Here is a 68,905-nt window from a genome sequence, read left to right as displayed (position 1 = left end):
CGAAAGAGTGTGATAGGTCATAAAAGGTGATAGGTCATAGAGTGTGATAGCCAAATGCCTTAGCAGTACGGGCTCCGCCCCCGGATTTAAAAATTCGTCGAAAGTATATCGAATGACCTCTCTAATGAAAGAGCATGAACTTTTAAGAGCTCCCATATAATTTTTATAATTTACCGATATACGGTTTTTAAGATAAAATATTTTGAATGAATTAAAGGAATAAAATGATTTATGGACGTGAGTAATAAAAATGAATGGTTGAGATTTGAGGAGATAGATGAAAATGAGTGGCTTAGATGTAATGTGGTTTAGATGTACTGTACATCATGCATTAACATATGTACATTGTTGAAAGTTGAAAACCTCTTATTTGCTTTATAATATAGTATAGAATTATAGATGTAGATATAAATAATAAAGCTCAATGAAATTAATTTACAACATATACCCTTAATTCCTAAAATAACTATATCACCTCATTTACATTAATAACTTACAATACTCGCCTCTGAGACCACCACCAATCGCCACCGCCGTCATTACCATCACCTTTCCACCATCACTATCTGTCGTCGTCACTGTATTGCGTGGGTCTTATTCTATTTGTTAATGAGAGTCCTTATGACTTTCGATATAAACTACTCATATGTATTAAATATTATATTTTGTAAAAATTCAAAGAGTTAGTTGTTAATATATAAAATATGAGAGATGATATTCGTACCACGGTTTTTGATGGATTTACCACTACAACATATAACTTTTACAGTTGACTGTACAAACCAGTAATGTACAGTTGTGATAAATTTATCAAATAAAGTGGTACGAATATTACTTCTCATGAAATATTAATGCAAAATTTCCAAAGATGAATATAAAATGTATGGGGATACCATAAAAACACACACACAAAAGAAACATGAGGAGATATGAGCCAGAGTATCACCACTTGTGTAAACTGGCCCCCGCAACACCAGCAAGAAAAGACTCGCATCTCCTATCCTATATATATATCCACTCTCGCACAGACAAATACACAAAATATATAAAAATAAAAAATTATCATCCATCATCATCTACCACATGGCTACAACAACACACCTTGTATACTACTTTTCCTCTATTAATCCAAAACTCCGCCCTCCTCCTCTTCCTCCTAGACATACTTGCCGTCTATATTCATCTTTCCTCACCCCCAGATATCCAATTTGTTATCAACCTTCTGTTGTTGATGATGTTCCAAATCATCATCAACTTCGTCGTCTTTTTTCACCCTGTGCTTTCGCCGGCGATGTTTCCGGTCATCTGCTCCAGGACGCCGGTGCCACGTTTCTTATCGTTGCCGGAGCCTATGCTCTTGTTTCTGGTTTTGATTATCTCACTCAGCAACAAATCATCCAACAGGTAATTAATTGGTTTTTTCCATACATATTTACATTATATATATTACGAGTATTATATTATTAATATATATATATATATATATACACACACTTTTTTATGTATGTATCACTGTATATATTTGGATTTTTACACTTTTTCTACGCCCCTTTAAAAAATAACATGTGAACATTTATAAAGCGTAAAATTACTTTTCGTACTACTCGTATTAAAATATGGAGTAAAAAATGTTGGCATTTTCAAGTTCATACTTGTGTATGTATTTAAAAGTGTATAGACAATTCTAAATATCCAATTTCTACATGCTTAATTACTCGTATAACTTTATAAGTTTGGATATTGATTTGTAAGTACGTAAATAATACAGTAATAATGACTTCTTTTTCTTTTTTCTTGTAAAAAAAAAATTGTTTACAGTATATGACTTGTATACATTTACAAATGTAAACAAATTGACAAAATTGTACACTCTAAATTATATTCTCTGGTATATATACACTGACAGTCACGGGAATAGTATGCGTAGTGTGTCCTGTCGGTCAGATTTTTACTTCTCAACATAACATAGATGACATCGCCTTGGGTATTTTCGTCTTTACATTTTGTCAGTTGTCACCCCTTTTTTTTTAGTGCTCGTACTTTTTTTGTTAGTTGTCACCTACTATCTCAATTAGCCTATTTCAATAGGGTGTTCCCGTCTATTTTTAGCCGTACACAACCAACCAAATGTGTTTGGTGAGATAGGACTAAAACTAGGTGGTGTAAAGATCACTACCCTAATCTACGAATATGTTTTACTTTCACACGAGAGTAAGTAACCGTGCGTTGCGGCGGTGAGATGGTGTGGGTGATAGGTCATAAAGTGTAAATGACTTAACCGGACGGGCTCCGCCTTGAATTTAAAAATTCGTTGAAAGTATATCGAATGACACCTCTAATTAAAGAACATGAAATTTTAAGCACATCCATATAATTTTTATAATTTATCGATATATGGTTTTTGAGATAATAGATATTGAATGAATTGGAGGAATAAATGATTTATAGAGCAGAGAAAAAAATAATGATTGGTTGAAATTTAAGGAGAGAGAGAAATAGTATTATAGTTATTTTTGGTAAACATAAAATACATAAGGGGGTATTTTGGGAAAGTAAGTGTTGAAACTTAAAATTTAGACATGGGAATTTGCTTTATAATATAACGAGAGTAAGTACCCGCGCGTTGCGGCGGTGAGATGGTGAGGTGATAGGTCATAAAGTGTGATAGCCAAATGCCTTAGCCGTACGGGCTCCGCCCTTAGATTTAAAAATTCGTCGAAAGTATATCGAATGACATCTCTAATGAAAGAGCATGAAATTTTAAGAACACCCATATAATTTTTATGATTTATCGATGTACTGTTTTTGAGATAAAAGATTTTGAATGAATTGGGGGAATAAATGATTTATGGAGGAGAGAGAAAAAAAATGATTGGTTGAGATTTGAGGAGAGAGAAAGAGTAATATAGTTATTTTAGGTAAATATATAATATATAAGGGGGGTATTTTGGGAAGTAAATGTTGAAACTTAAAATTTTAGACATGGGGAATCAGATTTATAATATAGTATAGATATAGATATACATATTATACATAATCTTGATTACAATTCAACTTAATAGTTTTAATTAAGTAAGCGCGATGCCACCTACGAAAGAAAATATTATAAATATTATCGCGTCTTATAACTTAATCTGTCAACATTTGCTACTCCATACTATGCTTAATCACATATGTGGGTCTCCTTAGCTATATGTAAGAAAAAATCATTGTAATTAGTTGTTTTTACCAACTCAACAAATCTTTAGATGTTGGGACTTTATGAAAAACTAACATTTTAACCATGAAAAATCATTGTAATTAGTTGTTTTTACCAACTCAACAAATCTTTAGATGTTGGGACTTTATGGAAAACTAACATTTTAACCATGATAGATGGTTAGATAGTCTACAAATAACTTTATAAATGTTTACATAAACTTTTTCACAATGTGACAGAAAATTGCATACATTTTTAGACCAGTCTTTTGGAACAGAGGGAGTAATAAGTGTAAATTGCTTAAATGGCTAGTTGTTACCTATGTAGACGCATAGTCAATCCCTTCTATTACTACTAGACGGTTAATAAGTGCAACAAAAATTTTCGCAATAACTTTTGGTAGATGTCTTATGTTAGCCACAAAGTATTGAATTGTAGTCGTAAATATGTGAATGTAATGTGGGGGACAAGTTAAGAGCAGAGAGGGAGGGGCCTCCTTCCATATAGGTGATGACTTTAACCATACGTAGTGTGTTTTCTAGAGGCGATGACAAAATTTGAAGCCAAATGAATTCATCGATTTATTGTAGTATATATTTGGTGAAACCATAATAAATGACTTACATGACAAGATCAAGTTATTGTGATTACTTGGTTTTACATCATTATATCAATGTGATATGTTTTCTGGATTGGCTAGAATGACAGAACACGCTTAGAATCACACCATGTGACCGGAACTATATATATAGTGGTTATATTTTTTATTTCACTGTTATTGTATGAATTTGATACTGTTCAGTTCATGATTCACTTTGTATTGTGATTCTTAATTTGGTTCATCTAAGTGACAACTCGATAATGTACCGTGATTACTTGGTGTTACATCATAATGAATGTTTGTATGTGTATATATCCTTGAAAGCTGTACTATGCTATGCAATATTGTACATTCAGTCATTCAGAGTTGATGAAGATCGAACTTGTATATGCTAAATGTTTGGTGTGAAGTTGTAATTTAATTGAATAAGGTGGTTTCAAGTTTTAAATTACCTTAAGAGTCAGATTTGAAATTACCACATTTGACATCAAGAGTCAAACTTGGATTCGTTATGGAGACTAGAGTAAAACGTAACTGGGAAGGTTAATTTCTTATATGTTTAACCTTCGGGCATCATAAGTTATAACTAATCTTAATTATAATTCAACTATATTTACAGATTTACCTAAGAAAACATCCCCAAAATAAATCATAAAATGCATGAGCTACTAGTACGTTTCATCTAAATTGTACCCTGGACACTATTTCACTTTTTCAGTTCCTGCTTTTATGGTTCCTTGATTTTGCTCATTGTGTGACATAAATGCCATATACCCTTATTTGGTTTATTGATCATTTCACTTGAAATTGTAGTTTTTTGACATCTCATTAATATCTGTTTAATTCAAGGCGGAAAGGGAACAAACGGAATAAATTTTCAAAAGTTACCAAGTGGCCTGTAAATATTGCATACATTTCTGACCAAATTTCTGGGAAAATAGACTATTAAATGCTAAGTGTTAAAGTCAGGTGTGGTTTGCAAGTTATTAAGCCTAAAGGTATTAATAGTCTCATCTATTATGATGTTATATGTGATTAACAAGAGCAAATAACTTATGGTAGGTGTAGTGCTATTCCTTACCAAGTGTATATTCATAAGGTGTAAACATGTGAGTGTAAGTATAGGTTAGGACAAAACTAAGGGAAGATAGGCAGGGAGGGACCTATTCTTATAAAGGTTATCGTCCTGGTCCGACTATTGATTTCCAACTCTTATATAACTGATATTTGTATAAGGTATGGTTGGTAGCCAATTACTTTCTTGACAGGACCACCCATCCATTAGCTTGGAACTACCCTTGCAAGTTGCAACTCTATAAACGCTTGCTTGATTTTTTTTTAATCTTGATTATGTTGGTGTTGTGGATTTTTGTATAGAGCCTATTGAGTAAACATTTTTTCAAAGCCTAACAATGTAAATTTCTCGATATATTTATGATGAAAGCATTATATTCGATTAACATGAGAAAAGTAAGGTGAGGTGATTACTACTAGTATATTATGGTCCATACCGAAATTATGTATGCATCATACATCTACATTCTACTCCTTATCAGTAACATCTATGACATTTGAAAGTCAATTGCATTTTTGTGCACCTTCAAATTTTGCTAAAGATCACCAACTTGTTGAGAAACTGAAAAATAACCCATCAAATCTAATAACGAGCAATTGAGCACACAGCTATGAAACTTCCCGTGTTAATTTGTTGCAAAAAAATATTGAGTTAGAAATTACTACGTCATATGATTCTCAAAAGGCAAACTTTAAACTTTTTGTGGAACCTTGAGCAAGATGTACTTTCACATGTTACTTCCGATGTATTTTCACACGTTACTTCCTTAATACGAGTATTATAGATGGAATCATGGGCGAGTTTGGTGGGGTGTATACCTCATTAGAGTGGGTTCAGCTCAAAACAGGCAATATCTTGTATGATCCCAGTTGACATGAAACTTGTTGTGTCCAAGTTATATATAATAATCTAAATTCGACAGTAATAAAGTTTAGAAGGTTTTCTGCAGTAAAAATACACTTTGGGCTATTCTCAACCCCTTTAACCCAATAGAGATAGAACACAGCCTGAATCGACTTGTTCATAAGTAATTGGGTCAAAACGGTCGTTTGTACTCATTATCATGCCTTTCCCTTTCAGAGTTTAAGCAGAAAGCTGGTTCATATATTATCCGGATTGCTTTATATGGGAAGCTGGCCACTTTTCAGGTATTATCCGGATTGCTTTATATGGGAAGCTGGCCACTTTTACCGTCAATATATGCTGTCTGTTTTGCCACTTTAGTTCAAATATCATCCCTTTTCTGACGGTTGATATTTAAATCCTAGATTAGTGGTTCAACAGATGCTCGCTATTTTGCTGCTTTAGTTCCCTTATTGAATTGTGCAAGGCTTCTTGTTCATGGTTTTTCACTGGTAACCAATGAAGATCTTATAAAATCAGTCACTCGAGAAGGAAAACCAGAGTAAGTTCTCGTAATGCTATCCTGAATGGTTGTTTACCTTTCAATAAGTTCCCACAGTACATGATACATATTGCTATTCCACCCATTTTCTTATGGGGTTATTCAGGTTTTCTTGACCTCTTACGGGTCAAATCAGTCAAAAGTCGCCAACCATAAAAAAATAGGTTTATTATTTTAGTAATCAGGTTAGACCTGGATTTATCTGTACCAAAACTTTTGGCCCAAAAGTAAAATGTTTTGACTCATTACTCAATAAAATGTTTTGACTCATTACTCAACTCCCTCACTTGTGCAATTTGCCAACCATAACTGAATATTACTTGATGGCAGGGAATTGCTTAAAGGACCTCTATATTATGTTTTGATGTTAATTGTATGCTCTCTTTTCTTCTGGCGTGAGTCACCAGTCGGTGTGCTTGCACTGTCAATGATGTGTGGCGGCGATGGTAGTTTTTCTAAACCTTATTTCATGGTCTTATTGCCAAGAAAGGAGCAATTAATTGAACCTTTCTCAGCCTTTGTTGTCCAAATTAAGCATACCATAAGCACTTATGTATATGTGAATTTTTTTAACCACGTGACAATCCACGTGTATCAAAAAGATGCTGTGACACTTGAATAACTGAATTTAGTCAAAAAGGATCATAAAGGAGTTGACTGGTAATGTACGTATCTGGTTATCACGTTATCTTTTTAATACACGTGAATCGTCACATAGATGGTGAAAGTCTATGTGTAGAGACATGTAGGCTTAATTTGAAGGATAAATTGAAACTACCACTATTTTGACAAAATGTAAATTAATCACCCGCTTTTAGGTGAGGGAAAGTATTTTATGCCTTGATTGAGAAAATGACAATTAATTGCCCCTTCCTTTGCAATAAAACTCACAATTTTTATCTTCTATCTTTGGCTTCATAGGCTTCTGTCTAACATAATGATACAAACAGGCATTGCTGATATCATGGGTAGAAGATTTGGAACCCACAAAATTCCGTACAACTTACAAAAGAGTTGGTGCGGTAGCATCTCGATGTTTATAGTTGGTTTTCTAATCTCGATAGGGTATGTTCCACTCATGTAACTTCTTCTAAGAGTTAAGTTATTTTATAAAATACTTATTTGACTTAGATGGAGCAAAATAGACGTTTCAGATGGCTTGTGTTATAGGTCCATATAGATTCGAACCAGACCAAGTAATTTTTTGGTATGGGATTTGACCCGAAGTTTATATGGATAAAATGATTTAGGAGGTTCTATGAATTAAAGGTACAATTTGGGCTTTTCTCTAACTGTTTCTCTTGAGCTATCTATTTGATTTTATCCATCTGATCAGTTGGAAGGATAATAACCCATCGAAGTCCCAGCTCTTGTTTTTATACTCTACTACTAAAGATATTGTCCATTTGACCATTTTTGCATCAAATTTTGATGACTTTCCTCTGCCTGTCATATATTTCTGCCCAAAAAGAATTGATTACACACCAGTTTTGGGCAACTAATAAATGTGGCCAATGAGTAGGTGCATTGTCCTACAGGAATATTAACATAGTACTAACTTTACAAGGCAAGTTGGTTATGAGCCTTTTTAATTTGGTGAAAGCAAAACCGGTTGGTTGGAAAAGGTACAATGATCAAATAAATTTGATAAAAGTAGTATATTATATATTAGTTTCCTATAATTAGTGATGTTATTAGAATAGCAGTTAAGAGGCAATGTCGGAGTTTTTGCTGAATTTACATTTAGTAGAGTGCCAAATGTTTTTAGTTCTGGCATGCAAAGAATGGAACATATGGTTCTCTATAAAGTTGTTATGGTAGGCATTCCCTATTCAGATGTCTGGCTTGCTTATAATACTGCATCTGCCATGGGGTGTTCATGTGTGAATTGTGTTTACTAGTTGAATTGTGATAATGGACCATTTTACCTTATTATCCAGGATGCTATACTACTTTTCAATCTTCGGTTACTTAGAGCTAGACTGGAGTTCGACAATTGAAAGAGTGGCACTGGTGGCACTGGTTGCAACATTGGTGGAGTCACTCCCTACAAAAGGAGGCATAGATGACAATATCTCTGTTCCTCTGGCAAGTATGGCAACTGCATATTTGAGTTTTGGCTTCCAAGTGTAATATGCTATTTTCTTGCAAGTGCATCCTTTTTCTTGAGTAATGATTTTTTATATACAAAATGAAAATAAATAATCTTTGAATAACTCTAGAATAGGAGTATTTATTGGCAGTTCAAATGTAATTTAATAGCAATCGATAATTTCATTAACGGTGTAGTTTTCCTGATTTGAAGTGATCAATGGATTTAAAATAGTACAATGCATCAATTCACATTTTGTTGTATTCTTTTTAGACAAGTGAAACATACTCCTATTGATTCTCATAATATCATCACATGACATGTGTAGTGCTCTATTATCTGCCGTCAATTGTGACCCAGATAACATGATCTATCATTACTCAAAATTTGAACTATTGGCACAATGTAGGTTGCATAGCCAAAATACTAGCAAATTAGACCATTAATAAAAGACCAGAACAGAGATACCAACTCGCCAACAGAACACTTCAATTCATAGAAGATCAATATTGAAGACTGTAATGAACCCTCTAAACGTTACATATTATTTGGAGAAATCTTTAACAGCAAGAGGTTCATACCATTGAGGACCAAACCCAGCAGATATTCTTGCTGCCTCGTTGAAAGGAGGCTTCAATGGCCCCCTGAAATATGCCCTCACAATCTCATGGAACTTCTCAATCACTTCATCACTTTCGTCATCTCCATTGGGGGCTTTTGATCGTGAGCACAAATACTTGAACCACTTCACTCCGGCAGCACAATGAGTGATTTCTTCAGGGTAAACCACTTTCTCGAGTAAATCAGCAGTATCGTTGTCGCCTCCATTTCGGAAACGGGAGATGGTGGTAGGCAACACATCCAGTCCTCTTGCCTGTGATTATTATCAACTCCAGGAGGTTAACTTCTAATATATGATTAAATGAGTAGTTTCGGTCATATTCTTTCTACAGATCAAATAGGTAAGGTAAGTATTTTAGCTAAGACAATGGGTTGAAAGGTGCCCAAAGTCTATTCAGATTGCACAATTGTTGATAAAATTGTTTTATTAATAACATGAGATTGTCGTTGCTTATAGCTTTTCAGTCACCACGGAGCGGGAACCCATGTAAACCTTATTTAGCCTCCATAAATACATTTCCTAAGTAACTAGTTACCTTACATCATGGCAGTCAGTTTGACATCTGTCTAGTAGAGACTTGGATCAGACCGATCGGCCCAACCATGTAATTCAAAAAGAGATCAGCCAAACCACTAACAAAAATAATTTAATGTGCTTTCAATAAGCTTTAAGTACTGTGAAATATAAAAAACAATCTCAGGTTTTTGCTTTGAAACGTTTTCATAGTGTTGGGACTGAGAATGTCATTTATCCGGGAAGGGCATTTTCTTTAAAATGTAATACATAACTTAGTTTACGTACGCTGGTAGCTATGGAAAAAGTGTGCAAAGAAGAGAACGGATAGTAGAGTGAAAGAAAGATATTGTAAGATCATTAACATTAGACGTACACGTACCTCATGAACACAATGCTCCACAGCAAGACGTGCAAATAGATCTTTGGATGTAGCAACAGCCGAGTCCCATAAACCATCATGAGCCGGGAGAGCTCCATAGAAAGAACCCAATTCCTCAAGTCGAGCAGCAAGAAGAGTGAAGTGACGACCTTCATCTTGTGCAACTCTAACAAAATCATCAAAAAACTCTCTTGGCATCAACTCTTGCTTGCCAAAACGCGCTATTATATCCTGAATAATATAACTAGAGGAATTATAAATTTTGGAAAGTCTAAAGAGTCCAACATATTTAAAGATTTTTCTTCGTCAAGGAGATTTGGTAATAGATTAAGCATCCCAACTGAACTATTCCTTTTAATGTGATACACGTACACAATTGGGTAACAGGACAAAATGGGTAACTTTTAGTACAAGTAGAACAGTTAGAGTTGACCCATAACATTGTTTGAAACCTGGAATTTGATTACAAAACCTATATTATAGCAATAAATATTTACTGTCTGAATGCAGCAGTTTGGAAGGATGTATTCATTAGAAGTATACTTTATGCAAATTTCAACCCATTTCGTTTATTTGACCTGTTTCTCTAAGCTTTTATATTGTTATTTACCCAGTCATATATATACATAATAAATAGGTTGACATTGCTAGCAAACGTTGCATCGAACACTATTAATAGCATACCCGACATTACCAATCACCACAAACAACTAGCAATCTTGAAAATTAGTAGAAAAAAAAAAGATACATAAAATGAAGTACCCAAGACAAGTCAATGGCCCAACTTTCAGTATGCACAAGGCTATGCACAATAGCCTGTCTACTCTGCAAGCTTCCGGCTTTCCCAAGCTTCGGCATAAGACTAGGCGAAACCAACTTCACCTGCATCATATAGAGTCCACAACATTATCATTATGTTACAACAACTCAGCTAGTCATTTTATCAAACAGTTGGTGTGCATATATAAAATACCAAAACCAGCAAAACATTTGACAGAATAATTGTGAGGGGCTAACATTAGTGAGTCGGGCAGGGCGGTCCGGGACGACGATATCGGGTTGTTGTGAAGTGTGATAGGCATTCGAAATGAGACCTTGTAGCCATTTGTTAGCAATTTGATCACCAAGTTTGGCCTTTTCAACTGGGTCTGGTGTGTTTAGTACACGCAGTGCTGCTTCCACTAGGGTTTCACCATCGCTCATCTTCTGTCACTTGCAACTTCTTTTGGTAGTGCGTGATGCTGGCCTCCAACCTTTGGATACCAGGTAAAAACATACGAGTAATTATTACTCGTAAATAGTAAATAGCTTACGAGTCCGGAGTCGACCGCTAGTCTTCTAAGAGTCAAGTTAAAACCAAAAACGAGTTGATTCGTTCAGTAAATCTCTTTTCCCGAGACTTGAGTTGCTGTGATAAATTGGACCGATTCAATCACAAACTTATCAATGTAATTTGATATTATGCTTATATATATTATACGAGAGCAAGTACACGTGCGTTGCGGCGGTGAGATGATGGGGTGATAGGTCATAGAGTGTGATAGCCAAATGTCTTAGCCGTACGGGTTCCGCCCTCGAATTTAAAAATTCGTCGAAAGTATATCGAATAACATCTCTAATGAAAGAGCATGAAATTTTAAAAACACCCATATAATTTTTATAATTTATCGATGTACGGTTTGTAAGATAAAAAATTTTGAGCGAATTGGAGGAATAAATGATTTATGAATGAGAGAGAAAAAAGATGATTGGTTGAGATTTGATGAGAGAGAAAAACTCTCATTGGTCATGTCCTTCGACAGCCATTTTGAGGGAAAACAAACACAAGAGTAACCTCTCCCCTCGGTTTAGGCCTCTCGAGACTCAAGGCCAAAAACCCCTACGAAAGGTCACAGAGAACCAAAGTCTAAATAAAAAGTCTACTTAATCTAAAACCCATATGCCTTACCCTCGCATTCCACTACCTCTACCTGGAAGCTCCTCTAACGCATTCGGGATTCCGTACTTCCACCTCCATCTACCTACCACTCTTCATGTATTGTCAAAGTCCTCTGTAGCATAGCTAAGCCACTTCTCTAGGCCAAACCCTCACAAACCTCCTTTATATATCATACATCTAATTAGATTTATATACCCACTTTCCAAGATTCCATATTTCATATCCATGAAAGACGAGAAACCGAACATTATTCCAACCTCCTCCGTCGCCACTTTTTCAACATCGACAAACAAAAAACCAAAATAGATTTATAGTCCAGGTTCATTCTTCAAGCCCAACACGGATTTGAGGATCTAGCCTAAGAAGATTTCAAGCCCATACCATTTTCGATCCTACCCTTAAAAAACCAAACCCGACCCGGTCTAACCCGGGACCGAACCAGACCGCCCGAGCATATATCGGGTCGTGCTCATGCCTACCCGTGATTGATTGTTGAGTTGTCAAAGTAAAGCGTGTTGTTGTCTTTTTTTGAAAGGTGAATTTCGCTAGAAACTTTGTGTCGTGATTTGACAAAGAAAGGTCTAGCATACGTTGTCTTAACCGGGTCCGCGCTAGAGAGCTCCATTGAAGTGGAAGTGCCTATTTCAAATACCCGATGGGGGAAAACCCCTATTAATCCGCCCGAAGGCATGACGATTAATAAAGGTAAACCTTGCCCCCCTAGACTTGAACATGGGTATACCAAAGCCAAGCCCTCATAGAGGGACTTAATGCCTATGTCCTCCTCAAGGTTTGAACACAAAACCTCATGTAAGAGGGATGACCTTTCAACCATTGAGATAAAGTTGAAAGGAGTTGCCTAAAACGTATATTTGTGGTATAATCTTTATCTATACATGTTTTAATTCAAAAACAAAAAGAAAACCATCTTTCAAAAAGCTAGTGCTTTTAGGCAGATTAGTAGGGGGTTTTTCCCCTATCGGGTATTTGAAATAGACATTTCTACTTCAAGAGAGCTCTCTAGCGCATATGCGGTTAAAACAACGTATGTTAGACCTCTCATTGTCAAACCACAATAGGAAGTTTCCAGCAAAATTCACCTTTCAAAAAAAATTTGCTTTATTGATAGGAAAATGATTAATCAACCTAATTAGTGTTCCTAACAATATGCCTAAAACCTTAGGAATTTGACATGTGGAATGCACTAATTCTCTTTCCTAATCTTGCCCTCTGATTTTTCCACATGTCATCATCTTACAATTAGGCACAACTTTAAGCATACCAATTAGGTTGATTTATCATTATCCTTATTGATACATGTAAATTCATAAATAGACCTATAAGAATCCATATAGCAAAAGTGCATGTGTTTAGTGAAAAAGGACATTTCTTAAATTTAACGAATAGGTGCTAATGATGTCTAGCTTATGTCACATTACAACTCTATTCATATAAAATAAGTTAGGAAACACAAATTTTTCGTATTATCAGATTTACCACCATGTGACCACAAACCACATATAGATGAAAATTAGAGGTCACATATTCAAAATCTATCAAAGGCAACTGAAGAAACTATATCCTACGATCCATGTGGCAACTGAAGAAACTATATCCTGCGATCCATGTGAAAGAATATTGATTTACTGGTCATGAGTTCTATAAAGTATGGGCTCTGAATACTAAGACAATACATGAGATCAAAGGTTTTCACCAACAGATGAACTTGCTAAAACGGAAGTATAAAGACTGAACAAACTTGATATGTAACCAGTTTAAACTTTACCCTGAAGGAGAATACCTAAAAATGTACTATTAATAATCAAGGAAGTGACTGCTTTCAAATCAATGCTCCTATACCAACTTTAACTTTTAAGCTCTCGAAAATAGGTCTCTATCTCACAATCAATCCCTTCGAGTCTGCCTGCTGTCTCACGTGTCAAATTTCAATAAACAACATATAATACTCTATTTCCTATATATAGGATTATAAAAGTTAAAAATCCGTCATTTTCCTACTTAGTTCTTGAACATAAATACATAGATTGATTGGTTACGTTAGTTGAACACCGGAAATAAGGTTAGATAGCTTCCGAGAAACGCAGGTCTGAAGGTCCAGGACCTAATATCCCTTTTTGTTCAGTTATCTTGCTCAGGCAAAAAGATGATTCTGCATGTGATGCTCCAGTTTTCTCTTCGTCCCTCCACACGCTACCTTGCCAATCCCTCTGAAAAGGACAACATTTAAGATCGAAGATTCTGAGTAACAAAACTAATCAAAACCGACTCTGACATTTTAATAGTAAATTAATGAGACTAAACATGTTACATCAGACCCATAAAACATTCTTCTCTCAACTACAATTTGGGTATACTTGCAAATTTTCTCCGACTTTGAAGACATTATTTACTTTGGTAGTATAAAGTTGAAAACTCCAAATTAACTAAAAAACTTAATTAGAATGAAAAACAAAGGAAACTACAAACATAAAAGCTGCTTTTCAGGAAGGAAGAAAATACTCCATCCCCAATCACTAAACCTCGTACTCAGAATTTAAATAAAAATGAGCATCTCTTGAACTGTTACATAGATTACCATGCTTTACTGTAAATACACTCTTTGCAAGACTAATTCAATTGTTCATCAAAGACACAGAAAGGTTGAGTTCTGGTAGAAACAAAAAAGAAAAAAAATACAGAAATGTCAATTATTTTAAATAGGTTGTTCAAAGATTCAAAGAAATACAGCTAAGAGTGAACTGCTTAATATTTTTAAAAAAACACAAATGCTCGTTTAATTTAGGATGAAAGGGTACAAGGTTTGAAATTTTAACCTGAAAGTGGATGGCTAGAGAGCATGCGAGTATTCACCAATTTAAATCACATAAGATTAGTTCAAACAGTAAATATAAAAAAACAGGTAGAAATGCTAATTAAAACAATATATAAAAACAGGTAGAAATGCTAATTAAAACTTGCCTCGTCAAGGATTTGGGTTACATTATGCAACAATGGGGTCATAAGCGGAGGGGTAACATCAGGATCAGGCTTTTGAAATATGAATGTGGTATACAAACCTGCAAAATAAGTGAGACTAGTAATGAACAAAACGGAAAAAAAAAAAAAAAAAAAATTAAGCAAAACATGAATAAATAATGCATGAAATTAAGGAAAACAGTTTTGTAGTAAAATGATAATGAAACGGATACAAAACCTAGTACATCTTGGAATTTCGGTAAGAGTCTTCCTTTGGGGTCCAGAAAACCATGACCGACTTCTCCTAGCATCCCCGAAAACTGTGTTCTTATTTGACAAAGTAATAGGAGAACAATCAGCCTTAGAATATGATAACGGGATTACAAGTACTAAAACTTTTACTTCTTTATACTGTTATCGGGGAATCCAAGACCTACTTACTTATTATCATCATAGAATTCTAGCAAGTTTTGTATCTCAACATACTCAAGACCAGCTTCCCTAGCCAACCTGTCAACATAATACAACATCAAATTACTGAAATTATGAATATAAACTTACAAAAACTACAGCTATTAATAGCTTATTTCCAAATACATAAGGTAAAAATCTTTTACATCCAGCTAACAACCACAATCTGCAGCATTACTTGTTACAACACAGCTAATCTGCTTCAAATTGGCGTTCCTTTTCATTTGACCCTCAACAATTTCTTAAACACTATGAGAGTTTGATGCACTCTGCAGTAACATCTAAACCGCCTAGTTTAATGTCTACGTCTCTATGATGTCTATTGACATTCTGAATCCTCATAATGTTGAAATTTCTCAAATCTTGGTACAAATTTATAATCACATAAGATCTCACCACAAATTAAATGGCATACACTAGATGTCTTTTTTCTCTCTCTCTCTCTCTCTTATTTTGTAGCATATTAGGTTAGTATCTGGGATGGGAAGCGTAAGTTTATCTTTTAGGAGGGGCTGGCTATCAATAATTATGCTGAAAATATATAAGAAAATGTAATCAGACAGGCCCCATGGGACAAGTATGATGACCTAGCAGGTCTCTACAAAGAGCTGATATAATATAGATGTATATCTGTGAATCTCCCAATACCTTAAAAGTAAAACAATGGTGCAGTATTACAATGCCAAATTCCTTGTTTTGCTAATATAAGTTATGACCTTAATTGTAAACAGAGATTTAAAATCACAACCTTATCAAGCTTGGAAAATGCACCAAACTATGTGTTTCAGCAGAAGCATCACTCGCAAACTTCATTTGGTATTTTTTCCCGAAAAATGGAAACCTGCAAGTTAACAAGAAACAAAAATAAATTCAGGTGTTTAATAATCTTTTACAAGTATAAAGGGTATTGGATGTTTTCTTATACTTTTCTTCTTCAACTTCAAAAGTGATCATATAGCTTTCTGATCGAATGCAATTGGGAACAAGATTGGGCTTCATACCACCACTCCGATTGTGGTATGCTTCAACACTTTTCTGATACTTTGCCCTGCAAGTCATTAAGTTGCACCTTCATATTTAAAACAAGTAGACTGATAACAGATAAGTACGGTAAAACAGTGTACACATACATAGATATTTTAAAATGTTGCAAAATTTACTAAATATATATTAGCAAAAACAAAAGATTCATTTAAAATATAAAATGCAGAATCTTATCAATCCAGATGCATCAACAAACTATTAGCACTAATCCGCAAAACAATGAGAAATAAATCCGACAATAGCGCCAAAAAGAAATGGTAACGTACCATAAAGTAGATGAGTCCAGAGTAATACCAATAAGATAACCCCCCGGTTTCAACAAAGATGATACATTATGTAGAAGTCTTCGTACTTTCTCCTCGGTTTCAAAACAAAACTGCAGTAGAACACAGGTTCCTATTGTCACTAGTTATATAAGAGGATATTTAGATATTTGCAGAAACATAAGAGACAAACCTGCAAACGTTGCATGCAACAAACTATATCAACTGTGTTTGCTTTATCACCCAAAATTGCTTCCAAATTTTCCTGGAGAAGGTTAACATATGTTAGTTGATAAATAACAGAGTCAGAGACGCTTAAATGAACAACATAGCAAATACACTGCAAAAACATGAACTTTTATCCAATTCTTTTATCCCAACAAGGTTGATTTTCTGGCAACCCAAACCAGCCAAAGCTAAACTGCGCCAGGTCCATCACGTGAAGGGTAAATCATGCTCAATTAGCAGCCAGATCAGATGGTGGCTCAACCAACTGATCCACCATCACCAAAAAATTAATCTGAGAAATCATAATTTTCATTGAATCCAGTAAAGAAGATTGAACTCGAGAAACTTTCAAAATTCCCCAATCTTCAGAACCAACCAAGGATACTATCCATAACCACAGGTTTCAGAAACTTTATAAACTCGTATAGGAAATGAAAAAGATACATCCTTTGTGACATTCAGTAAGTCTTAATGCATACACAAAGAAACAAAAAAACTCACAGTGCAAGGATCAAGCTCATAAAAGTCGGAAGTATAAGTCTTGTGCGGACTCTCCCATGCTTCTCGAACTTCTCCAACTCCAGATGATGCTTCATCTGCCAACATCAATATCCCAATCCCCAAAAGAGGGTCAAAAAAAAATCACTCAATGATGCACCAGCTTTGATGAAGTGGCAAAAAACACATTTGCTACACTTAACTAGACAGTTTGTAAGCTGAATACACACAAATTAGATACATTCATATTTTTTTGATATATATAATTATAATAATAACAACCCCCTAGCAATCTTTATAATGTAAAGTGATAAAAAGGGAGAAATTACCAATTCCAATGAAGTGACCAATTTTAGCTTCATCCCATCTCTCTTCATCTAATACTTTTCCGCAATATAAATCACACACCTTTCCATTCATTCATATAAGCAAAGATATAGATACAGAATTAAAAGAGTGAAAGATAATATGGAAGGGGGGGAATTGCGTACGGTGGCATATGGAGAGACGAAAATCTTGATGAGAGCTGTCTTGATGGCTTCCAGAAGAAAGTGGTGAGTTGACTCAGCCATCATCCGGTTGTTGTTATTGTTATTGCTGTGTGTATGATTTATTGTTGGATTATTATTAGTATTAGTGTATTAGTATTGTTACTGCTCATGTTCATCATCATTATTATCAACTTTTCCTTTTTATTTACCTCTGCATAAAACAAACCCTATTTAGTATAACTCTGGTTTTGGGAGTGACTTCGTTATTATTATTGACCAAAGGAAATATATACACTTACACTATGTATGTATGTAATAATAGCGATTTTCAAAACTACTGTTTGGCTTAGCTTATTCCTTTATTTTAGTTTTGCCTGCTTATTTTGTACTTGTAAGTCATGATAAGCTCTCAACCTATAAAAATAAATTTTACCTAAAATAACGAAATATAAACAAGTCAAAGCTCAATAACGTCACGGGTGGGTGTTTCTAAATGAATGCGTATATATGTGTGGTCATTTTAACTCCTGAGTGTTAAAATTATTTTTTCAACTCCCTTTTTTTTTTTTTTTTATTTTAACATTGAAAAAACTTTTATTAATAAAGAATCTAGCAAGATGCTACAAATTACAAAGGATACAATACAAATAGCACAAATAAAGAATATATTACAAGGGGATTAGAAAGTAAAAGAGCATGCTAGATTTCGGTTTGTTAACCATAAGAAGTTTGTTTTGTTGATCTCTCTAATCGCATAGCGGATTGACGGGGGCTTTTGTGTGAAGATACATTCATTTCTTATTTTTTAGATTGTCCAACAATAAAAAAAGGATGACAAGGTTGATGTAGCAGTCGGTGAATTATCTGCAAGTAATCTCGTGTCATCCAAAGAGCTCTCTTGTTATAGAAGGTTTGTTTGGTGGTTATTGACACCTGGAGGTTATGATGCTCCAAGATTCAGCAAAGTTGCAATGTAAGAAAAGGTGAACTGCTAATACATAGTGGAGATTGCACAACGAGCAAATACTTTAATTGGGATTTGGCGTAGTAGTGGTTAAAGCATAAATCCCTTATCTATTTTAATGCAATCAAAAAATGTGTTTCAAAACTCTAGCTTATTATATATATTTATGGCCACCAGAGCTGAGAGAAAAAAATATTCATATCTTATAATCTCAGCCATCTAAATAAAATACAACAAATGATCTCAGCCGTTTAAATTAAAAAACAGGTTTAAACACAACACCAAACACTTTCCCCTTCCCTCCTCTCTCTTTACGCTCCTCCCTCTCCAAAAACCTTTCCCCTTTTGATCTCATCCTCCCGCCTCCATTAAACCTGAGATCTTTTGGAATTGAAATTAACACTCGCCTAATCTATTTTTTAGATTCAAGGATTTCGTCATCGGATCAACATCAAGTCCACCTACTGCCAAAAAACGTGACACATATCGGGTTTTCTTAATTTGCTTTGCCGCCTGAAGAGTATAACAAAGACTTAATTAACAAACACAATTGAATGAATGTTGGTACCCATCTAGGTGATGTGCATACCGTTTCTTCATATAATTTATTTAGTTTAGTTTTGGATCTAGAGTTTAATGTTTTTGTGTAGGGGCATTATATTTACCTTTTGTTTTGTTATAATTGAGTGAATATTTAGATTTGTATGCATGTTTAATTTTGGAGGTAGAGATGCATTGCGTTTTTTAACTTATCGCTAAATTATAATACATGAAAAAGATATTGTTTTTTCTAATTATGATACATGAATAAGTTAGTTATTGGCTTTTCTAGGTTTGTACATGGGTATATTCTTGATATTTAGTTGCAATATTTTGGTCGTGGCATGGTTGTGGTAAATGAAGATGCTAAAGGGATATGTCATGACTCATGATTCTTTTTTGTAGTAGTTTTAATTTAGTCGGTTTAATTCCATTGCCACAAGCATGTACATTATCTTATAGTTTTATTGTTGATAAGTAGAACGTATCCTGATTGTTAACATTTTTAAAGCTTGATAGGAGGTATTCAAGGAGGTACGGATACCTACAGCTCTTTGGAACACGTAAAAATTGCTTACATTTTTGCTTGATGATGTAATTTTGAACAATATGTTGTGTTGTTAATGTAAGGATACTTTGGTTAGTTGGAATTATGTCAATCGTCTTATAGAATTTGGAAAATGGATTTTGTCTTTAGTATTTCGATCTATTTTTGTAGGCCGCATTTTTGGATACCTTTTCTGAAAAGACATCATACTTTTGCAAAATTTGGTGTTGTGTAGTATGCATTGTTAGTGAGATGAGATGTTAATGTATTCTGCGAGGGACCAAGGCTCCTGCATGTGCAAGGCTCGAATGTTCTAACCTGATTGTTGGTATTGACTTCACTAAGAGCAATGGATAGTGACCAATGGACTGGTAAAGTAATCACTATTAATATATAAAACCTATATATATTATATATATTTCCGATTTATGTTGCTATGCTGCAAACGAAAGTAGCTAACCGGTTATTGTTAAATAGGGTCAAGGTCTTTCAACAAAAAAGCCTACATCATACTGTAGATGGTTTTAATCCATACGAGCAAGCAGTAACAATTATTGGTAAAACATTGGCTGCTTTTGATGAGGATAACCTGATTCCCCGTGACTGTTTTGGAGATGGTATGATTCTTTAAGCTAATAGTTATTGCAAATAGTTAGTTACAACATAACTAGTTGTTTGGTATTTGGGACGAGTGGTTGAATGTGCTTGTGCTGCTTTATTTGACTTTTATCGACATGTCCACACTAAATCGACACATATTTACAAGCTGCCTATGAATATTGATTGACGGGTCACCTAAAATACCACCAGCGAGATAGGGTAAATGTTGCATAATGTGTGGGTTATGGCCGGCTAATGGGTTCATTGGTTCTGCCAAATCTTTTAACTTTCTTTCGTTATTGTTTAGTCTGAGTAGGGGTGTGACCATGTTGACCAACAATACACTGATGAGGGACTAGCAACTAGGATGAGGGAGTAATGACTAAGACTTCAACATCGTTACGGATTAGCTTTGTTATATGTGTGTGAATCCCTCTACATGGTAGCCACTAAATCGTTGCACATTTTAGTTTTGCAGCAAAACTATTTTATGGTTGATGCATCAAGATGGATAAGCTTGAACACGGTATTAAAGATTAGTAGGCCTGAAGCTTCAAAGGTAAAGTACTATTGAAGATTATATTATGATGGCACACAAGTGACACTGGTTACCATTAATTTTTTCAAATGTAAATTGTTTGAACATCTAGATTCTAGATTTTAATTGTTTTTCAACTGTTTAGCTCCAACGATTTGTGTTACACCTTATTAGTAAAAGTTGCATGTTTGTATTTTTGTAAATTGTTGTATATTTGTAGATAACGTTGAACATGTTTCGTGTACTTTTAAGTATATATTTATTGTTTCCAACCCGGTCAACGACCGGGTATTGATCTAGTTATAATGACTAATAAGCCATTATTAATACACTATCTTATTTTATAACATTTTTTATAGATTTTTTAAAAAATCTTTTTGGAGAAATCTAATCAAAAGAAGTAGCTCCGGTGTCCAACTCATTTAAAAAGGGACATATATATTGGTTGATTGAAAATTGGACGAAAGGAAGTCATGATGCACCTGAGTAAAATTTGCTAATTAAAAAGAAGGCTGATAAAAGAGAAGTTACAAAGTTAAATAGTGTCAAACTGTCAATACGATACATATAAACAAGAACATATCACATGATTTAGTAGTGGTTTTGAGTTATCAAGTAAAAAGTCAAGGACAAAGGTATATTACGATATGCTTGGTTAGTATTGGGTTTGAGTTATTAAATAAAAGTTCAAGAACATATCACATGATTTAGTACTGGATTCGAGTTATTAAGTCCAACGATAGTGTACCATTAGTACAATATTAAGCTTATTTTGTTTTTCATTTGTAGCATCGAAAATTATTTTGGTATAACTACTATTATTTTACAACTTGAAGTTTTAATATAAATAGGTGAGAACCAAACATCCTATACTTAATTGGATATTTAATGTCATACGATTTAATCAATCAAAAACAACAACTCAGTCCCTAGTTCCCTACCAAAACTCAATGTTGTATGATTTAATCAATCAAAAACAACTCAGTTCCTGTCAAAACGGGATATAAAGAGGTAAGATGTTGACACTATTGCATATACTTAAAAGTAAAGAGATTGCTTATAAAAGAAAAAACCCTCCGGCCTATCATTTAATGACTCAAATAATAGTAAAAATTGCAAAGTTCTATCAAGGTTTGAAGTCGAACTGTTAAAAACGAAACAAATCACCTCCTTCGCTTAAAGTGCCTTAAACTAAACTTACAAACATGGAACATGGTCACTCAACAACGGGGTAACGCGCATTTTTCTTCATACATTTGGGCCTAACTCCAGGACCACAAAAGCCCAACTAAAAAGCCCATCTCAACAACCATCAAAACCCTAGAAATAACAAAACCCTTCCTATCTACACTTTCCCCTGTATTCCACACAGCAAGCCGCATAATCACACCCTCCTCAAAAAAAAAAAAAAAAAAAAAAAACCAAAAAATGGTGAAGTTTTTGAAACCAAACAAAGCAGTGGTGGTCCTAAACGGCCGTTTCGCCGGTCGGAAAGCAGTGATCGTGAAACAATTCGATGACGGAACTCGTGACCGCCCGTACGGTCACTGTCTGGTGGCCGGAATAGCAAAGTACCCAAAGAAAGTGATCAAAAAAGACTCAGCGAAAAAAACAGCAAAGAAATCACGGGTGAAGGCTTTCATTAAGTTGGTTAACTACAACCATATAATGCCAACAAGGTACACACTTGATGTGGATCTTAAGGATGTTGTCTCTGTTGATGTTCTTCAGTCACGTGACAAAAAGGTGAGTGCTTGCAAAGAGACCAAAGCTAGGTTTGAAGAAAGGTTCAAGACTGGAAAAAACCGTTGGTTCTTCTCCAAGCTTCGATTTTGAAGAGGATTCCAAGGAAATGAGGTTGTTTTTGTTACTGGGCTTTTTTAAGGTTTTAATATGTTATGTTTTTATTATTGTTAGAAGATGATGATGGATAATGTGTCATGCTAGTTTTATGTTGTTTTGTTTTAATCTGATGGATATCTGGATTTTGAATTGAAACTTGTTCTCGATTATTATTCGTTGGATTATATGCTTTTGTTTTGCTTGATTTGTTGAGGATTTTCTGTTACATTAGTCAGAAAAGCATTTTATTTGATTGTTTTAGACACATTATAGGCATAGTATCTTTTGTAAATATATGAAATATATAGGCAGTCTGGTTTGTTTTTTTTGTTTTTTGTTTTTTTTACTTTTTAGACAGGAAGATAGTAATAAGAAAATCAAATGCTCATAGTTAGTTAATGTGGATATTTCTCTCTTTATTAAGTTGGATAGCGATTATGTGAAGTTTGATACACTATTGTGAAGTTGCGATGGATATAGAAAGTAGCATGATAAAGTAAGGGGACCTTCACGTCATTAGAAATAGGACTCGTACCTTCTTTTTTCTACTGCAGAACCCTGTTTGGCAGGTTAGTATCTTTCCATGAAAAAAAGGTTGGGCGAGAACAAGAGGGGCCGTCATCCGACGGCCGTGAAGAGCCGCTTGCTTCGAAGGGGTTAACATAACATCTTTGTTTTTAGATACAGAGGTCAAAGGGTTCGATTCTCACCCCCATGCAAAGGCCGGAGGTCCTTTTTTATTTATCATTTAGATAAAACCCGGAAGCAACATCTTTACCTAGGTAGAGGTAAGACTGTCTACATCTCAACCTTCCCCGTACACCATTGAGGTATTGGGGCCCAAAACCTCTTACTATGTTCGGTTTAAATGAATTTTGTTTCATTGTTTCCGATCGTGATTAAAAGAGAAACTTGACCATTCTTATATTTAACCTTTTAGATTCTTTTTTACTCTAGGCCTCTAGCATGTTTTAAACAAACTATCAAAAGATTTAATCTGATGGATATCTGGATTTTGAATTGAAATTTGTTTTCGATTATTAATCGTTGGATTATATGCTTTTGTTTTGTATGTTTTGTTAGGATTTTTTTGCTACATTAGTCAGGAAAGCATTTTATTTGATTGTTTAAGACACATTATAGGCATAGTATCTTTCGTATGGTTTATGAATATATGAAATATATAGACAGTCTGGGTTGGGGGGTTTTCAGCCAGGGAAATAGTAAAAAGAAAATCAAATGCTCATAGTTAGTTTATGTGGATATTTCTCTGTTAATTAAGTTGGTTAGCGATCCTGCGAAGTTTGATACATTATTGTGAAGTTGGGAGGGATTTAGAAAGTTGTATGTATGATTTGTCTTGTTTTTGTTCTTTCATGTTCGGTTTAAATGAGTTTTGTTTCTGTGTTTCTAATTGTGATTGAAAGAAACTTGACTAATCTTATATTAAACGTTTTAGATTCTTTTTTACTCTAGCATGTGTGTTAACAAACTATAAAAGATTTATGGTCAGCCTAATATGCCGACTTTGATCTTTTTATTTGGATTACTTGTTATTTTTAAGAGTCTAGAGCCTGTTTACTATTCAGTAAAATACTCTGCTAAGTCATAACTGTGTATTGAAGGTTGTTAGTACTTACATGTTATGAGAATGGTTTTTGCATCAACTTGAGTGCTCTTCTGCGTTGGAAGTACAGAGGCCCTTTTATTGTTGGGGAGGGGATTCTCAAGTTACCCATGTTAGGGTAATCTTGACTTTGAAAAATTATTAATTAGTACTCTGAAGTTATTCATTCTGCAAGTGCTTAAAATAAGGCAAGCCTTACGGACTTTTGTTGCTGTTAGTGTGTGTTACTGTAAAATTTGTGTAGACTTGATGTGAGCATCCAAGATAGTTATATATATTTTAGTCATTCCAATAAGTAGGATTTCATAAATATCAAGTCCAATGAGATTCTAGATCAAGTGAGAACCAAATATATGGTGAGAACCATTGAAAAATCATCTCTAAGGGCTACGCGCGTATCATAACAAACGTCACCATCTCTTGGATCGCCGCCCATCAAATCCATACCATTCTCATATGCGTCCGGTGACAACCCCTTTAGAACGGATGTAGGGCAACGCCCGTACCGTATCCATACGTCTTCTTAACATGTACCTCATATGATTTTTTACAATTTTTTTTTTTTTTTGAATGGGTTTTTGTTAAAAGAAAATAAAAAACAAAAAAAAGTTTCAAAAATGAAAAATAAAAATTAAAAAAATAAAAAACTATACAAAAAAGGAGGGAGGGAAACCAGTGGTTCTCTCCATATTTGTGGTTCTCACGTTAATCCACCCTTTAAGTACTAATTCCAATGTTAGCATCTTTTTTGGATGACTGCCTGGGTGGGGAATCTGGAGAACAGATAATGAATGGGTCATTTGTTGCTTCTTTGTAGCCAACGTTTAATTGTTTCTATATGTACAGACTTATTATTATGAATAATAATGGACCATTTGTTGTATATTGTTGGAACCTTTGCACCTATTGATGCGTGTTGGTTGCCGAGTTATTATTATCTTATATACTGAAAACCAACATAAATTTTTACAAGCCCTTAAGCGTTTGCATTAGAAACAGTATTCTTCTCTAAGAAGTATATAGAGTCCACACTTCCTCACTGACTTATGTTAGTAAATCTATAACAACACATATTTCTCAAATTAAGAAAAAAAAATAATCAAAATTAGATATCCTCTTACGCAGACACAAAGATAAAATGTAATCAAAATTTCTATGGTAAATATTCTATGGCCTCCCATTACTAAACCTTTTCATATATTGATGATTCAAAAGAATTGCATACTTTTATAAAATATACAAATGAAATCCGCCATTTGGTGAGATGTTGGCCTAACCCACAAATTAGATAAAGTTTGAATTGCATTTCCCTTTTGGCAATTTTTATTTTTAGCTCAAAAGATTAAAAAAAAAAAAAAAAGATCAAAGGGTACACTGAACACTGATAGCCATGTCCTTAATTAATGAGTCTGAACTTTTCGAATGGGAGGTTGAATTGGTATACTTTTTTGAACGCTGATGTATTATGAATGCTCTTACATTAGTTATTTAGGTTTGCTGGGACTCTGGGCACTGCAGGTTTGCTTTCTGTAGCTAGACTTCATTACGTATGTTATCCTTTTGCAGGTATTCAATTACTTTGGAGTAAACTGGAGTGGTATATATGTGTTACTGAAAAGTACAATTTAAGTGAACTAGCACCCTTGCATCTCACATTGACCTTGATTTACTTTAACTTGGTAAAATACAAACCCAGAAATAATGAATAACTTCAATAAAATAAATAAGAGTATAGCAGCTCAAAATAAGTCAAAAATGTTCTGGAATTGTTATATGTGTGTCTTTACTTTTAAAAAATCTTGTTCTTTTTCCTAAGCTATAACAAAACTCTATATTCAACCTTTTCCTCACACTTTTATTTCCAATATATCTCCCGGCCTTCAAATTGGAGATACTGTGTCAACACCACCATCGCCGACGGCCATGGCTGGAGTACTAGATACGACATGGGAAGACATAGTTGCCAAGCACAACTACTACGATCCGAAAAACCTACCTGGACGAATTTAAGTATATAGGGAAAACCATACCTACTTCACCTTACCATAAAGAAAGGCAGGTCTATCTCAGTCAATAAAGCCTACAGTCGAGCAAAAATAAATCACATCACTCTGGATGCAAAAATGGCTGCCTGTAAAAGACAACATGACGAGTTACGTACCAACTAGTAAAAATTATAAGCCTTCTAAATTACTATTTATAAAGTAAAACGCCACGCAAACCGTGTACGCCTTACTCTTACAACAGGTAAATAAGGACCAAAAGCAAGAAATCGAAACTGTAGAAATCTTTTGCTCAACAACTGATCAGCAGAGCAAACATATCTTTTTTGTTGTAATCTAACTTTACCAACATTTTGACCAATGTCATGCAATGTATATATATTAGCAACTATGCTCCAACGTCAAACTTAGGTCCATCTAATGAAATATGCTAGCAGATTTAAATTTACAAATTTGCTGCTAGGTTTTACTTTTGATTAGCGTAATTTCATAAATCATATATAAATTCCGTAGCAACGCATGGGTAAGTTTTCTAGTTGTGTTTTGAAAACTATCTGGGCTATAAATAAAGAACGACCCATCCTGCTAAGCCGGAAGAGTTATAAATAATAAATTCAACCCATTCTCGACTTGGGGTATTGATTTGTGGATCCATATTGGTTGGTCGTTTAAATGAAAATCTAAGTACGTCTACAATATAACCATTTGAAATTTTATTTTTTCAATCTTGCAACCCAAAAAAATTATCTATATCTATATCTATCTATTATCTAATATTATAAAGCAAACTCCACTTGTCTAAATTTTAAGTTTCAACATTTATTTTCTAAAAAAGCCTCTTATCTATTGTATATTTACATAAAATAACTATAATACTCAAATACTCATTATCTCTCTTTAAATCTCAATCAATCTTCTCTTTCCTCCATAAATCATTTAGACTTCCACTTCATTCAAAATCTTTTATCTCAAAAATTGTATATCGATAAATTATAAAAATTATATGGGTCTTCTTAAAATTTCATGTTCTTTCATTAGAGATGTCATTCGATATACTTTCGAAAATTTTCTAAATTCGAGGGCGGAACCTCTACGGTTAAGGGATTTGGCTATCACACTCTATTACCTATCACACTTTATGACCTATCACCCCACCATCTCACCGCCGCAATGCGCGGATACTTACTCTCGTTAATTATAATATAGATTCACATTAGACAAAAAAAATTTACCATTTATAAAACAAATAAAAGTCTAACCAATCAAATGTTCCATTTGATCCATTTGATTCTATAGATGATAATAAATTAAATTAGCGAAACATTTATCTCATATAAAAATATAAATAACAACATATTTTGCTACTTAGAAATATAAAATCCATAAATCATAATTAATAAAATAATATATATATACGTATATATATTTATATATATTTAATTTATAGTTAAATATTCCTTATTTTGTCGTTAAAAAAAAATAAAAAGAAAAACAATATAAAACATACATGTATCATCTACACGTACGTATACATGAAAATTACATGTAAATTTACTGACAACATATATATATATATATACAAATTATGGGAATTTTTTTTAACGGTAATTCGAGTAACAACATCAAAAAAATATCTCACTGTACAAAGGTGAGACTCTGTCAATTCCACTCCTCATAGGTTCAAAAGATGGACATACATTTCAGAAAAAACACAGACTTGTCATTTTAATGTGTCAATAACTATGTGTAAAACTAGTAATACATCATCCATTTGCTATTATGAGATTATCTACCGAACTTGCATAAAATTCAATAAATGATATTAATTGCAAAACTACTTTTTAGTAAATGATATTAATTTGGGTGAACCACTTCTAATAAATGATATAAATTGTGTGAAACTACTTTCAATAAAGGATATTAATCGTACTTGGTAGAAAGTTGCTATAGGCATTTGAAAATCACATCTTTGGTAACTTTTTACAAGTACAATTTACCCATCGATAGGTTCACATTAAAGGTTACATTAACATTGAAGTTACATTAAAATTTCAAACCTACTTAATTTTTATCACTTTGATATCTTACTTGTGTAAAATCTCACCGATTTAATTATTAACCCAATGAAACGTGGTTGAAAATACTAAAACGACGCAAACTATGTTTGCACTTGCAAGACTTTAGATTGAGCAATACATTTATGATACATGTCTCTAGTTATTAGGCTCCCATCGGAGACCAACTACTTGTGATGGATCATGGGGTGTTCATTTGGTCAAGTTTTTGGGGAATAAAGTTATTCGGTTTTTTATGAATTATTAAACCGCTCATTACCCAATCCACATATGTGGCCACCCAATCCAAACCACCCAAATAAAGTTCTGGTTATTTGGTTGGGTTTTGGATTACCCAAATAAAAAACGTTTTCAAGTTTTAATTTAGTATATTTGAATAATTATGCAGTTCGAATGTTAATGTACATTATTTTGTTTATTCATGGTGAGGTTATTCAAATAATTACATGTATTAAGATTTTTTGGATTAAATTATTAAAATAATTAAAGTTCTATTTATATCATTTAAATTAGGTTATTATAGCTTTATTAAACATTAAAAGCTTAACCGGGTTTCGGTTGGGCCCCAATTGAAAATTTTATAAACCAAAACCGAACCATTTAACAACTTTCTTAATCGGTTTCACCCAAACATCAAACCAAATCCAAATAACCCAATCCAAATAATACACAAGTCAAATGAATTGGGTGGGCTATTCGGTTAATCCGAATAATGAACACCCCTAATCATGTTGAAGTTTTACTTATTTTACACATATATCAATTATGCAATATATAGTGTCAATTTATACCTCGTATGACTATTCAAAACTAGTTAAAAACCCAAATCAAATAAAGATTTTTTACTTTGATGCTATGAGTCAAACGCATTATGGATCAAAATTTAATTACTTTATCCATATAAATAATTGTGAGATTGATAGGATTTGGATGAGCCAGAGGCTTTAGTCAACTCTAGATTTAAATAAACTAGCCTTGTACCCGTGCGATACGGCGGGACATAGGTAAAAAATGCTGGTTAAGTAGTTGTACCGTGTTATTATATGAATGTATGATTCAACTCAAGTGTTTCTTAGTCCGGCTGAAAGTGCAAACCGCCATTGTTGTTTCAGGGAAAGGAAGGGACATGCCTAAAGTTTTTCTTTTAAGGGTATTTTTGGAATTTCAGGGATAAAGTGTTTGATAAAAGTATAGATTAAAAGGGTAAATTGGAGATTTTAAAGGTAAAGTGTTAAATTTTGGATGGGGTAGTTTGTTTATATAGATAGTATAGATACTTTTTATGAACAACTACTATTTAGACTTTTCAAAAAAACTTGCACGGAACGCTATACATTTACCTATTATCTAATTTATTTGTTTACTAGTGTTCAGGTCCGTCTAATGGACGGGTAGTTTCAAAATATATTAATAAAAGCTAGAAAATTAGAATTTAAATATATTAAATAGATATACCGAAATCAACTTGAAAATTTGCTAACTGAATAGCCATTTCATCGGTCAAAATAATACTCCTAAAATTGACGGAGGCATGTCTGATAGTGCCCTGCAAATAACAAAAAAAATGAAAAAAAACTGGTAAGTTCTCTTACTGTGTTTCTAAGTATTTAATCCAATTTTAAAAAATAAACCTCAAACAAATTAACCATAAGAATCGAATAAACATCTTTGCATACAGATCTAGGAAAATTATTCAGGATAAAAAGGGAACCCAACTAAGGACATTCAAATGTCGATCAAATGATTTTATCGGCTAACGCAAGAAAGATAGAGAAACATATTCTTGATTAAAAAAAAGTCGAGCCAAAAACCTTGCAAAGCCATCTCCTGTTGTGTTAAATCCTAAACATAACGTGGATCAAAGGGTTTTATCTAAAGGTATTATTTAAAATTGATATCATGCTTTTCATAAGATCCGAAGTATATATGTCATACACAAACTAAATGATGAATTGTTCCACCATGCTAAATAATCATACTAAAACATTCAACACCATCTTAATATGTAGCATTTTCCCCTGATTGAATAACAACGTTATGCCATTAATGAGCTAGTTTTAAACTAGATTCAAAATAGTTATAGTTGATATATTAAAATAATCATAATCTTACTCGTAGCAAAATTCGAGTTTTTATTTAAAAGCTTATAGAAAGATATAATCCTAAATTTTAAATATACACCATTAATGAGTTACTTTCAAAACGATATCAAAATAATTAAAGTCAATATATTAAAGTAATCAGAAACCTACTCATAGCAAATTTAGACCTTATATTTAAAAGGTTATAGAAAGATATAATCGTAAATCATAAGAGTTAATATATGTTACAAATACAAAATTTAATATATAATATTTAGATTAGTTAAGTCAAATATCACAACTTAATCAATACGAAAGCTAAAGAAGAAACATACGAAAATTAACTTCATATAAACATTGATTTCCAATTTACCCCTTTTTTTCAACTTTAGTTAAATAAAAAATTTACAGTTTCTTATATTCTAAAAGTGTAAACTATATAATTTGAAAAATACATACCAATTCATCAACAAAGACCATCTCGAACATTTTGATTTTCTTCGGGGTGTTTCACTCCGAAACAGTCCATACATGCACAACACAGAGTCGTGAATGATGGTTAACATATGTTGGCTTAAGATCTTCAAAATGAACTAATGTGGTCATATTTTTTGTTGTTGAAGAAAAGCCATAACGAACCTACAATGGACAACAGACTAAATTAAAAGAAACAATAATAATATCATAAGAATTCAGTGTTAAGAAATAATAATAATGATTAATTATGTGCAGAGTATATAAAAAGAAAAACCAATTTGTAATTGATCGTAACTTCTTGTTTTTTGTCTTACGTGAGTTATATTATAGATTACAATAAAACCAAAAAGTGTAAATTAATTATTTTCAAATTGGGTGAAATTGTAAATTGGTAATGGAAAACCAAAAAGTGTAAATTAATTTTTTTTTAAGTGTAAATTGGTGATGGAAAACCAAAAAGTAAAATTAATTATTTTTAAATTGGGTTAAAGTATAAATTGGTGATAAAAAATCAAAAAGTGTAAGTTAATTATTTTTAAATTGGGTTAAAAGTGTAAATAGGTGATGAAAAACCAAAACGTGTAAATTAATTGTTTTAGATTGGGGTTAAAGTGTAAATTGGTGATGGAAAACCAAAAAGTGTAAATTAATTTAGATTAATATTAAAAAATTAGAGAATTAATAAGGATGAAGGATTAGGCTAAAAAGAGGAGATTAAGGATGCCAAGTGTATCCCCAACCCTCTCTTTTAGTTATATTATAGATAACTTTTCAAAAAAGTTTGCATGGAACGGTCAATATTTACATACTATTTATTCAGTTGTTTAAATATCTTCGACTAACAACTAGAATCAAACTATTTATCTAGTATTTGGTTTGTGAAAACTTGAAACTTTCAACTCTCTTGCGCACCTTATAAAATGCGTCTTTTAAATCTTTGCTATTATTAAACAACTAGTCTTAATATCTGATGTGTCGTTTGTGTATAATTAAAAGCAATCAAGTTTTAAATTTATAAAATCAAGGAAATACCAAACTAAACACATGCTCACGGACAATGGATCCGTTCGTTTGTAATATAGCTATTAGGTAAGACCAGGTTCGTTCGCAGGGACTATATTTAAGAACTAAGCAAGATCAAACACTAAGATTGGTTGGGGGTTTTGTGACCGAGTTGTCACGTTGCCTAAACTATAAATAATAAAAGACAGTTGAATCCGGTATTACCGGGGTAGGTTGTGTCGGAAGACACAACGAAAAGATTTTGATTTAAAAACAATTTAATTAAAAGATCATCTACTTCGAATCAGAACCATGACATGTTTCAGGTTGCACTACTTCAATACAATAGTTGGGATCTAAATAAGTCACTAGACTTTGTCACGTGAGTACCACCCTATCCGCTAACAAATTCGTGTGTCCTGCCCAAATCCCCTAACCGATTAGCTACAGGTGTGAGTACCACCCTATCCACCTATAGTTGTCTAACCAATTAGTTTGTTTAACTATATAAATAACAATTATGTCTACCGAATTACCAATCCGTTAATACGTTTATTCTTATTATTATTGAACTATTCTTTACCAGTCCATGACATAAAGCCGACTATCTAAACCTTAGACAATCAAGATCATGAAGACACACAAATAATACCATTACAAGCATGAATACATGACCAACAATTCAATAATATAGAACAAAGATTAAATATACTAAGATCACGACACAACGTTAAGTGGAATAACAATAATAATGCAACCGTCACATAATCATGTCACTTCATCTTAGTAGATGATTAAATACCTAGCTACTCATAATAAAAGAACAATCACAATCAATAGTGTATAAATCCATAATGTACCAATAGAGAAATAGAGAATTGATTGATGTCGAATTACTGCTCGTCACGGTTGCGGTTGTGACTCTCGCTCACGACGTACACCACCTCCTTCTAGATTGATGATTATGATGATCATGTTGTTCAGGATTGATTTTTGATTAATGGATGATATGAGGGTGTTAGGAGGGTTTAGATATGGTGAAAATATCCTAGAAACGACCCACAAGTCGTCTGGAAGAAGTATGTTTTGTAACTTAGGGTTTAGAGAGGGATTTATAGGTTTTTGGGCCAAACCATAGCTGAACCGACTTTCCCAACGGTGCTCATGAGGTGGGAGCAGCGCTCGTGAGGTCCCAGCGGCGCTAGTATGCTTCAGGATCACTCCAGCGGCGCTGGTGAGCTTCAGGATGAATTCCAGCGGCGCTGGAGGCTTCAAGTTCAACACAAAAGTTGTAGATCTTTCTCTCGCCTTTCCGTGGATAGCTAATTCATCAGAAATGAAGTCCGTATGAAGAAGTTATGCCCAAAATACTAACACGTGGTCATAGGCTTCATGTCAACACAAGTTTCTTCATCTTAAGTCTTGAATATCGATCTGAATCTTCATCTAACCATCCTTTATCTTCCTTTAAGTCCTTTATCAACATTTCTTGACGTTTTCCTTCATGCCACGAGCAATGAACTTGAAATCACATATGCATGCCATTAAGTATCATAAGTTCATTCAAATGACTATAAAATAGCCAAAACTAGTGCGGTAAAAGTCTATATAATTATCGCTCATCAATATCCGTACGATGTACAGTAGCTATATAGATTGTATCATAAAGAAATTCGAATATACACCATACATGATTTGTGAGTATGAAATAAATTGTGGTTAAAGTAAACCGATGATCGAAAATTCGAAACTAAGTTATAACAAACAGTAATGATAATTATAATATATGTTTAGTTTTAGTTTTGGATTTAGCTTGAAGTTTTAAAATCACATCAAAATTGGAAACTGTAAGCATAGAGAATGACGGCAAATAGCCTCGTGATTTCGGACCGTAAACCCAATTTTTTGAAGCTTCATGTAATTAACTTATTATAAGTAATACTTATATATAATAAAAGTTGAAAAACTAAGAAAGAAAAAGAGACAACTTTATTAATGAGAAAACGATTGATTAAATAAGGTTAATTATAAGGGGGATGAGAATATAAGGCTGTTGGGTACCTAAGCTTAGGTGCCGGACACTCACCTATTAATTTTTTAAACCATAAAAATCATAGGGGCTCAGACATTTATTCATTAAACAATAAATAATAAAATATTAGTATGTGAGGGGTTCCACACCTAAGCTTAGGTGTCGGACAACCTTATATTTCCTTTTCCCTAATTATAATATGTTTTGTATCTATAAGCTAAAGTTAGAGTTTAAGTCTAAGTCTAATAAAAAAAAGTTGAATATATATATATATATATACACACTTAAAAAACTAATTTAAAAAAATAGATAAATTAAAATGACACATGTCGATCAATAATTACGTCACGTGTCGTTTCAAACACATCTCAATCCTGTTTTATTTTATTGGTAGATAGTTATATTTTTTTTCACAGTTGTAATTTCATCTAAATCCAATACATATGTCTTTATTTTATATCCACCGTACTTTACTATCTGTTTGTAATATAAGTAAATAGATATAAATATTTTCTAAATTTTACTTAAAAAAAAATTATTTTCAAAAAGTTATGTCGAATTTGTAATGAAATCTCAAATGCATAATTCAAGAAATCAACTACCACAAACTTATAAATACTTCTTTTTTTTTTCCTTTTTAAGTTTACAAGACTACCCATCTCACTCTATTTGTATTGTATTACAACTTTCATGATAACTTTTTCACCACATTTTGTCATCCTTTTTCCTATAACCAACTGTGATATGTTTGTTATTATTAATATTGTTTACTTTACATTTTTTATATATGACCAAAGTGTCAATAATTATTAGGAAAACTTATAATTTTAATCATAATCATTTAAAATATTTCTGAAAGATGTACATCTTGGGTTTCTTTTGTTAGTTGGTGACGAAGACCAAAAAAGCTATGATTTTTCTTGTGGTGTCGACGATGAAAGAAGGAAAAAAAAAAAGAAAACTTGATTCAAGAATTTCGAAGGAGACTTAATTAGAAAACATATGATAAGTTATATTTGATATTAGATAGATATCGATTAATGTATCATAATATATCTTATAATTAAAAATTTTTGGTCCCTAAAGCTACCCCTCCTTTTATCTAAAGCTTTAAGGCGGGTTTAGTTGTGCAAAATGTTTTTAAGTTTTATATTTCTAATTTTAAAAAAATGAAAAAGGTTTTCCTTTTCCGAAAAACAAATAAAAATTTAAAAACGTATCCAAATTAGAAAATGTTATCTTAAAGACTAGTAAAAATATTCAATAAATAGAACCCATATATTGTTCAAAGAATACTATAATCTTGTTTTAAAATATTGGTAGATTCGCTAGATAAATAAATCAAACAATTACATCATCTTAGTATGAAGTAATTGAATTATTAATATATTCTATACTAACTATAATTATTTATAACTAAAAATCGTGTACAAAGATGTAATTAATTGAGTGGAATATGCAGATTCTATATACATGATTCATACTAATAAATATAACTAAGAAAAATTGAACAAAGAAAAGTTCAAGTTTTAACCCACCCATAAAATTTAACTCAGATCCAAACCCATGACCCAAGACCCATCCTAAAACTCTATAAAAGCCATTCATCCCCCCTGTTACACTCTCAAAACACACACATGACACACCCATCTAAGAAATAAATAAGAAGATAGAAAAAGCAACTTTGTCTCCTCTCTCTCCAAATCCGGCCACCACCACTGGAAAACTCGCCGCTAGACACCGTCGGAAAATTCGTCGGAAAATCCTGGCCACCACATCCACTCCACCATTTCAAACCCCAAACACCTCCATCACTCTGTATATCTCCAAAACCAACAAAACAACACAAGCACCACCACCCAACACCCACTTCCGCCACCTGCTACCGTCGTGGCAGCCGCCATCTCATCACCAAAAAACCGAAAATCTCTCTTTTCTTTCATTATTTCCAGTTTAACACAAAACCCACCAAAATCATTAATTTATAAACTTTCAAAAACCCATTGATTTTGTTATACAAATACATAGATCCAATAACAAGAACCCAAGTCTCTCTTGTGCCTCTTTTGAATTTGGCCAAAATAAAAAACCAACAAAATATACCCATTCGAACTTGAACTATCTATAAAGTATCTTTAGGTGTTTAATCTTTGTTATTAAATATCCCATTATGGGCAAGAATATGAATACTAATGTATTCATCAATCTTAATTAAGTTTAGGGTTTTGCTAAACAAAGCCCTAAGGGCTTTCATAACGTGCATTAAATAGTGGTACACTAACCATAAAAATCAGGGGTAGACTTTTGATATAGAAACGTACAACTTTTTTATGCACGTTAAATGAAGCCCTTCAGTTAGCGTTTTCCTTAAGTTTATTATTTTATTAATGATTTTGTAAAGATTCATCACCCTAAAAAAGATTTACAAAATTTGTTTGAGTAATAATCCTAACATTGATTATGTTTGGCAAATGAGTCGGGGTTACATGGTTAACTATCACTTTTATTTATATTTTCTATAGTGAATTTGTGCAAAATAAATAAATAGATATATATATATACATATTTATCTAATTTTCTATAGGGAATTTGTGCAAAATAAATAAATAGATATATATACATATATTATTAAAGCTGTGAAACCAGATTTTAAAATGGTACACACATATATGTATATATGCATATGTGTCCTTTATTTTGTACATGGAAGGATATCCGGCTCTGTTGCACCAAAATCCACGAGAGAGGAACTGGTGCACAATGTTCGGTTCTATGTACATAATAACTAGACCTTGCAAAATGGGCGGGTCGGACGGGTTTGGGTAACGGATCGAAATGGGTGCGGGTCTAAGCGGGTCATTTCAGGAATACGGGTCAAATAGGTGCGGGTTAAAACGGGTTGGGTGCGGGTTGACCCGCTTTTTTTCTCCAAAAACCACCCATGTCCTATGTACTTATGTATACTACATGTACATATATAATTAAAGTGAATTGAATCGTTTAATTACTTTTAACAAAACCATTAAACACAATTTTACGCAACAAGTGATAATGTGAAGTTCAAGAATACATGAAGTATATAAATAAAATAATATAAACATAATATACAAATATATATAATATATGAGAAAAGTGAGCATGAGCCTGTTATACATCCAACTTAGGGGAAAAACTCCTCAGATACCAATATTTTAATATTTTGAATAAATATTTGGCTCTTCATGATTTTTATGGTTTAAAAAAAGGTATGTTAAAGGTTTTTCCACCCAACTTAGGTGCCTAACAGCCTCATATTTTCTTTCCCCATAATATATATATACGACTATATGCCTTATTCATTACTTCACCATCTCCGAGAAACATCGCTGCTTGTTCACCATCTCCAACACACACAAACCATTCGATATATATATATATATATATATATATATATATATATATATATATATATATAGCTCTCCGATAACCATGGCTATAAAACCAAAAACCGTTAAACTTTGCTCTCCAACAACCATGGGGTAAACATGACGACGGGGTAATGACCAGCAAGAGGGCTACAGGGAGGTGGTTGCGCCGCCTTGCCGGCCAACAATGGTGGTTACATCTAATCGTTTCATCATCCTAAGTTCCATTCATACGTGGTGAGATTCTGCTTTATATGCATACCCGTTTGAGCTTGTAGCCTTGACCCGCTCGACCCGCAAATGACAGATCGGAATTTGAGTGGGGTGTATCTGAAACTCGTTTTCTTTTCCTTCCTAGTACCCAAATAAACCAAACAAGGGATAAAATTTACCCAATTAGACCCGTTTATCATGTTACGGGTTTGGATTGCCAGGTCTAATAATAACCTAAGTATATGGAAAAAGTGAATATAAGGTTGTTCGACAAGCTTAGGTGTGAAATCTCTCACATACAATTTTTTTAATATTTTTTATTAATGAATAAATGTTTGGGCCCCATAAGTTTTAGGAATTAGAAAAAAAATATGTGATTGTTCAACACCTAAGCTTAGGTACCTACAGCCTTATATTCCATTCCCCCATATATATATTATATCTCATTCCCTTATATATATATGGGGGAAGTGAGTATGGGGTTGTCCCCCATCTAAGCTTAGATGGGGAACCCCTCACAATTTGGTTTTTTAATCCATAAATATCATGGGGGCCTCATCATTTGTTTAAAATACAAATATTATTAAAATATTTGTGTGTGAGGGGTTCCCCATCTAAGCTTAGATGGGGAACAACCCCATACTCACTTTTCACTATATATATATAGGGGAACAATCAAGTAAGAACAGTTTTAAAATAAGAACGGTGAGAACACTTAAAAAACATCATTTTGATGCATTAAAAGTCCATAAAACTAACATAGTGCTTAACTAATTATCATTATTTAAGTGTTTAACAACACATTGATCCGTCAAAAGTGAAAAAATCACGTTTTTTGTTGGATGCATCATTTTGATGAATATGCATCCAAGATGGATGCACAAAACAAAAAACGTGATTTTCTCAATTTTGACAGATCAAGGTGTTGTTAAACACTTAAATAATGATAATTAGTTAAGTACTATGTTAGTTTTATGGACTTTTAATGCATCAAAATGATGTTTTTTAAATGTTCTCACCGTTCTTATTTTAAGACTGTTCTCACTGGAATGTTACCCTATATATATATATATATATATATGGGGGATGAGAATATAAAGCTGTCGGATATCTAAGTTTAGGTGTGGAATACTCACATATTGTTTTTTTAATCCTTAAAATTATAGGGGGCATGCATTTATTCATTAAACAAAAAATAATAAAATATTAGTATGTGAGTGGTTCCACACCTAAGCTTAAGTGCCAGACAACCCTATATTCCCTTTTCCGTATATATATATACATACATAGTAGGTCTTTTACCCGCACGATGTGTGACTATTTTTTAAAGCAGTATAATAATAAACTATATTATGAAACATGAAAAATATAGTGACCTCTAATCCTTGGATGATGGATTATGTAATGTGAACTCCATGCATAATGTTTTAACATACAAATAGACCTAAATTCAGGTTGAAATTTGGCATTGAGGACTTTGGTTATACTTTAAAGAATTGTTATAGTTGGTCGAATACCCGCAACATACATTTAGGTTAACAAAACAAAACAATGAAGTGTAGTCATGATGATTGAATCTTTTGACTACGTAGAGCTTGATGAATGTTTAACTATTTGTTAAATAGCAATTATATACATACACAAAATAAAGCTTAAAAAAAACCCTTTTTATAGAATTACTAATGTGATTAGATTATATTACCATTCATCCCAAATACATACAAATGGAATCAATAACAAATAAATTTGTAATCGTACGTACAATTCTAACAAATATAAGGATTTAGTAATATAAAATTTGTAATCGTACGTACAAAGTGACGATTTTATTAAAAATAAAATAAATAATAATAATAATAATAATAATAATAATAATAATAATAATAATAATAATAATAATAATAATAATAATAATAATAATAATAATAATAATAATAATAATAATAATAATAATAAGAACAACAACAACAACAATAATAAAGGGTATATAAAAATTTATGGATTTGTAATATTCTTGCCAAATTAATGTTGATCAATCCCATAAATATATGTACAAAGTCCCATCTGATCCTAGTAAATGTCATTAAGAGTTAAAGCTCCAAACTCTGTCAATTGCCTAAGGAAAGGTATAATCCGTTATCTTGATGCAAGATACATCTTTTTGGCATTTTTTGAATCATTTTTATTTGATGAAGCTAAGTTTTGTTGGAATTGTTGGGGTTTGAAAGAGTGAAAAATTCAGGTTGTGTTGGGAATCAACTAAAGGAAGCTTGAAGCATTAACAAATCATTATATGCACTTGGTGATATTATTAGTGTTATATCTTCAGGAAACCAGCACTTACCTCACATACCTTACAGAAACCACAAACGCACAATGTTGCTGAACGGCTCACTCAGGGGTACTGCCAAGAGGTTGATGGTTGTGAACATATTCCCATTGAATCCAATTTCGAGAAAACTTACAATTCTCTTATGTAAGTTTTGCTTATCGTGTTTTGTTTTTTGTAGATTTTACTTCAGTGGTTTTAATTAAATAAATTATATATTATCCAAATATGCATCAAAGGTGCAGACTGCTGTAAATTATCCAAGAAAGAATGTTTCATCGTAGGAAGTTGCAAGGTTAAGGAAACTATTAGCATATTGGAAGGAATATGTAGGTAAAAGAGGCGACGATGATAAAGAACATGTGGAGATCCAAGAAGAGGGTCATGCAAAAGATACAAATGACAACCGACATTTCATGTAGAGTTGTCATTTCTATCTTTTGGTGGACGTTTTTCTTGGATCTCCACCCCCTCTTCATTGTCACCACTTTTTCCCGCTTGTTTCTTCAAATATGCGAGTAACTTTCTTATCCTTGCAACTTATTTTGAAGATACATTCTTGCTTGGATCATTTACGATAGAGCGCACCCTTGATGCATACCTGAATAATAAATATACATTATTTAGATAAAACTTTTTAAATATTAATAGTGAAGTAAACAATCAACGAAAAACACAATACAATTAGCAAAACTTACTCAAGGGGGTTACAAGTTTCTGCTGAATTGGACTCAGTCAGCGGAAGATATGTTTATGACCATCAATGTTTTGGCATTGCCCTCGATTGAGCCGCTCATTAACATTGTGAGTTTGTTATTTCTTAGGTACATGCTCAGTACCAGTATATAAAGCACTAATTATGTTAGCAAGTGCGAATAGTGATGCGTTGATGCTTCGAGCTTCCTTTAGTTGATTACTAGCAGAACCCAAGTTTGTCACTCTTTCGGACCCACCTAGATCAACAAACTTAAGTTGCATCAAATAAAAAAGAAATTAGTATGTCAATCAAAATGCATCTTACGTCAATATAACGATTTATACCTTTTCCTGTTTTTTTTTTTTTTTGAACATTCAAAAACTGATTCATTAGAAAGACTAGCGAGTAGCTAGTATAAAGACGTACAGGGATAGCAAAGATAGGTACAACATATTAGAAATTAAAACTACACCATCTCGGCCAATCTATTTGTATTTTTGTTGATCTATTTGTTATCCAGGAGAAGCTTGTATCCTTGATTTCTTTGACAGCATAGTGAATTGAGGGGTTTCTACCGGAGAAAATGTACTCATTGTGGCATTTCCATATAGTCCAACAGTAAGCCAGGATGACCAAATTAACCAAGTTGCTCTTTGTAGAGCTGTAGTGGAGTTGCTTGTGCAGTTCGAAAAGTTCCTTGAAGCTGGAGGGGTTGTTGAGGGGTAATTTGCACCAAGAGAGAATATGGCTCCAAATTATGTTTGCAAAGTTGCAATGCAAGAATAGGTGCTCGGCGGTTTCATCAACTTGTTTGCAGAGAGGACAAGTGGTTGTGTTAAGCGGGACGTTTCTCTTCATGAGAATGTCAATTGTTGGAGCTCTATTCATCTCAAGTCTCCAACCAAGGAAGTTGACCTTATAGGGAGCTAGCGGGTTCCATGGAAAGGTCCAAAATTTTGGTCCACATTCAGCACGTTGAAGGAGGGATCTCATTGATTTGGTGGTGAATTGACCGGAGTTATCATGCTCCCATCGCCATGAGTCGTTTGAATCTATCAGAGTTGTCCTTGAAATTCGATTGAGCAGATTTTCCAATTGTCGGTTTGGAGATTTGTACTTTCAACGATATTTGATTGGATCAGATAGGACTTTGATATTATTCATTCATAAGAGTCTCGGCTGTGTGTCGTGATATGTGCCTCTTTGAATGATGTGTCTGAGATCATCATATGTGGATATGAATACAATAATCGCCTTTTTACGGTCACTATTCCATACACAAACCAACATTCCAGTCAACTCATAAATAAAGGCTTTAGAATATTACTTTGAATATCGGTAATGGCATCATCAAATCTATAGTCTTGCAGATGAAACATAATTTGTGTGATTTTAAAATTTTCATTGAAGTTTCGTTAAGCTATTAGATTGTTAAATAATTAAATTTATGATATTTTATGCCATGCAAGATATCATAGTGATAAAAGCTAAGTAAGTTTGAAAAGTTAATGTAACTTTAATGTTAATGTAAATTTTAGGGTTTAGTGCGACAGAATGTAACTAACTATGCCCAAAAAGTTATAGTGTGTACTAACTAACGTTTTTGTTTATTGTATGCATAAACTTAGTAAAAATGTTTATATCATGTAATTTTTTGTCACCGACCAATCAAAACCTTACACGTGGCCTGTTTAAATTTTTTTTTTTTATGCGTGGCAGCTCATATGGGCTGCCACGTATACACATTGCATGATTTAAATATTTTTACTAAGTTTATGCATACAATAAACAAAAACGTTAGTTCATGCACACTATAACTTTTTGGGCATAGTTTATTTCATTCCGGCACACTAAACCCTAAATTTTAATGTTAAGATATATGGGTATGTTGTACTTGTTAAGAGTTACTAAAGATATTGTGATTTTAAAATGCCTACATCAGATTTCTAGCGTGTATAATTAATATCCTTCATTGAAAGTAGCTCTACAAGTAATATCAATTATTAAAAATAATCTTGCACAATTAATATCATTCACTAAAGGAAGTTTTGAAAATTAGTTTGGGAAAAATTTACTGAAGATAATTTTATGCGAATACTCTAAGATAATTTCATGTCTAAAGATTTGTAAGTGAGAACCGGTGCTTGTGATATTTGAAGTATATAATACCTATGTAAAATTACTATAAATATAGTATTTGTTTTGATGAGAAAACCTTTATATAAGATCTTAAAAATACGATTTTGTAAATATAAAACAAAGAATTTAAAGATAAATATGTAAAGACTCAAGATCAGGACATTGATCTTGATGAAACTTTTAAATAATGTAGTTGTGATAAAGTAAATAACACCAAGATTTGTTGACGGGGGTAAACCCTTGAGTCTATTATTAAGTCTTAGGTAAAAAATCTGAGAGAAAACAATCGTTTCTGCTTAGTTCCTTTATTAATGATTGAAGAATACAATGCGATGATAACAAGTGTTTTGATTGACTAACTGAATGTTGTGTGTGTGTGTGTGTGAATACAGGTGATTGAATGAATATAAATGAAGAAGTATGAGTTGTAGCAACTTTTAGTGTGATATAGAATGTTGTGTTCGTCCCCCAGTGTTGTCATTTGAGTTTGTATATATAGAGCTAGACGTTGAATTACTTATGAAAAATATGAATGGTAACTTCCCAAGTCGTGAGTGGAAGTCATATAAACTGAAAATTAATAAAACCCCTTAAATTCGGAATTTTGGTGCAGATAAGGCCGTCCCAGACTGTCACCTTGGCCGTCCCAGACTATGCTCCAGAAATGGCAATTTTTCAAATTTTTGGCTTTGACTTTCCTTGACTCGTTTCTTCATCCAATTAGCTTTATTTTGCTACTTATGATCTGAAATCACTCAACAAACATAAAATCGCCCTAATCTTCTATTTACAAGCACACCAAGTGTCATTTTTATCCATTAAGATTATGCAAATTAGGCGTTCATCACCCCTCTTCTTTAATCACTAATTTAAACATATCTACCCAATATACTTATAATAACCTTAAATCTCAATCATTCATTTTTTTTCTCTCCTCAAATCTCAACCACTCATTTTTTTCTCCCATCCATAAATCATTTTATTCCTTTAATTCATTCAAAATTTTTTATCTCAAAAACCATATATCGATAAATTACAAAAATTGTATGGGTGTTCTTAAAATTTCATGCTATTTCATTAGAGATGTCATTCGATATACTTTCGACGAATTTTTAAATCCGAGGGCGAAACCCGTACAGGTAAAGCATTTGCTATCACATTCAATTACTTATCACCTCCTATGACCTATCACCCCACCATCTCACCGCCGCAATGCACGAGTACTTTTACTCATCAGTTCTAACACACAGGACCAAACATTATAGTTTAATAAAAACGAATAAAAAAGATTTGAAGTCATCCATGGCATAAAAGAGTGCTTACAACTTCCTAAATTTTGAACAATTTGAGAAATAAACCTCGGAGGACCAATCGGGTTTCATCTTGACCAACTATCCACCTATTCTACAACATATCAGATGACCAAATCATCAACAAACATTTCGTGAAATTTGTCTTACTAGACAAATCTAGAAAAAGACCGACCCTAGAAGTCCGGCCTTTTAGGCTAACATATTCGAGCCTAAAACTCAACATTTGCCTAAACCTACCTTATCGGTATTAATGTTCATAACTTTATTAATGAAAAAGGACCGGTTCAATAGTGAAAAACATTATCAACCAGCCCAAATTAGATAAACCGGCCCATATATTAGCCCTTTTAAAAGCTACTTTAATCGATATACACTATACTTACCATTTATATACACCACGCGCTACACACTATTATACAACACCACGCGCTTCAGCTAAGCTTCTTAAGTTTGACCAAATTGGTTATTTCCTATTCATTCAGTCTTATTGAAGTTTCCATCAAAAAATCAAAAATGACGGAAAAAGGAACTTTAATTGTGCGCCAAAACGACGACGAATCGATCCAGCAACAGAATCCGTTATCTTCGCTGTTCTCGAAGTTCACTCAGGTGTTGTCTAATTTCAGGTTGCCGCAATTTCCGCCGGCGAAGAAGGATTCAGTGACGGTGGAAACGCAGAAGAAAGCGGTGGTTCGTGATGGTGAAGTGGTGGCGGTTTCGAAGTCGGCGACGGTTACGTATCCGGATGGCCGTTCGAAAACTGTCGGTTCCTTGAAACTTGAATCGGAAGATATGGAGAAGGACACTAATCCTGCTGTTCTCTGGCAGGTATATATATCTATCTATATCTATATTTATTCATCTGTACATATTTGTGTATCTATGTGTTGATATTATAGTTTTCGAGTTATATGATAGACACTTTCAAGTGTTTTACACAAAGTGGATCATTAACCTAATTAATTTTTCCCTCATTAGTTTATTGAGTATGAAATATATACTTATGTTATTACAATGTATGTATTGTGTGTACTGGTTGATTGAATTAATAGGTTGTGTTACGCAATCCAACTAAGTTAGCTTTCGTGTTTTGATGATGATAAGATGTTATAGATTTAAATTTAGGAATTCTGATTGTTTGCTGGATATAGAGAGAGTGGTTGTATACTGTAAATAGAAATTAGTCGTGTTTCTGGTCTTATATTGTTTGCAGTACTTATTGCGACATGGAATAATCCATATGTAAGAACGGATTGTTTTCACTGTTAGTGAAGTACGTAAGTGTAGGGATGGGATGGATGTTGTTGTAAAAGGTAGCTGGTGATGGCTCACTTTCTTTTGCTTTGTCCAAAGGTATGGCCCCCTAAAGACATATTTATTCTAAAGGGTTCAATGGCCAGGTGGGAGCATAAGCTTTTTTGTTTGTTTAGTTTGGTTTGTGAATATCGTTATCTTCTAGTGTCTTTTTTTTTTTTTTTTTTACTTTAGACTTTGTGTAAAAATGTATATCAAATTATCAATAGAGGATACATCAAGAATATCTGGTAGAAGTTTATGCTGTTGACAGAATAGTTTCCTGCAGATGAGTAACTCTAATTTGAAACGTTAGTGAATTTAATTAATCAGATGTAGAGATAGTTATCTTATTGGAGAGAACACGTGTATTCAGAAACTGAATCTATCTACAACATATTTGAAGATGTGGATATATCTGATAAACAAATACTACAGATCATATGTCAAACGGGTATGTCCAAGTTAATGCATCAAACTATATTCAGCTACTAGTGTAGTTACATATATGTATAGAGAGGATTTAAAGATGTATATGTGCGTGTGGGCGTTGGTGGGTGCGTATCCTTAAAATAAGATTGTAGGATGCTGTCTTCATTAGTCGTGTTAGCAGCATTTACCAATCAAAGATACAGAAGTTACTAACGGCCTAATTTGTGTGACCAACTTTTGCTGTTATGCAATTGTCATATTCAGTCTTATTCTTTTCAACAAACGGGACCAAAGACCAGTTTTTAATGTTCTGTTTGCTGCACTTGATAACCAAACTTTATGGAATCTTGGTGGTAAATATACTAAATTCTCTTAATTTGCGCAGGCAAATTGAGTATATTGATCTATTTTACATTTTTACTTGGGTAGATAAAATCTACCTGATACCCTCATCCAGCTCTCTGGAATCTCCACTCACTGCTTTCCCTAATATACTGCTCTCTTTATATACTTAAACACAACTGTATCATACATGTATGATATGGTTGCATAATTCTCCTCCCAAGAACTGTTAAGTTGTGTTCTTAAGTTTTATTTAAGAGAAGAAGAGAAAAGAAAGGAAAAGATTTAGAAGGAGAATACAATAGATTTTAGCCAAGAAAATTTCATCCCATTTTTGGGATGATTGGGAAGGATGGAAAATCCACCCCTTCTCTTCCATTCATCTCTCTTCTTCTCTTCTCCTTTCTTTAAAAATTGAACTCGAGAACTGAGCATTATAGCTGTTACAAGACATTTTGTATCAGTTGAGAAATACTCAAAAGAGTCTGTTATAGCTTTTACATGTTCTAATAGACTAAATCATTCTATTCTATAGCTGAATTTGTAATATGCTAAAATATATGTACCTTTTCCTTTATGGTATAATATTCTAATCATTAGTCAAACATTTTCGCCAAGCTATGTAACATCTGGCAAATGGGTTTCATTTTTTGACACTTCTAAATTCTCAAGTTAAAATGTAACTTGTTTAACACTTGATTTAAACTTGTACATGTAATTTTTGATTGTTATTGATGTGGGAGCATTTACCATCTACCTTGCTGTATTGAAAGCCAGAAACAGTTTATTTAGACTAAAATCAGAGATTGTAAATAAATTGGTCATACGGGTTGGTAACATATGAAAGTAGGTTAGATCTTGTACAGTCAGAAACATTGAACAGGGTCAACCTAATGCACTCTTTGTCTGTTTTCTTCGACATTTTTTAGGAAAATGTCAGTGTTTTATATGCTAACAAATTGCATACAAGTAAACTATGATTATAATAAATTAAATTTTTGAGTGAACCAGCTTGGAAGGTTTTGTAATTTTAGAGTACCCTTTGGGAAGTTTGGGTAACTTTTGACCCATTAAACCTGTTTTCTTTTAATGTACTTATCTGATCTAGACGTTTGACCTGTTAAAGGTATAACACAACATGGAAAATTATCTGTTCTAATTGAAGTTTTATAAAGACCAAGATACTTCCCAACTAAGATCTATTCTGTTGATTTTAGGTTTATGCAATTGGAGGTATTTTGATCTTGAAGTGGGCTTGGGGACAATGGAATGAGCGCAGGGATAGAAAGAAGCCATCCAATGAAGACCCGCCATCTTCAGCACCTACCAATGAGGATAATTAGTGCCTAGGAAATGTGTTTAAGATCCGATCTTTTGACATATGGCATATAATTCACATACTTTCTCTTAATCTGTGTAAACCTGAGAATTACGATGAATATACAGGTTCAAAATTTCACTATGTTTTAGTTGATTTAGAGATTACTGGTCTGACTTTGCTATTGCAGATATCATTTCACCTGTGTAAATGAGGATTATTTCAGGACGTGCTTTTAGCCAATGACATGACCCAAAATCACTTTCAAACCCAATCCAAATTCTCAAGTTTATGGGTTCATCAAAAGACAAGTGATTGTTAAAACATCTTACCGAATACTGTCAATAAAAGGAGGTTACCTCAATCGTAAAAGTTAGCCAACTCAAGGCAAACATCCTTTTATTTTCTGTCATAGCAATTATTTACAAATTACAAAGTTATAAAAAGTTGTGAACAAATGTGGGCTGGTATAGATGCTCATGCTACAAACAAGATAAATCTTGGGACTAGACAACGCGCTTCCAAGTTCCAACATTTTCAGAATATGAAGATAAAAAAGTACACAAGTGTTGAAGATGGATTTAAATATGCAAAAACACAAATTCCATTATTTGATAAGCAACTCAGCCACTGTTTGATACTATCATATGATGGCACTAACTTTGTGACGTAACAGAATCCTCTACGCCCTCCTGGCCAAGGTTGTTTAAGATTGCTTTAATTGGACGGACCATAAAATTAGAGGGGAAAAAAGGGGTTCCAATGGGACATTGAGATAATTTTAAGTTAGTTACATATATCTATGATGATGATTACAAATTTACAATTCAATAAATTTAACAACGAATGTGGAATAAAGACGTTTGTTCATTTTTGTAACCTATTTTAAAAAAATTTCAAATCTAAACTACAAAATTTACATTCTGTTATGAAACCAAAAAAATATGTAAACAAGCTGTCCGGTAGCTTTTGGATTTGCTGTAGATGGTTTAAACAAAATTCATGTGTCCATTTGTCAGATTTTCTTTTACCAAACAAAATATTTACCTACGAGATAACGAGATGGGATCTAAACTTTTTTTAAACTACAAAATGTTCAACAAGTCTTCCGGTTGGATACTTCGTAGATGGTTTCACTAATCGATATAAATTGTTCATATCACAAGGAGTTGTGAATAGACCGATTATAACGGGTATATATACTAGCCTAGCTTAGTGGTCACGACTCCCCCATAGGTGATGGGTTATGGTATGGAGAAGGATAGGTGAAAGAGGAAGAGGCGGTAGCAAGCATTGACGTAGGTGAAAGAGCGAGTGAGTCCGTTTCTACGTTTTAAGATACTTTGGTAGAGTATTTGAGTATATTGTAGTTATAGGTTATAAAGGAAAAGAGAAAGTGGTAGTCGTATGAATGTGAACGTGATCCTAATGTAATATTTTTTTTGAAAGTCATAAGGTAAAAGTTATGTTAACACAACAATAATAGTATCGAAAAGGTCTTGTACATAGTTCTAAAGTCACTATTATATTTACATCATCGGAGAGATTAATGGATCCCATGTATTTAGCCAAGAAAGAAAATAAAACAAAGAATGACAAAGATAGATATAAAAAAACTAAACACCCAAATTAAAAGAAAGCAATAAAAAGAGTGATTATAAAAATATTAAATTTAAAAAAACAACCAAAACGAGGGAAGCCGAGCCTGAGCCGGAGCCAAGAAAGAAAGCAAGAAGGAAAAGTAAGAAATACGTCCGGTGTGTCGGCTTTCGCTTTAACTGATCCCACAATGATATGCCACGTGTCCCATCTGACGGCCGACTTCTCCGTCAACTTATCATCCCTTCTCTCCGTTTTTCTCCGTCTATCCTTTAATTTTTATTATTTTCTCTTATATCGTAAAAAACGCCGGTCAACTACCTCCTCCCCCTCTCTCTCTAAAAACCCTAATTTCCTTTTTCTTTCTCTCTCTATAACAAACTTTTTCACATCTTTCTCCCCCTATAGAGAGAATCTGTTATATAACCGTTTTTCAGATTCAGATTATTTGATATGGAAGACGATGAAGAGATCCGCTCACATCAATCAATCGGATCCAGATCTGGATCTCCAGATTCACCGCCTGCCAATCGCCGGATCTCCGTCACCGTCGCTTCCTCCACGCCTTCTCCGAATACGTTGACTTTAGCCTTACCTTTTCAACAACAGAAAACCGTTGGATCCGGTGTCGGAGCTGGCGGTGGTGGTGGAGGAGGACGTGAGGATTGCTGGAGTGAAGGTGCGACGGCGATATTGATCGACGCTTGGGGAGAACGTTATTTGGAGCTGAGCAGAGGGAATTTGAAGCAGAAACATTGGAAAGAAGTTGCGGATATTGTAAGTAGTCGTGTTGATTATTTAAAAGTTCCGAAAACTGATATCCAGTGTAAAAATAGGATTGATACTGTTAAAAAGAAATATAAGCTTGAGAAAGCGAAAATAGCTGCTGGTGGTGGACCTAGTACATGGACTTTTTATGACCGGTTAGATCATTTGATCGGTCCAACCGCCATTGCTAAAAGCGGTGGCGGTTTGAAAGGCGGTGGAGTTTCGTCTTTCAATACTCCACCGCTTCGAACTGTTCCTGTTGGAATTCCTGTTGGTGTTAGATCCGCACCTGTTCAAAGTTTGCGACTAAAACAACAACAGGAACGCCAACAGCAACAACAACAACAACTGCAGCAACTTCAATTCCAACAACAGCAGCAAAAACAGTTGCAGATGCAACAACAACAACAACAACAACAACAGCAGCAGCAGCAACAGAAACAGCTACAGCTTCAGCTCCAACAACAGCGCAAGCGGCTGCCTCCGCCTCCTGCGTATTCTGATTCTGAATCCGAGGAGGAGGCGACTCCGGATTCGCCGCCTGAATCGCATCTTTACGCGCAGAAACGTGCTAGGTTTCCGTTTAACTCAAGGCAGCAGCAACCGGAGAAAGGGAGAGGTTCAGGAGAAAACAATTGGGGTGATTCGGTTAAGGAATTGACTAGAGCGATATCGAAATTTGGGGAAGCTTATGAACAGGCTGAGAGTTTGAAACTGCAGCAAATGGTGGAGATGCAGAAACAGAGCATGAAGTTTGCAAAAGAGCTTGAGTTGCAAAGGATGCAGTTTTTCATGAAGATGCAATTAGAGTTGTCACAATTGAAACCAACTCGGAGAGGTGGTGGTGTTGGAAACAATAACAACAATCATCACAATAATCTTAATCATAATCATCACAGCAGTAATCATAATAACATAAGCAAAAACAATCGTAGTGATGATAGTAATAATTAAATTAGCAGTGTTGTTAAGGTTTGGGGTTATATGGGGCAATTGGGTTATTTAAATCAAAAGGGTTAGTGATTGACCCTCTTTTAGAGTGTTTAGGAAGATGTATGTAATTTGAATTTGCTTGTTTTGGAACTTATGAGTAGTTCTATGTTTTCCCATCTATGTCAAAAGATTTGGAGGTACATTTATTCAATGCTTAAACAAGATTGATCAACTTTTCTACCATCTTAGACTCATTGGTTTTCTTTTGAGGCTTTTCGAGATTCTTTTTTTTTTTTCATAATGTTTTCAGGCATATTTGGTTTTCCTGGTTGAGTGATTCATCAAGTAATTTGCTTAAAGGTTAGCCTTGGGAAGAAATTCTTGAAGGCACAACACAGGTCCGTATTTTATGTGTTTTTCGCTGTTTATGCACATAGAAAATGCCCAGCTTTTCTGGTAAATCACTACATCAAGATACGGATTTTGATGTGATTTGTGAGTTCAGATTTAAAACTGATTAGATTTTTTATATTAAAAGCAACAGACTTGGAATTTTTGAATGTCCAACCTTTTCAATTTTGTCTGTCTGCAATTAAACTTGTTTCTAGTGATCAGAGTACAGTGTCCAGAAATGTGAAATTCTTGTTCATAGTATGGTGTTAAATACACAAATATTCATATAGATACACTCCGTAGTTCTATAAAAACATCCTAGATTTAAATCCAAAATACAGAAAGTGGTGTCTTTCTTTGCAATGTCATTAACATGGTTAATTCAGCTTTTCTAAAACTAAAATACCCATCTCATTGAGTCTTCATATGTTCGTAAACCTAACTGTGAAAACCATATAACTTAGTGAGTTCTTTTTGTACCTGTAAATCCCATAGTAAACCTAACAATATAATCATATATTTGATTTGTTACCTTATTAGAACACTATCCAGTGAGTTTTTGTTGGCGCCGATATTAATATGAGAGGGGAACGTAGACAATGTAGTCCTTGGCATAGCTATAAGCAGTGCAACATTTTGGATTTTTAGTTTAGTAATTTTAGTGGTGAAAGATTTAGTGATAGCGCTTACTAACAATAGTGGATTGTGGCCTGGATGACTCTAGCTTTGTTATTCATTCCCCTCATTGCTTTCCGCCTCAATGACCTGGTTACCTTCTATTGTAGTTGCAAGCTTGTCCTCAAACCATATGGTATCATATGTATTTGGTTGTGTATTTTGACCTTTGTTTGTGATATTTCCTCTTTTAAACAGCCAACAATATTTTATTAAAAGAATGTCCGACAAAACATTAAGACATCCAAATCACACATCACCAGTTATTAGACCAATAATACAACCATAAAATACAAAGTATCTCAATCACCATAGCCTATGAAAGAAATTGAAATCGATCTAGCCTTGCCAAATGATATCTTAAATTCTTTATGCTCAGTCTTGTCTTCAATCAGTGAAAACCAAGTGCTTTGATCTCCCGAATGACACGGTCAGTCATACTCGGGGACCATTAAAATAACTTCATTACGAGCTTTCCACAAACACCATAAGGATACCAATACAATGAATTTCACTTCTTTTTTCCACTTAGTTGAGACTCGCAGATGATTATGGATGACCAGTAAGTCTTTACAGTTTCTACATCGTTGTTGGGAATTGGAATTTACAAGCGTGTTCTTGTTACTCTATGGCATATGGAAAGTATATATATTTTCTTTCAAAGTTAGTTTAAAGTGTTCCTTTTTGGGTTTCTTGTATCACATTGAATCATTGATAATAATTTTTCTTTATAAAAATGAAAATAGTAGACAATTAGGTTTCTTTCTAGAGAGAGTAAGCAATAACTAACACAATTTTATTGGCTTCAAGGATGCTAATTAGCACCAAGTAGAAGTGGAAAAGAGTTCAGTCTTTAATTCGACCTCAACACTGGAAATATATGCTCCAATACTAGTTTGCTGTATATATTACCATGTTACCCGGAAATATTAGTTTGTTGTATATATAACCATGTTAGCCGAAATATGTACTCCAATACTGGAAATGTACTGTTTACTCCAATATACCGAATACTGGAAATAATTTATCTTTGGTTAGTTGGTGCAAGTATTCAGTGATCAGAAGTTTGCAAGTGGTTTGCCTTTCAAAAAAGAAAATTATGTACTGTATATAGTTTGCCCGTAAACAATTATAAAATGTAATGATTTTCGTCCAACAGAAAGTAACTTTCGCATATCCAGAATAGCAAACTTAAGCTAAAACCTTGTGTTGATTACCTATGTTGCATTTTTGCAGTTTTTGTTATTCGGGCTGAAAGTAACTATCATGTATTGATAACTTGTCAAAAGCATCAAAATTAGCTTTCACGCCTATAAATTCGTTCCTAATTCGAGCACAACCTGCATTAGGCCACCTACAACCTCCATCTGGTGCCCATAGTGGACACCAAGACTCACAAATGTAATCGGTCAGGTTCCCAGAAGTTTCACTGGTATCTGCAGTTACCAAAATAGAGACACACAAATCTGTCTCTTTCTCATATGTGTCTCCACTATCTACTGTTTCTCGAGTTGGAGAAGTTATGTCCACCTTTTCAGCTGGATAGTCTGCAATGTCATCTGCTTCTGAAACATGAACTATACATCCAAGTGATCCGATTGCTCGTTTTATACAAGAGTTTTCCATATTTGCTTTTCTAGCTAAAGCCATGACTGAGTTGCTGGCCTGGCTCTCAATAAGGAGATCAGCAGTCAAGGACTCCACTGTTGTCATTATTTCTCTGGCATTACTCTCGGCTAAATCTTTTGCCTGTTTGGATTAATATGTAAAAAACGACACTTTAGAAGGAAGACTGAAATTCTGAAATGAGGAAAAAGCATTCATAAATTATATACCATGAAAACAATGCTTGGAATGTAGGAACTCAGCAAGCCTATATATCAAAGATAGCCAATTCGGACGGGTTGGATAATGGGTCAAAAATGGTTGGGTTGACCAGAAACTTTCTTGACTAATTTTAAAAGTCCATGTGCTTAGATTAACATCTTAGACCCCATTTCTTCCATGTAAATGTAGCATCATGCCTTACCATTAAGCAACAAAATCAGACTTTTGACCTAAGCACATATACAATTTATGTAACTTGGACACATTTCATTGTAGAGGTTTAGACTGTCATGATAGTTACCTTTTGCAGTTCGGTGTACTTCTCCATCCAATTTCTGCATTGGGTTTCAACCTGACTGGATTGAGATTCTGAAGGACATGACCAACGAAGATGGAATTGAGGCCATAACGTTGGAGCCAAAGCTGCAGCTGGTGGTAATAATGGACCATCATGTCTGGACGGATCGTAAAATATGTTGTAGTGTGCGTGAGAACTTCCCTCTGATGCACGCATGTCAGCCAAATACACCCACAAGCATTCAGATGTCTCAAAAACACCAGCTCTTTCTCTTTCATTCTCACTGAAGTTTAAATTTAGAAAGATTATATTATGGAAAAGAAATCAACAGCTGTTGTAAAACAACTCTATAATTTGTATAAAAGACGCACTTGTTGCACAAGAAGTTTCCAAACCGACATGAAAGCACACCATCCAGAAAATCAACCAAAAAAGTCTGTTTGATCCAGTGAAGCATAACATAATCATCATATGTGCTTAAGCCCATAGGATATTGAGATGTAAAAAATGTACTTAATCCCATGAAAGAACATACTTACAGAGGAGAACTCAAATGCAAAAGGGTACATCCGTAATAGTTGTGCAACACAATCGACCCACTGTCAAATGAGGTCAAAATATACAAAATTAACAAACATAACCATAAAGTTATTTAAAACAGGACTATACACTTAATGAAGGAAATACATCCACTACAGAATAGTCATTATAAAGTAATTACCTGAAGAAATATTGGAGAATAATTGTTTGAATGATGTGCATTAGAGGAGGCTAGAGATTGAGGTGTAAATGACCCTGGTGACTGACGCATGGATGATGATGATAAGATGTTTGGACTCGAAGAATGTCTGGAAAGTTCTAAAGGCATATTGTCACTCCCGGAGAAACTTGGCATTCCAGCTCTGTCTGAAAATGGATGACCAAATGCAAGCCAATCTTTTTCAACAAGAGCCTGAGTGGATCGTCAAAACAGCAGGAATTTAATAGAAGCAAGCATGTCAAAAATAAAAGAGAGAGGAAGTGTTCCATGTGAAGAATTGTTTCAGGTTTACTTCGATAATGATAATACGGGCTAAGTATCACGTTTAAACAATAAACCTAATGAAAACATCGAATGAGAGACTTTAGTAACCAAATGTATGACTAGCAGATACCTGAAATCCTTTAATGGTGCGATAATATGGATCAAGTAATAAACTTGCGAGGGCGACTAACTGGCTTGTTCTGTCCCATCCATCACTGTATCACACAATTACATCTAAACTACGTTACAAAAGAATACTTTCAGTGACAAACTGTAATGCAGAATATACGATGACTAAACCTTAAAGCAATGATAACAGAACAACCATTGGATACTTAAACATAACATTATGACTGATACTTCAGCATGGAGAATGAACATAACTACAAGAAATCCGCGAAAACTTTGTAGAAATTTCAGTTCACACAAATATAGACTCTACCATAACCATATTATGAAAGATAAAGCTTAATAAGTGATGGATCAAATATCAAACTCTAATATGAGAACATGTATATTTAGTTTACCTGCAATGAACAAGTATTGATGCCGACTCTAAGGCAACACGAGCAGCAATCCAAGCAGAACCAGCCAACACATTGTGAATATGTATTAACCAACCACTATCACCAAGGGTTGATACTGAAGCAGACATACTGCTAAGATTACCTCCACCCCATGTCCATCCACCATTTCTCTGTTGGAATAGATCACAACCTTGAGAACACAATTAGATATTAAGTAACATGTTCATAGTTTAAAATCATACCAAAAATGAAGACATTCCATCCGATGATTTGGTTCCATGTGTATCCAAGTAGTCTCTGAGACGAACAAGACTTTCTCTCATACCATGTATATTGTCTATCCCAAAGAATACAATCTGAACACATATATATGAGAATTACACAAAAGAAAACATTATCATCACATAAACATGTTATTGTAACTCAACCGTTTGACAGACCTCACACTGAAAATAATTAACTGAAGACTCTGAACCCCCACCCATTGCGCTGTTTGCCAGAGCATTTTTCCTTGGTCTTGCATCCGCTATATATAACTTCCTAGTAAGAAAATATAATAATTGACCACATTTGCACCAATGACAATGGAGTTGCACTACTGTATATTATCTCAGTGATTTGGATATTTACAAACCAATAGTTAGTGTGTAACCGACATAACTACAATAATTGTTAAAGCACGTTATCCGATACTAGACTTGAAAAAAGAAGACCACCTATGTAGTTGTTGTCCACTAGAAAATCGAGTACAAAAAGCACCAACCAGATTCTCATCAGCATTGCTGCAGTATTTCATCACATGATGTAATGTATTAAAAGAAAATTTTACATTATACCAAAAGGTCTAAAACTCCAGAAATACGAAATTAGCATTCTTTACCTCCTCATATTCATCATAAGACCAACCAATGGTTGGGATGACCTAGCAAGGACAGCTCCACTGCCTACATATCATTAAATAAATGGAAGTATGTTAACTTGAGCTTCGAGTTTACAGTGTTAAGGCTAGTGGATTGCATGTGCAGTCTAAAAATTGCTAAATTTGAGTTCGGTTTCTAATTGAATCAACTGCAATATTAGAAATTAAGTCTCCATTATTAAGCGGTTTCTATAACAGCTACTTGTATGTTAATCAAGACAATGAATAATTGAATCCAGTGCTTACGTATATCACACCATGATATTACAGGTAGTCTACAACGTGCACGAAATGCACAAGCTTTCAGCAGATCTGTATCTCTAATATCAGCAACACAAGTGTCATTGTTTTTTTTAACAGCACGCAAGCAAGTGTCAATGATTCAACTTGAAAGAGAAAGAAGGAAGCATGACTGCAAAAGAAACTTTGATGACCTGATAGCTTTTGGAACTAGCAAAGCAAATGGGTAAGTTGTACACATGTTATAACTTGCATTGGCATCACTGATCCTCCACCAATCATTAGATAACTTGAAGGAACCGTCTTCTATGTTGCCAATAGATGACTCAAGTGATCCCATACCAAGAAGCCGGAAGTACTCATTCAGTAGTCTCACTTTAGGATTTGTGTTACTGTCTCTGGAAGGACCACTACTAAAAGCATAAAGATCCCAGAGTCTAGTAGGCCTTGCCCACCTCATTAACGCATCAAAAATAGCACGTCTCTGTAGATTGCAAGCCGGTCGTATTAGTATCATTATCTGGAATAGTTGGCAGCCAAATGGATAATGAAGATATCAGCAATGACCAAATCTTAGACTACGTCTGACCTGTTTAGTCCGGGGACGGAATGCATATATGATTATTCTCATATCCTTGCCTGCAAAACCAATAAACATTGAAAGGCAGCTTTTTAAGAAAGGCGTATAACCAGAACTATATAGCCCAGGTGCAAGCTTTCAACACACAATTGAACTATCAAGATAATATTACAAATTAAGAGAAGCCATACAGCTGTAATCAAAGGTTTATGACACACACATAAACAGTTTTTGGGAATAGGTAACTTGGCGAATACCAGTTTATGAGTTTACACTAACATATTTAAACATTTCTATGTTAACTTGGCAAAAAGAAAATGTTAGATAATATCTTCCCCAACTAATATGACAATATTATTTACCCAAAAAAAAAACTAATATGACAATATTAGAAATGAGCAACCATACCGAAGACCTGAAGAAGCCTGCGTGTAGGTGCATTGTCAAACTGCCGAGTACCTTGCTTAACAACCTACGTCGTCATAACATAATGGAGATATGTCAGTCTACAGGCAGATAAGACGGTCAAAGAAGCACAAAAGATTAGCTTGATGGAGGACTATTTAAGGTCACAAGGTGTTCCTTCACGGCCTCATATCAATAAATTCGATACAAGTTGTAATGTTGTAATTTACTTGTATGCTTTGAATAAGAAAAAACTTACAATCCTGTTAAACTTTTCAATGGTAGCCAATGGTATCGTTCCTAATGCGATAATATCTCTAGAACCTTCACTCTGAATATAGATTTCAACAGAACATTATGTCAGCTGTTGAAAAAAATTAACCATACCCAATCCCGCCATGGGCAGGGTATGCAACCATATTTGGCATGTCTAATCTGCTAATGAAGTCTAAACAAACAGTAACAATATTATTACAGATAATCAAATAACATTCTATAATTTACACTATATCAACAAAGAAAATATCGGTTGATTAACAACTTACCAAAAAAAGAAGTCGAAAATTGGTCACAAACACGGTACCTTCTTCATCAGTGTTAACAAGAACAGCATGCCCCTAAAAGCAAAAGCACAAAATGGAATGAATTAGTGTCACAACAATGAACCTAAGGAAATTGGCAAGTTTCTTGGAAACAGGGTTTTCTGTCACGTTTTATTATTTTGTGAAACTTTGCAAGTCAATCATATAGGATATGTATACTAGACTTTCAAATTATGGTTATCGTCTCTGATTACCACTTCATTAGTAGCAGATGAACATACAATTATGCCATATAAGTTCAAAAGCAAAAATTCAAAGGTTTGATACATTTAAAAAAAAATTGAAGTTATATAATCTGCATGTCGCTGAGCCCAAATTACAAGTTACCGTTAAAAAATGCATTTTAAAAGTTAGATACACACAATAACAATGTGACAAGTTGTACATATTTAACCGCATTTTGCCAACGTTTACACCAAAATCAAAGTGAATCTCTTGCTCCTAAACAAATAAACAATTGTTTAGGAAAAAAAATCCCTATAATTGTAAAGACAACATAAATGAATTCGAAGAGAGAGCTTGCCTCAGTTATAACATGCTCATCTTTCAACAAAATATCAAATATTCCGTGAAGGACCGGCTCCTTTAATCTCGAAATTAAAATTAAACGAAAAAGAAAGAAATTAAAGAAATTCGAATCAGTTATAAATATGAACATATATGAACGAATTATTCAAAATTTAATATATGTAAAGGTTTGTGAATCAAAAAGGCTAAGAAGAAGCTAACGAGAGGAGAGATATATGTAGGTTTACATCGACATCGTCATCGATGGTCCAGTCACCAGCGTCAAAGTCGTTACATTTCTCTTTCATTGTTTCCGATATATCGGTTTCCGCGTCACCAAAAGAAGACGACCTTCGTGCATTTGGCATCGCCATATATTTGTCTAGCTAGCTAGGACGGATCAATGCATGGGATGTACGGATCGAGGAGTAATGTACGTGCTTTGTTGATGCGATGATATATAAAATACGTTACTAGATGAATTTATATACACACATATAATAACAAAGGCTTTTGGTATACCATGAACAGCATTATATTAATCATGTAATAATAATGTGTATAATAATACTAATAATATTCAGTTTCTTATTCACCCCCGTGTTTTCACGAGATTCTGTTTTACTTTGTAAGCCATTACCACAATCATACCATAGATATGTTTGCTCAAATATTTGCTAGAGCCTATAATAAAGAAACGAAAGGAAATAACTAGTAAAACATTTCATTAAATAAAGGGGGAAAAAAGCAAAGTCAAAATTGAACCTGAAAACTACGAGTATTTAATTGAAAAACAACACCTTGATAAAAGCTCGTCGCTCCATCCTACATCTACAAAAAAAAAAAAAAAAAACATAAAAAACAACCAATAATAACTTATGAGAAAAACGAATATATTTTTTTCTCAAATATGAGTCGGTATATAACATCAGGGAAACCTCATCATATAATGGTGAAACCTTACCCATACCCTATACAACGAGATATTGACTATGAGCCGTTACAAATATTCAGAGGAAAAAACCCCTAGGTATGACATCCCTAAGGGTCGACTCAAAACCTTTTATAAAACTGAAAATGTCTCTGACCAGCTAGTCTAAACATCATTGGCTAAATGAATATATTTCTAGATTTACTCTTATTTTTGTTTTAGATTAGGTCCAAATTTGGTTATATATTTTACATGATTCAAATGTTGTTTTGAAGCACAATATTTGTATTTTCGTTGAATTGTTAATATTTTTTTTTATTGTTTTTGAGTGAATTGTTGTTTGACATTTAAATTAAGTTTGTTTTTCTGTGTTATTTTTTTTTACTTTCTAAAATTTTAAGTTTATATTTACATTTCACTTCAGTCATAATTTGCAACCGATAACCTGATAGCGTCAATCAAAACCAGGGTTTTAAAAAATTGTCATCTGAATACGATATATGAACATATGAATCTTCTCTCGCCTTGTTGCTAAATTCAGATTTACTCTTTCATTTTAAAAGTGAGGAGCTCGGAAAAGAATGCATCAGATCATTCTCCCTTCTCCACCTCAATAAAATGATACACATCAGATGATCTCTCATCCTTTTACTCTGCCACCCTCCTTCCTCTATTACACCAACAGTCAGCCACAGCCGACTTCTGCAGTTCTGCCTGAAACCACCAGAAATCCCGATAACCGCCATACCAAACTTCGAAAACTACTCACAGTCACCTTGTCACGTTTGTACGTCCACCCCCCGAACAACCCATAAAAAAATTTACCTGTTTGGGCTGGAGGCGTTTCAACCAGTTACCCAACCTGGCTGACCCGCCCATTTTGCGTCCTCGACAGGTTTCAACACCAGAATAAGCTAGGTAAACAAAAGTCAACCATGAATGCTTTATCTATGCAGTGCAATTGCTCAACTTCAAACATCTTATATTTCACAAGTAAAAACTCTTATAGGGTGAAATCCACATTCTTAAAAATGTGATTTCATATTTATCTATACATCTACAATAAGAAACTCACCTGACAAGCAAATACCCATATATCAATTCTATGCCAAAAGGTCAACAGTCATCAACACTGCCCTTTTAGAAAACAAGTATTTATAGAATCGTTGAACATTACCTTTTAAGTATTAACCACATGGTTTGAACCGTTTGATCATGGTTCTTGAGAATCTACTTGCAAACGGCTCATGAAACGGGTCTCTGTGCCTTTAGGAAAGAGACCGATTGTCATTGCCAATAAGCTGACCATGCTGCTAATTAATTCACCAAATTTACCGAATCATTATTAGTATCAACAATTACTCCACCACTTTCACACTCCAACATAGCTTTTGCATTGAGTTCTCTACCAAACCGCCATATATAATTAAGACCAACAAGCAGTTCTATTATAGTAGCTTCAGTCTTTTCTTGATTTGCATAATGCAAAGTTTGTACAAGAAGCACATTCGTCTTGGAAAGCAAATTTTGTTGCTCAAAACTCCTCTCGGATTGCCATCTTATCATATTATGAGCGAGTGGTGATAACCATTCTAAAGTCGCTGATATAGCCTCATTCCATTCTTCTGCCAAACCTGTATCATAATCTGATGAAGCCAAGCTTTTTGCATACGGTTTTAATCTCCCTCTAAGAGCACTTTTAACATTCTTTGGTAACATATTGTATAAATCATCTCTAGCATCATGACCAATTAAGTGAGGAGATGCCACAAGTTTCTCAAGTACAATAATAACATTAGCATAATGTAATGCTAGAGCAGAAGCACCGAGAGTATCTAGAGGGGCATCAAAGATTTTCTGTTTGGAGCAAACCTCAACATCCGATTCTTCATCAATTCTTTGTGGAGTTGCAGAACAAGTAGCATTTGAACTTACATGACAATGCATGACAGGAGAACCGTTCCCACCGACCATGCATCCTTTAAAAGGTCCAGTGGTGCTCAAACGATTTGGCGTAGCACTCTTTCCCTGCCATAACTTCAGCCCGGTTTTTGTCACACGAGCTATAGGACCTGACTTTGAAGATGACTTTGGTGTCGACCTCCCAATAGGGCCAGAGTAAGTGATGTTTCGATTTTTACCAGAATAAGGGATTGAACTACCAAGTGGGCCTGAATGGAAAGTATTTACATTATGAGTTCTTGAAATCGGACCCGATCTAGAAATCTTGTCTCCCAAAGGCCCAGATGAAAACCTTCCAATCTTATACTCTGAGGGATGAATGGAAGAGTGAAGCAATGAAGATACAGATTGATTTCGATTCATATGATCAGAATCTAACGAATCAGAGTGATCAGCTGCAAGAGGCAACACATGGTTAATCCCAAATACATGTCCAATTCTACTAAAAATAGTGAAAATGGACCTTGCAAGAAGGTAAACCACGTAATCATGACTCTTGTTCCACAACGACATCTCTTTTAATCGTTTAACTTCTTGCTGCCGCCACGAAAGCTTCTTCGTATATTCAACTAAAATTATGCTATCTTGTTCCTCATTGCTCTTCATCCTCCTCAAAATTTGTTCAAGTTCCGAAAGCGTTTCCATTTCTTGATACAAACTTGCATTGATGTAAATAAACTTTTCCATCTTTTTAATTTTCTTGTTCATCTTTTTCCTACTCATCTGCCATTGATACTGATCAACCCCGGTTTTAACCAAATCGTCGAATGCACGCTCAAAGCATTTCAAAAGGGGTTCACTGCATTTTTTAGCAAGCCGAGTCACAACTCTCGCAACATTTTCCAAAGTATGCAACATTTCAGCACAAATTAAGTCAACTATATAACCATCATCATCCGAAACAAGCTTTTTAATACCTACTGAGTTACTAATCTCGTCCCTTAACTTGGCAACTTGTTTATCGTTAAGCGAATTCCATTGATGAACTAGCTTGGATAGCAAACTAGCTACTTCAAAAGCCAACACTCCGATCCGAACCTTTTCTTGGCCAATTTCATGCTTTTTTGACGATTTCCATAGACCCCGGAGCCACGACTCTGCCACCATCTCTTACCTCAAAAACCGATATTTGTAGCTATGAACAAAATATCGGTTCTCTTATTGATTACGATACGCCGTGATCTATCAACATAAGAGTAAGACAAAGTAAACACCTTAAAGATTCTAGTACAAAATTATTGCATAAATGAAGATACAATGACTTCAAAAGTCAAGGTAAGTATCAACATTGACTTCAAAAGTCAAACATTGATTCTCTGCATTTCTGCAATTAAATGATCATTCTACTTAATAAAAAAAATTTCAAAATTTAATTTCACTCTCTATCTCTTTTTTTTTGGCCTAAAAAGCGTTTAAAACCACAAAAATGACATCATTTGTGTAATTAGCTGGACAAAAAAATACACATGAAATTTCCACAAAAATGTGGACTGAACAATTTTTAACATTCAAAAGTGACTATTTGTATTTGGATTGGAATATAACTTTGAAATTGGAATTAAAGTGATTGTGATTATTTATAAGCAGCTACAGTAATAGATAAACTTCAATCTAAATTTTCAGAATCGGAGTAAATATTGCAGTTGAATCTGAAACGAACATTATAAATATAGTAATGAAATAAATACAAAAAAATATAAATCCGAACTTCTATAAAACAGTTAAATAATTAAATACAGTAAATATAAATAAATGAAAATAATATATGAAACGAGACCCTATGTGTCGTAACAATACAAAACAAAACAAAACATGCAGTGTGAAGAGTAGTGAAAGCAAGCAGTAAAAATTGAGCTGGCAGCTGAATATAATAAATAAGTAAAAAAATGAAGGAAGGAAGGAAGGAAAAACAGACCGAATTGAATTTAAGTGGCGTTGAGAAGGAAATAGAAAAGCGGAATCTTCATCACAACCGCAACAACAGCAGCAACAACTTCAAGGTAAGTCTTCTTGAAATTACAAATTGAAAGAATAGAATAGAATAGAATGAGAGAGAGGAGAGGAGAGAGTGTGTTTGTGCGTATAATGATGGATGAGTGAGAGACTCGTCACATGGTCGAGAAACCGAGTGAAACTTGAAAAGGAAACACACCATTTATTTTTCTTATTATAAAAACTAATATTATATTATATTAGTGAAGTGATCCCTACACAACACAATTTTGCCATATATAACAATATATGCATCAGACAGTGTAGGGTAAAATTGTGTTGTGTAGGGATCATTTCCCATTATATTATATTACTGCATAATAGAATCGGTGTGTTACTGATTAAACTTGAAAAGTGATATTTCTACAACATAATTTAACCATCTATAATAAATATATAATATTTTATACATAAACACAACTGCATAATACAGATATTGTTGTAGATGATTAGAATGTGTTGTAAGAATATCATTTCCCATTAAACTTACGTTACAATGTTTAGAAAAAACTCTTTAAAGTTGTTCCAACTTATAAATAAAGTTGAAGCAACTTTAACGCTTAAATTAAAATTTATAATTAAAATTAAAAGATCAAATTTGAATTTTAACTTTTGATTTTTAATTCAATGATGAAAATGTTTCAATTTTATCTATAAAATTGGATCTAATTTCAAAGGATTTTTATTCATGTTTACATAGGATCAATAATTTCATTTTACTGTACATTATAAAATTACAAGAAAAAATATATTTGTCTTTATTGTTTATTTTTAACCCTTACAATCTTTTGGGTTTACAATACTATCTTTTAATAACTGCGGATCGAATAATTCAAGAGAAGGTCTACACTATGCTTTCTTAACCAGATTCATGTTAGAGAGTCTTTCACCTAGGCGTGTAAACCAGTCAAGCCTGCTTGGCTGCTCGCGACATATTCGAACTCGATTCGTAAAAAGCTCGTTTCGAGCCGAGCTTAAACGAGTTCGAGTCGAATTCGAGCTTAACTGTTGACTCGTTTACTAAACGAGCTCGAGCTCGAACTTCGAATCCATAACTCGATTAAACTTACGAGCCTAAACGAGCTTTCATATTTATAATATAATAATATATATATATATATACATATTATTATATTAATCCAACTTTCATATACTAATCGAGCCGAGCCTAAACGAACCTTTTTTACGAGCTTCTAAAAATCGAGCTTAGTGTTGATCACTTACCGAGCTCGAGCCAAGCTCGAACTTGTTTAGTTTTCTTTATCAAACGAGCCGATCTCGAGTCGAGCTCGAGCTTTCTTTGTAAGGCTCGAACGAGCTCGAGCTCCTAAAACGATCTCGAGCTCGAGCACTGTCAAGCTCGGACTCAGCTCGGCTCGTTTACACCCCTACTTTCACACAATACCTAGTGGAGAAAAAACTTCCCAATACTAGTCTACCCAAAAGACATAATGATATATTAAAAAAAAAAACATGTTCTCTTAGACTTGTACTAAATATTTTTACAACACCTCTTATATATCCAAGCTAGTTATTAATAATGGAAAGTGATATAAGTACTACAAGTAATGATTTATCTACCACACTGTACAACTTTTATAACATATTATACAAGTCAGTAAAATATACGTGTGATAAATATATCAAGTGTTGTGGTACGAATATCACTCCCCATTAATAATATGCATCATCGGTACGATCATTAATTTAATTTGAAAATAAAACTAGAAAACTACATGACTTAATTTTATAAATAATAAATTTATATGCAGTATACTGATGATATGTCCAAAATTCTATTTATATACATAAAGATATAGATTAACTATCAACTCCTTATTTTAATTTTAAAGATATGCTTTCTTTAGTACCCCTTTACTAAAGAAATTGTATATAAGCTAAATACTCGTTACTTTTCTACTACTAGCATTATTCTATTTAGCCCACCTTCCTGAAAAATATATACATATAATCGACAAACTGGTGGTTACGTTTTTGTTGTCGTCTTTTTAAATATATGCGCATTTGTTTTATATTAATTTAATCTAATACTCCTCGATATTACTTTTTAAATTTAAATGTCATTTTTATTTTAACCACTTAATGTTTTTATTTAAGCTATGTAAAGCTAGTTTCTAATTGAGAATAATACAAGAACTTGCTCGCGCTTGTAAAAATAACTTTGAAATAAGTTCAAAATTGAATGACTGTAATATCATAGCATAGAAGGAGTGGGAAAATATAGGATTGTTTGGTGATTTTTTGTCATACTAACACGGTCCATCCTTTAAAAACATGCAATATACAACGCATGAATTATCCCAAATTATATGATAACTTATATTAAAAACTATATTTATATAAAATAAAAAAATCTTAGTCATTAGAAAATATACGGGGAAAAAAATACATCTAGATGTCTCTGACTTTTTTTTTATACCAACCTTGCATCACCAAAAACTTGGACAACGTACAAAGTTATAAAAATGTATAAACTATTTGACTCGTCGAATTACACGGATGCGCTATTGTAGTATATATAAACGTACTCCTTTAGTTATGTATCCCAAAATAAACAATAAAGAAGCTAATTAACATAGTATAGTCTATATATACAAATATATATAACACGGTACCCGCCCGATGCGGCGGTAGTCATGACGGTGATGGTGTGATGGTTGGGCAACGGTTGGTGATGGAGCGACGTTGAGTTGTGTATATAATTGATGTAAAAGGTTAATGGACATATTTTAAAACATAAAAGATTGATAGTGTAATTTAATCATTAATGTTAAGGAGGTTGTCACACCCCACCTTAGGCAGAATCGTAGGATATGACGAAAAGATATAGCAATGGCACATGGAATTTGTAATAGAGTTATACTAAATGAAATCCAAAAAATGTAATTCCCACAAGCGAGATAAGTCTAGGCAACACGCCTCAAATAGCAAAAGATATAACAAATAGCAAATAGTGTTCAATGATTAAATGCAACTAGGAGTCCATGAAGGATCTCTTTATTAGTCTTCCTAAAGCCCTTATGCTCAATCTTCCTAAGCATTGTTATTACCTGAAAATGAATGCTCGAAAATGTCAACATAACGTTGGTGAGTTCGTAGGTTTAAAGGAATACAAATGAGTTTGTTGTGCATGATATATCAAGTTTGGACAATAGTGTAAATATAAACATGTAGTAGCATACTAAATAATGATCAATGTCATCATAGTTATCCAACAACACAATCCTCATCACTCCTGCCAACAACTCAATCATGCTTTAAATACCAACAACTACCAGCTGGAGTATAAAGTTGGTCGATAGTTTTCCAATAGTCTTCAATAGATATCAAAAGACATCTATTGCATCAAAGAAATCAATACAAGCAAGCTAACATACACATTTCATAATTACACGTATTTGTCCATGAAAACAAACAAGTTTTGGCACAGCTAGTAAAGAAATGAAAAGTGTTTTGAGCATCATTTTCCCCCAAAGAAATAATATAAAAAGGGGCCACGAAACTCACCTCAACAAGCAAACAGTTGTGCAAAGTCCAGAAAGGTCACTAGAATCTACACAACATATATATGAACAAGTTACAATTATGAACATGGGAATAACCGTCCATTATAACCCGTATTTGATGAAATACACATATGGCTACTTTAAAAATATTCACAACCTGATTTGCCATATACTATTAAGTTACAAGTCACATAACTTAATATATAGAGTATTTGTTTTTAATGATTTAAGATTAAATTCTACAAGTTCATATTCACTGAAACTTTTGGTAACTTTATCTATTTTTTATTAGGATGAAACGACCAATTCAAGTTTTCAAATCTTAACCACTGTAGCCTTATAGTGTTATAAACTTATATGAATTTTTACTTAATTTATTTCGCACGTTAACATTTTTTTTAAAATTCCAATATTGCATACTAGTCTAAAAATTCACTATTTGCGTGCAGAAAAATTTTATAAAAGTTAAGGGCCTTCGAAGCTTCAAAAAAATCCAAATTTTTAATGTACACTCTTAACATCTTAAAAATGTTTCTGAAAAAAAATAATCTTCCAGTTCATAAAATCGACCAAGATATGACTATTTGAAGTCAACCTAAATCTGTTCGGAAAACTTAGCTTTGCGCAGTTTTGTTATAAAATTCGTTTAACAACCTTAAACTTCATATTTTTACACGAAACCAATTCCACCAGAAAGTAGACTTCCTGAATTTAATTTTAGACACCAAAAACGTGACTTAACCATCTCCCATGACCAAGATACGACCTTTTTAAGTTAGTAAACTGAATCTGTCCAGATTCTAAAGTAGTTCCAACTTACTGTTTTAAAGACTACTACAACTAAATATTTATATATGAACTTTTAAATCTTTCCAACACCATAATTAGTTTTCTTAAATTATATTAATTATTATTCTAAAATTAATACGTGAACTTTTTAGATTAATGTGATTTATACTTCAAACTCTTAATTTAACCTTAAAAAGACTTTCATTAATTATTATAAATTTTGACATAATATATATTCATCAAAAAGGTTACTTAAAATAAAAGATCAATAAATATAAAGATAAATTTATATATGAATAGAAAAGATAAGTAATTTACCCAAGGTTGATGATCACTCCTTAGACACCTTAGCAATATAAAATATAATCTTATAAGGATTTTATTATAAATTATATTTTGATCTCAAAAAAAAATAAAAATCAATAACCTTACCAACAATTTATTTTATCAAAGTTGATGATCAAAAGTTGACTCTTGGTGGTGATGGATCGAATGGCATGGAGAAGAAGAGTTTTGTTGTTTGAGGTTTTTTTTTTTTTTTTTGCCGTAACAGTAAGTTGGACAAAAAGGGTTTTCTTATATATATATATATATATATATATATATATTTGATGCTCACTTTATGTAAGTGTTTATCAACAATTAGGATTTGATGGATTTCTTTCTTGTTAACATAAATTTAACTTTGGATGGGATAATGCCTTCTCGGCCGACTAGCTATGAAGATATCCCCATCTCAAATTCAAATTCTACTTTTGTTATAAAATTTTTATTTAATTAAATTTGGCTTTTTCATTAAT

General features: G+C 33.5%; 8 protein-coding genes across 10 annotated transcripts; 4 read left to right on the top strand and 4 right to left on the bottom strand.

Moving 5' to 3' along the window:
* The first annotated feature begins 1,030 nt into the window (after positions 1-1,030).
* On the top strand, positions 1,031-8,619 carry LOC122603273 (phytol kinase 1, chloroplastic). The gene is made up of 6 exons (XM_043775942.1): positions 1,031-1,404; positions 5,956-6,023; positions 6,149-6,280; positions 6,611-6,726; positions 7,231-7,345; positions 8,221-8,619. Exons 1-6 carry the CDS (start codon positions 1,084-1,086, stop codon positions 8,411-8,413), a joined length of 945 nt encoding a protein of 314 aa, XP_043631877.1. The 5' UTR covers positions 1,031-1,083; the 3' UTR covers positions 8,414-8,619.
* Positions 8,620-8,796: 177 nt separating this feature from the next.
* LOC122603274 (uncharacterized protein HI_0077) lies at positions 8,797-11,312 on the bottom strand. Its single transcript, XM_043775943.1, has 4 exons — positions 10,907-11,312; positions 10,652-10,771; positions 9,890-10,120; positions 8,797-9,246 (listed from the first exon to the last, which is right to left on the bottom strand). The coding sequence occupies exons 1-4, from the start codon at positions 11,090-11,092 to the stop codon at positions 8,917-8,919; spliced, it is 867 nt and encodes a 288-aa protein (XP_043631878.1). The 5' UTR covers positions 11,093-11,312; the 3' UTR covers positions 8,797-8,916.
* Positions 11,313-13,571: 2,259 nt separating this feature from the next.
* Positions 13,572-18,032, bottom strand: LOC122603588 (mRNA cap guanine-N7 methyltransferase 2). Of its 3 annotated transcripts, XM_043776328.1 has the most exons (13): positions 17,800-18,032; positions 17,638-17,716; positions 17,312-17,406; positions 16,776-16,847; positions 16,586-16,695; positions 16,201-16,323; positions 16,024-16,116; positions 15,246-15,314; positions 15,043-15,131; positions 14,808-14,905; positions 14,663-14,676; positions 14,425-14,496; positions 13,964-14,056 (listed from the first exon to the last, which is right to left on the bottom strand). In XM_043776328.1, the coding sequence occupies exons 1-12, from the start codon at positions 17,881-17,883 to the stop codon at positions 14,457-14,459; spliced, it is 966 nt and encodes a 321-aa protein (XP_043632263.1). In that variant the 5' UTR covers positions 17,884-18,032; the 3' UTR covers positions 13,964-14,056; positions 14,425-14,456. The 3 variants fall into 3 exon arrangements, with proteins under 3 accessions (XP_043632262.1, XP_043632263.1, XP_043632265.1); XM_043776330.1 differs by lacking the exon at positions 14,663-14,676; XM_043776327.1 differs by lacking the exons at positions 14,425-14,496; positions 14,663-14,676 and having other exon boundaries at positions 13,572-14,056; positions 17,800-18,020.
* Positions 18,033-22,336: 4,304 nt separating this feature from the next.
* LOC122603654 (60S ribosomal protein L27-like) lies at positions 22,337-22,986 on the top strand. Its single transcript, XM_043776421.1, has one exon. The coding sequence runs from the start codon at positions 22,417-22,419 to the stop codon at positions 22,822-22,824; it is 408 nt and encodes a 135-aa protein (XP_043632356.1). The 5' UTR covers positions 22,337-22,416; the 3' UTR covers positions 22,825-22,986.
* A 21,704-nt stretch (positions 22,987-44,690) lies between these two features.
* Positions 44,691-47,751, top strand: LOC122604068. Its single transcript, XM_043776968.1, has 2 exons — positions 44,691-45,050; positions 47,507-47,751. Exons 1-2 carry the CDS (start codon positions 44,736-44,738, stop codon positions 47,630-47,632), a joined length of 441 nt encoding a protein of 146 aa, XP_043632903.1. The 5' UTR covers positions 44,691-44,735; the 3' UTR covers positions 47,633-47,751.
* A 1,548-nt stretch (positions 47,752-49,299) lies between these two features.
* On the top strand, positions 49,300-51,139 carry LOC122603340 (trihelix transcription factor ASIL2-like). Its single transcript, XM_043776014.1, has one exon. It carries the CDS (start codon positions 49,660-49,662, stop codon positions 50,926-50,928), a length of 1,269 nt encoding a protein of 422 aa, XP_043631949.1. The 5' UTR covers positions 49,300-49,659; the 3' UTR covers positions 50,929-51,139.
* A 2,027-nt stretch (positions 51,140-53,166) lies between these two features.
* LOC122604847 (phosphatidylinositol-3-phosphatase myotubularin-1) lies at positions 53,167-59,278 on the bottom strand. The gene is made up of 18 exons (XM_043777709.1): positions 59,153-59,278; positions 58,341-58,412; positions 58,055-58,126; positions 57,799-57,862; positions 57,400-57,449; positions 57,005-57,294; positions 56,817-56,890; positions 56,532-56,595; positions 56,368-56,433; positions 56,092-56,191; positions 55,894-56,007; positions 55,652-55,821; positions 55,255-55,339; positions 54,822-55,052; positions 54,640-54,699; positions 54,472-54,536; positions 54,104-54,383; positions 53,167-53,724 (listed from the first exon to the last, which is right to left on the bottom strand). The coding sequence occupies exons 1-18, from the start codon at positions 59,276-59,278 to the stop codon at positions 53,218-53,220; spliced, it is 2,490 nt and encodes an 829-aa protein (XP_043633644.1). The 3' UTR covers positions 53,167-53,217.
* Positions 59,279-60,796: 1,518 nt separating this feature from the next.
* Positions 60,797-63,899, bottom strand: LOC122603521. Its single transcript, XM_043776245.1, has 2 exons — positions 63,713-63,899; positions 60,797-62,979 (listed from the first exon to the last, which is right to left on the bottom strand). The coding sequence occupies exon 2, from the start codon at positions 62,902-62,904 to the stop codon at positions 61,153-61,155; it is 1,752 nt and encodes a 583-aa protein (XP_043632180.1). The 5' UTR covers positions 62,905-62,979; positions 63,713-63,899; the 3' UTR covers positions 60,797-61,152.
* Positions 63,900-68,905: the final 5,006 nt, after the last annotated feature.

This window comes from Erigeron canadensis, chromosome 6 (assembly GCF_010389155.1).
Source record: "Erigeron canadensis isolate Cc75 chromosome 6, C_canadensis_v1, whole genome shotgun sequence".
NCBI classification, from domain to species: domain Eukaryota; kingdom Viridiplantae; phylum Streptophyta; class Magnoliopsida; order Asterales; family Asteraceae; genus Erigeron; species Erigeron canadensis.
The sequence above is the reverse complement of the archived record's forward strand: the minus strand, read 5'-3'. Positions and strand labels throughout refer to the sequence as shown.

Excerpts from the sequence above, each read along its gene's own strand:
- LOC122604068 (XM_043776968.1), top strand. The coding sequence starts at position 44,736 with ATGACGGAAAAAGGAACTTTAATTGTGCGCCAAAACGACGACGAATCG. Across the intron at positions 45,051-47,506 it reads ATCCTGCTGTTCTCTGGCAG|GTTTATGCAATTGGAGGTAT; the intron begins GTATATATATCT and ends TGTTGATTTTAG.
- LOC122604847 (XM_043777709.1), bottom strand. The coding sequence starts at position 59,278 with ATGGCGATGCCAAATGCACGAAGGTCGTCTTCTTTTGGTGACGCGGAA. Across the intron at positions 58,413-59,152 it reads CCATCGATGACGATGTCGAT|GGGCATGCTGTTCTTGTTAA; the intron begins GTAAACCTACAT and ends TTTTGCTTTTAG. Across the intron at positions 57,863-58,054 it reads TTGAAAAGTTTAACAGGATT|GTTGTTAAGCAAGGTACTCG; the intron begins GTAAGTTTTTTC and ends ATGACGACGTAG.
- LOC122603521 (XM_043776245.1), bottom strand. The coding sequence starts at position 62,904 with ATGGTGGCAGAGTCGTGGCTCCGGGGTCTATGGAAATCGTCAAAAAAG.
- LOC122603273 (XM_043775942.1), top strand. The coding sequence starts at position 1,084 with ATGGCTACAACAACACACCTTGTATACTACTTTTCCTCTATTAATCCA. Across the intron at positions 1,405-5,955 it reads AGCAACAAATCATCCAACAG|AGTTTAAGCAGAAAGCTGGT; the intron begins GTAATTAATTGG and ends TTTCCCTTTCAG. Across the intron at positions 6,727-7,230 it reads AATGATGTGTGGCGGCGATG|GCATTGCTGATATCATGGGT; the intron begins GTAGTTTTTCTA and ends TGATACAAACAG.
- LOC122603588 (XM_043776327.1), bottom strand. The coding sequence starts at position 17,883 with ATGATGGCTGAGTCAACTCACCACTTTCTTCTGGAAGCCATCAAGACA. Across the intron at positions 17,407-17,637 it reads TGGTCACTTCATTGGAATTG|ATGAAGCATCATCTGGAGTT; the intron begins GTAATTTCTCCC and ends TGATGTTGGCAG. Across the intron at positions 16,117-16,200 it reads TTTGAAGTTGAAGAAGAAAA|GTTTCCATTTTTCGGGAAAA; the intron begins GTATAAGAAAAC and ends GTTAACTTGCAG.
- LOC122603654 (XM_043776421.1), top strand. The coding sequence starts at position 22,417 with ATGGTGAAGTTTTTGAAACCAAACAAAGCAGTGGTGGTCCTAAACGGC.
- LOC122603340 (XM_043776014.1), top strand. The coding sequence starts at position 49,660 with ATGGAAGACGATGAAGAGATCCGCTCACATCAATCAATCGGATCCAGA.
- LOC122603274 (XM_043775943.1), bottom strand. The coding sequence starts at position 11,092 with ATGAGCGATGGTGAAACCCTAGTGGAAGCAGCACTGCGTGTACTAAAC. Across the intron at positions 10,772-10,906 it reads GCCCTGCCCGACTCACTAAT|GTGAAGTTGGTTTCGCCTAG; the intron begins GTTAGCCCCTCA and ends TATATGATGCAG. Across the intron at positions 9,247-9,889 it reads TGGAGCATTGTGTTCATGAG|GCAAGAGGACTGGATGTGTT; the intron begins GTACGTGTACGT and ends TAATAATCACAG.